This window comes from Nerophis lumbriciformis, linkage group LG29 (genome assembly GCF_033978685.3).
Source record: "Nerophis lumbriciformis linkage group LG29, RoL_Nlum_v2.1, whole genome shotgun sequence".
NCBI classification, from domain to species: domain Eukaryota; kingdom Metazoa; phylum Chordata; class Actinopteri; order Syngnathiformes; family Syngnathidae; genus Nerophis; species Nerophis lumbriciformis.
The window spans coordinates 1,771,136-1,843,224 of record NC_084576.2 but is presented as its reverse complement, the minus strand read 5'-3'; the positions used below and the strand labels follow the sequence as shown (position 1 = coordinate 1,843,224).

General features: G+C 42.2%; 1 protein-coding gene across 1 annotated transcript; it reads left to right on the top strand.

Moving 5' to 3' along the window:
- The first annotated feature begins 36,499 nt into the window (after window positions 1-36,499).
- Window positions 36,500-69,907, top strand: idh2 (isocitrate dehydrogenase (NADP(+)) 2). Its single transcript, XM_061925236.2, has 11 exons — window positions 36,500-36,705; window positions 51,086-51,177; window positions 51,539-51,704; window positions 55,781-55,941; window positions 56,019-56,162; window positions 56,452-56,588; window positions 57,456-57,607; window positions 57,673-57,785; window positions 57,973-58,070; window positions 58,141-58,233; window positions 69,507-69,907. Exons 1-11 carry the CDS (start codon window positions 36,594-36,596, stop codon window positions 69,589-69,591), a joined length of 1,353 nt encoding a protein of 450 aa, XP_061781220.1. The 5' UTR covers window positions 36,500-36,593; the 3' UTR covers window positions 69,592-69,907.
- The last annotated feature ends 2,182 nt before the right edge of the window (window positions 69,908-72,089 follow it).

The following is a 72,089-nucleotide window of genomic DNA, read 5'->3' as shown; positions in this document are numbered from 1 at the left end:
CTAATGTCGCTTTCCCTTGCTGTTCTATGCGCCATATTTGTTTCGCTTGCACACGGTTCAAACCGATATGGCTCAATAGCTTCAGTTTCTTCTTCAATTTGGTTTTCGCTACCTGCCTCCACACTACAACCATCCGTTTCAATACATGCGTAATCTGTTGAATCGCTTAAACCGCTGAAATCCGAGTCCGAATCCGAGCTAATGTCGCTTTCCCTTGCTGTTCTATGCGCCATGTTTGTTTCGCTTGCACACGGTTCAAACCGATATGGCTCAATAGCTTCAGTTTCTTCTTCAATTTGGTTTTCGCTACCTGCCTCCACACTACAACCATCCGTTTCAATACATGCGTAATCTGTTGAATCGCTTAAGCCGCTGAAATCCGAGTCTGAATCCGAGCTAATGTCGCTTTCCCTTGCTGTTCTATGCGCCATGTTTGTTTCGCTTGCACACGGTTCAAACCGATATGGCTCAATAGCTTCAGTTTCTTCTTCAATTTGGTTTTCGCTACCTGCCTCCACACTACAACCATCCGTTTCAATACATGCGTAATCTGTTGAATCGCTTAAACCGCTGAAATCCGAGTCCGAATCCGAGCTAATGTCGCTTTCCCTTGCTGTTCTATGCGCCATGTTTGTTTCGCTTGCACACGGTTCAAACCGATATGGCTCAATAGCTTCAGTTTCTTCTTCAATTTGGTTTTCGCTACCTGCCTCCACACTACAACCATCCGTTTCAATACATGCGTAATCTGTTGAATCGCTTAAGCCGCTGAAATCCGAGTCTGAATCCGAGCTAATGTCGCTTTCCCTTGCTGTTCTATGCGCCATGTTTGTTTCGCTTGCACACGGTTCAAACCGATATGGCTCAATAGCTTCAGTTTCTTCTTCAATTTGGTTTTCGCTACCTGCCTCCACACTACAACCATCCGTTTCAATACATGCGTAATCTGTTGAATCGCTTAAACCGCTGAAATCCGAGTCTGAATCCGAGCTAATGTCGCTTTCCCTTGCTGTTCTATGCGCCATGTTTGTTTGTGTTGGCATCACTGTGTGAAGTCACAGGAAAATGGACGGGTGTATATAACGATGGTTAAAATCAGGCACTTTGAAGCTTTTTTTAGGGACATTGCGTGATGGGTAAAATTTTGAAAAAAACTTTGAAAAATAAAATAAGCCACTGGGAACTGATTTTTTAATGGTTTTAACCCTTCTGAAATTGTGATAATGTTCCCCTTTAAGTAGCAAGGTCATTGTGTCTTGCGTCATGGTCTGCACGAGTGCTGCCCGCACTGGGGTACTGCGGTTCATTGAGGGAAACACACATTTCAACATGTACATGAAGCAGAGCAGGATATTTTCCCTGTGGAAACTGTGCCACGTATGCTGTTTTCCAACATGATAACGAGCCCAAACACCCAATTAAGCACCTGAAGCGGAAGGAAGGTGGAGGAGTGCAAGGCGTCAAATGTCAAAATCGCTCCACCGGGAGTATTTAAACAAGTTGTTGACTCATTTTTAGTGGACGACAATTATATACTACGATGCAAGCTGGACACTGACTACTCTAAAACAGTTCATGTCTATTGTGTTGTCCTTGAATAACAAAAGGGTTGCTGTAATGTGACGGCTGGGCTGCCTTTTTGTGAGATACCGTCGGGACCACGCCGCGTCCATTTGTAGCCGACAGGCCACTTGAGTGCACTTTGTGCGTGATGTAATGAGCACTTAACGACGGGCTTGCTTTGGATGAGCAGAGATGTAGCGTCGACGTAAGAAGTTGGACTGTTTGTAGCAAAGTTGTGCAAAGTGCCTTCAAGATTTCTGACATAAAAAAAAAAAAAAAGACCAGACCGATACATTTTTGATGTACTAGAAATGATTTCTATCAAATAAGGATGTAACCAAAATGTGTTCTTTCAATATTGTTGGTGAGCAGACGAATAAAATGCCTTAAAAACAGATAATGATGTGACGAAAGTTAAAGAAAGGGGACGTATGTTGCAGAGGTGTGGACTCGAGTCACATGACTTGGACTCGAGTCAGACTCGAGTCATGAATTTGATGACTTTAGACTCGACTTGACAAAATGTAAAAAGACTTGCAACTCGACTTAGACTTTAACATCAATGACTTGTGACTTCACTTGGACTTGAGCCTTTTGAATTGACATGACTTGACATGACTTGCTACTTTCCCCAAAACCCAAAGATGAAAAAGTTATTCGGGAGCGCTCCGTATTTTTCATTGTGTACTTGTCTATCAGCGTTGCGTGTGTCAGCTGGTGTGCTCTCAGTACAACAGCCAATCAAATTACATCTACTTTGTTTTCATCACACAGCATTCATCCAATCAAATTGCAGGACAACCAACGAAGAAGACATTTCCAAACCACACGCCAGTGAACAAAAAATGATGCCTAAAATAATTTCGTTTGGGTATAAAAATTACGAGGTGGTCAACACAAAACGGTTTGCAGTATGCAACACATGCGGTTCGAAAATTACTGATGGAGAGGCAACAACTTCCAACTTCGTCCGGCATTTGAAGTTGCACAAAGAACGGTAAGTTTTGAATGTAAGATAACGTTTATTGGCTAAGTAACGTGACTTTTATTTGCTGTGTAGTTAAATCAGTGAGGCTGTAAACTCACTGCTAACGTTATAACGTTATTGCAAACACGGGAATCTGTTGCAGTTCACTACCTTATTCATACTTTTTGTTCAGTGATTTTTTTCAAGCAGGGTTACGTTAGTCAATATATCACACGTAACGTTAGACGGCGGTCAGCAGCACCGCGTATTTTAGCCACCTAAAAAAAGACAAAAATAGTAAAATAAAGGTCAGTTAAAATGTATACTATATTATGAATATGTGTACCGTTTTAGCTAGCTTTCTGACATACTGTTGGTTGTTTACCTCAGTGGTCCCCAACCACCGGGCCGCGGCCCGGTACTGGTCCGTGGATCGATTGGTATCGGGCCGCACAAGAAATAATTTTTTTTTTTTCCTCTTTTTTTAATTAAATCAACATAAAAAACACAAGATACACTTACAAGTAGTGCACCAACCCAAAACAACTCTCTCTCCCCTTTTGTTCTGGGCATTGAACATGAGGACTCTTCCTTCACTGTTCCGAGTGGCCATGAGAGTCTTGGCAGTGCCTGCCTCCAGTGCTCCAGTGGAGCGAGTTTACAGCCATGGTGGCATCATACTACGCCCCCATCGTGCACAAATGACTGACAGACTCTTGACTAATTTGGTCTTTTGCAAATGCAATGCAGCATAGGGCCCTGACATATAAAAAGTGCAACTTTTTTGTTATGTTCACGTATATGTCATGTTTTTTCAATGTTAACACTTTTGTACAAATAAGTACATTTGCACTTTATTTTTCAATGTGTTTGTTCTGTAAAGGAATGAGTTAATGTTTAAAATGACTGGTTAATAGTGCTATTATAAAGTGCAATGTCAGCACAATTTTCTTTACTGCAATTTAAAATGCACTTGTTTTAATAAATAAATACAGCGTTTGAAAAGCATACACAATCTGTGTTAATATATTAGTCTGTGGTTAAAAGGACTTGAAAAGACTCGAAACTCAAAATGCAGGACTTAGGACTTGACTTGAGACTTTCCAGTCTTGACTTTGGACTTGACTCGGGGCTTGCCTGTCTTGACTCGGGACTTGACTCGGACTTGAGGGCAAAGACTTGAGACTTACTTGTGACTTGCAAAACAATGACTTGGTCCCACCTCTGGTATGTTGCCATGGTAGTGTTACACTGACTGTAACAGCACATGTAATATTTAGTGTTACAAATGTCATTTCATGTATATGGCAATCAAAAAGTCCACACAGCCAGATCATACAGAAATGACTTCCCTGTGAAGCTAATTATATTAAAGTAAAAAAAAAAAAAAAAAAAAGACAACATAAGATAATCCATAGTATTTTTGCAAGTAGTTTGTTGTACATTCAGAATAAACGTCTTATTTCTTGTGAACGCCTGCTTTGTTCATTCATTCATCCATCAAGAAGGAGCTCTGCAAAAAAAATGCCATTTCGATAATAATGCTCCGATTTTAAAAGGTATTCATTCAAAATTGTTTTTATTATTATCGTAGTTGTATTTAACACTGGTAAATATGTTTCCAATACAGCACGGTGGAACAGGGGTTAGTGCATGTGCCTCACCATACGAAGGTCCTGAGTAGTCCTGAGTTCAATCCCGGGCTCGGGATCTTTCTGTATGGAGTTTGCATGTTCTCCCCGTGACTGCGTGGGTTCCCTCCGGGTACTCCGACTTCCTCCCACCTCCAAAGACATGCACCTGGGGATAGGTTGATTGGCAACACTAAATGTGTGAATGTGAGTGTGAATGTTGTCTGTCTATCTGTGTTTGGTTCTGTGATGAGGTGGCGACTTGTCTAGGGTGTACCCCGCCTTCCGCCCGAATGCAGCCGAGATAGGCTCCACCACCCCCCGCGACCCCAAAAGGGACAAGCGGTAGAAAATGGATGGATGGATGGAGTTACAGTGCATCCGGGAAGTATTCACAGCACTTCACTTTTCCCACATGTTATGTTAGAGCTTTTTTCCAAAATGGAATAAATACATTTTTGTCCTCAAAATTCTACAGACAATACCCCATATTGACAATGTGAATTTTTTGCAAATGTATTGAAAATTAAAAAGAAATCCCATATACATAAGTATTCACAGCCTTTGCTCAATACTTTGTTTATGCATCTTTGGCAGCAATTATCTTTGGGCAGTTTCAAATCAAATCAAATCAACTTTATTTATAGAGCACATTTAAAATTTACCACAGGGGTAGCCAAAGTGCTGTACAATGAGCAGGTTAAAAGATAAAACGAGTACCGAGCAAACACAACACAACACAAACAGAACACGATAAAAAATAAATAATTAAAATAGAATAAATAAAAACATAAAAACAGGATCACAGCAGGTGTATTATGGGGCGCCATTGCAGGATGGATATCACTCAGTGTTAAAAGCCATGGAATAAAAGTATGTTTTTAAGAGAGATTTAAAAACAGGAAGAGAGGAGGCTTGTCTAACACTCAGGGGTAGGTCGTTCCAGAGCTTGGGAGCAGCAACGGCGAAAGCTCTGTCACCTCTAAGCTTCAGCCTTGTGTCAGGGACCGTCAACAGCAGCTGATCGGCTGATCTTAAGGATCGGGTGGGGCAGTAAGGCTGAAGGAGGTCGGAGAGATAGGTTGGCGCGAGGTTGTTTAGACATTTAAAAACAAATAAAAGGAGTTTAAAATGTATTCGGTAACGCACAGGGAGCCAGTGAAGGGACGCTAAAATAGGGGTGATGTGCTCACGTCTGCGGGTCTGTGTTAGCAGACGAGCAGCAGAGTTCTGCACGAGCTGCAGGCGGGCGAGGGAGGCCTGGCTAATGCCAACATACAGGGCATTACAGTAATCAAGACGAGTCGAGATAAAAGCGTGGATTAATTTCTCAAGATCATGTCTTGATAGAAGCGGTTTCACTTTCGCTATTTGGCGTAATTGATAAAAGCTTTTTTGAACGACGCTGCTGATTTGTTTTTCGAATTTAAAATCTGAGTCAAACTTTACCCCCAGGTTTGTGACAGAGTCGCTGAGATACGGGGTCAGAGTGCCGAGGTCAACGTTGGGGGAGGGAGAGCGACTTGGACCGAACAACATAACTTCTGTTTTATCTTCATTTAGGCTCAGGAAGTTAGCTGAAAGCCAGACTTTGATGTCGTGCAGGCAGTCAATAAGACGCTGAACCGTGTTATTTTGTGCCATGGGAAAATAAATCTGGCAATCATCGGCATAAAAATGAAATGCAATACTGTACTTCCTAAAAATAGAACCAAGGGGGAGAAGGTAAAGCGCAAATAAAATTGGGGCAAGGATTGAGCCCTGGGGGACCCCATGTGGTAAAGGAGCTGTGGACGACATAAAACTGTCTACTTTTACACAAAAACTCCTGTCGGTTAGGTACGACCGGAACCAGTTGAGGGCGGCGCCCTTAATGCCCACACAGTTCTCAAGACGAGTTTCATCCATTCCTTTTTGCAGCACCTCTCATGCTACATCAGGTTGGATGGGAAGTGTTGGTTTTCATCCAGAATGTCTCTGTGCATTGCTGCATTCAGTCAGGGGCGTGACCAAGAACCCGACGGTCACTGTGTAAGAGCTACAGCATTTCTCTGTGGAGAGAGGTGAACCTTCCAGATGGACAACCATCCCTGTAACAATCCAACAATCAGGCCTGCATGGTAAAGTGGCCAGACGGAAGGCATTTCTTAGTATGAAGTTTGCTAAAATGCACCTGAAAGACTCTCAAAACCATGAGAAACAAAACTCTCTGGTGTGATGAGACAAAGATTGAACTTTTTGGCGTGAATACAAAGCCAGGCCAATACCATCCCTGCAGTGAAGCAAGGTGGCAGCGGCACCATGCTGTGTTGATGGTTTCAGCGGCAGAAACTGGGAGACTCATCAGGATAGAAGGAAAGATGATAACAACAAGATAAGGTTAGGTGGGATTTACCCTGGATAACCAGGGACCTGAGACTTAAACTTAGACAAACTTTATTGATCCACAAGGGAAATTGTTCCACACAGTAGCTCAGTTACGAAGGATGGAAAGGATAATGCAGGTATAAAGTAGACTAAAAATGTACCGTAGTAGCAATATAAAATATAACATGCATGTAATATTTACATTATATATATACAGTATATAATATATATTGATATATATTATTATTATATTATATTATATGTTTACATAATCTATACAATGTATAACAAATCCCATGTACAATATTGCAGTATATGTAACAGCTGCAGCATGAAATAAAAAGGAGATCCAGCAGAAAATATACTGTGGAGGGAGGTGTGGCCAGCGCTGCCTGCAGGAGCGGAGGTCACTGCCTCTGTCCATGGTGCTGAAGACAGAACACCATCAGACGGGGGCGTGGCAGTGCCGACGGCGAGACACAGCTGAGCGGGTGATTAGATCTCCCAGGTGGTACGAGTTATCTAATCACCTGTTGTCTTTAACAGTAGTGGCCGGGAACAGTAGAGGAGGAAGTCACGACCTGCTGAAAAGCATTTTTGAATGATCTTGTCAAAAACGTTAAAACTTTGTCAACTTTGCACGCCTGTCTGTGATGACGTGTATATCAGTGGAACCGCTAGGCAGCGACTTCTACATATACAGGTAAAAGCCAGTAAATTAGAATATTTTGAAAAACTTGATTTATTTCAGTAATTGCATTCAAAAGGTGTAACTTGTACATTATATTTATTCATTGCACACAGACTGATGCATTCAAATGTTTATTTCATTTAATTTTGATGATTTGAAGTGGCAACAAATGAAAATCCAAAATTCCGTGTGTCACAAAATTAGAATATTACTTAAGGCTAATACAAAAAAGGGATTTTTAGAAATGTTGGCCAACTGAAAAGTATGAAAATGAAAAATATGAGCATGTACAATACTCAATACTTGGTTGGAGCTCCTTTTGCCTCAATTACTGCGTTAATGCGGCGTGGCATGGAGTCGATGAGTTTCTGGCACTGCTCAGGTGTTATGAGAGCCCAGGTTGCTCTGATAGTGGCCTTCAACTCTTCTGCGTTTTTGGGTCTGGCATTCTGCATCTTCCTTTTCACAATACCCCACAGATTTTCTATGGGGCTAAGGTCAGGGGAGTTGGCGGGCCAATTTAGAACAGAAATACCATGGTCCGTAAACCAGGCACGGGTAGATTTTGCGCTGTGTGCAGGCGCCAAGTCCTGTTGGAACTTGAAATCTCCATCTCCATAGAGCAGGTCAGCAGCAGGAAGCATGAAGTGCTCTAAAACTTGCTGGTAGATGGCTGCGTTGACCCTGGATCTCAGGAAACAGAGTGGACCGACACCAGCAGATGACATGGCACCCCAAACCATCACTGATGGTGGAAACTTTACACTAGACTTCAGGCAACGTGGATCCTGTGCCTCTCCTGTCTTCCTCCAGACTCTGGGACCTCGATTTCCAAAGGAAATGCAAAATTTGCATGGTTGGGTGATGGTTTGGGGTGCCATGTCATCTGCTGGTGTCGGTCCACTCTGTTTCCTGAGATCCAGGGTCAACGCAGCCGTCTACCAGCAAGTTTTAGAGCACTTCATGCTTCCTGCTGCTGACCTGCTCTATGGAGATGGAGATTTCAAGTTCCAACAGGACTTGGCGCCTGCACACAGCGCAAAATCTACCCGTGCCTGGTTTACGGACCATGGTATTTCTGTTCTAAATTGGCCCGCCAACTCCCCTGACCTTAGCCCCATAGAAAATCTGTGGGGTATTGTGAAAAGGAAGATGCAGAATGCCAGACCCAAAAACACAGAAGAGTTGAAGGCCACTATCAGAGCAACCTGGGCTCTCATAACACCTGAGCAGTGCCAGAAACTCATCGACTCCATGCCACGCCGCATTAACGCAGTAATTGAGGCAAAAGGAGCTCCAACCAAGTATTGAGTATTGTACATGCTCATATTTTTCATTTTCATACTTTTCAGTTGGCCAACATTTCTAAAAATCCCTTTTTTGTATTAGCCTTAAGTAATATTCTAATTTTGTGACACACGGAATTTTGGATTTTCATTTGTTGCCACTTCAAATCATCAAAATTAAATGAAATAAACATTTGAATGCATCAGTCTGTGTGCAATGAATAAATATAATGTACAAGTGACACCTTTTGAATGCAATTACTGAAATAAATCAAGTTTTTCAAAATATTCTAATTTACTGGCTTTTACCTGTATATTATAAACAAAGAGAGGTAGCTAACATAGAAGCTGTCAGGTAATGGACAGATATCATCTACTGCTATACGGTGAGTGATTATACAGCTGGATAGAGTGCGGAATGAAGGAGTACTTGAATCAAACTCTTCCAACTGCGTGCTTTCTGGATCAGGATAGAGGGAAAGATGAATGCGGCAATGTGCAGAGACATCCAGGATGTAAGCCGACATGTCCCATCCGACCGGATAGAGCTTGAGAGGTGATGCAAAGAGGAATGGGCAAAACTGCCCAAAGATAGGTGTGCCAAGCTTGTGGCATCGTATTCAGAACGACTCGAGGCTGTAATTGCTGACAAGGGTGCATCTGCAAAGGCTGTGAATACTTACATGTGACTTTTCACAATGTCATTAAGGAGTATCGTGTGTAGAATTTTGAGGACAACAATGAATTTATTCCATTTTGGAATAAGGCTGTAACATAACAAAATGTGCAAAAAGGGACGTATTATAAATACTTTCCAGATGCACTGCACCTTAACAACTGCAGTGCCAGTAAATTGTGCAGGTGTAGCCAATGTTGTGGGCATTGACTGCATCCTAATGCGTCATTATCACTATAGGAGACACGCGTGGTAATCATCGTATAATCAATATTTCTCCTCTGCATTCTAAGGACATCAATCAATTTGGAGAAAGCAGCAAGAGTGATTCATCTGGGTGAAAAGGTTGTGTTGATGACAAGGCAAGGCAAGATGCAAACATATTTAAAGGCCAGCGAGCCATTAACTGGAATAAATGCCAGAAACCACAGTTTAGGGATAAGATAATTTCTTCAAAATGACAAAGCTGGTGTGGATTTTGTTTCGTTTTCTATGATGCCAATGATATGAGCAGTGGATTTGTATGGGATACAGTGACATCTGGTGGTTATGTTGCGTACTGCAAACAGACCAAAGCTTGACTTGGATGTGACTTGAAACAGGACTGACTTGCACGTTGTGTATAACAGTGACATGCAGTCAGGGGAGGCAGGTGAGGCGGGGCCTCACGTGCCATCATGGAAAGAAAAAAAAAGTAAAAAAAAGATTAATTCAATTGTTACATGTATCCAGTGATTATACTATAAAGTTATTTTCCATTTAACTTCACCAGTTGTAGATTATTTGTATTCAAAATCGCTGAATTTTCACATTTGCCATTCAAATACTGAGAAGAGACTTACCAGCTGTCATGTCTGTGTGATCATGTTTTGTTTTAGTAATGTTCGGTTTAAATTTTGGACTTTTTGTGCACTTTTGTTTTGTTTTGTCACCATAGCAACCATTAGTTTCACCTGTCACGTCACGCACCTGTTCCACGTTTGGACTCATTGTGCACTCTTGTCACCATAGCAACCATTAGTTTTCACCTGTCACGTCACGCACCTGTTTCACGTTTTGAGTCACGCACCTGCTTTCACTAATCATGTCCATAGTATTTAAGTTCATTCATTTTCTGTTGTTCGTTCTGACGACATCCCCGCATTTATGCTCCTGCACACTCTCCACACCCTGATGACCCTTGCTACTCTTTTTTTCATGCCGGTTCCATGCCAAGTAAGTTTTTGTTTGTTAAGCCACAGTTAGTGTTTTGTTTAATTGTTCATAGTTTCTGCCAATGTGCAAGTTTTGTGTTTATAGTCTAGTTTTGTACCTCCGCCCCTGTGCGCGCTTTTCGTTTATTCTTTTTTTGATAGTTTAAATAAATCATGTATTTACCTTCACGCCATGACCAGTCCAGTTCATTTGCACCACGGGAGAACAAACCACGCCAAAGTCCAAGTCATGACACCAGCCAGTTGAGCCTCGCCATGGATTGCGCAATGACTCGGCTAACTGCTGGCCTTGCTGTGCAGTGAGACCGTATTGCTATATGAATTATATTATACATTTCCATTGTTTAGTTAGCTGAGGTATATAATGTACAGTGTATTTTGTCAACAACTGTATGTGTGTAACGTATTTCTTGTGCTGAGCAATCATAAAACGGCTGCGAAGACGCACTGGCTGAGGCTCGCAGTAATCCCGCCTCCTGGTGGTAGAGGACGCTAGTGATCCCAGAGATCATTCATGCAACTACTCGGCTGCAGAAGAAGTGACAACAAGCAGCAACACTGGACTTTCAATCGAAGCAGGAGGTAATAATTAAAGGAAGATCTCCATCCAGACAGAGAGACTTTTAAAACTGAAGAAAGATAAGGAAGACTTCTATAAACAAGTTATCGATGCTTTTGTTCAGAAGGAGTGGTGCATGGACTTCATTTATAAGTAAAGGTAAGATCATAATAACGTTTTTTTTTTTTATTAAATGTGCTTTTTTTGTGTGCTACAGTTTGTATGTGTAAAGTTAAAGTTAAGTTAAAGTACCAATGATTGTCACACACACACTAGGTGTGGTGAAATTTGTCCTCTGCATTTGACCCATCCCCTTGTTCACCCCCTGGGAGGTGAGGGGAGCAGTGGGCAGCAGCGGCACCGCGCCTGGGAATCATTTTTGGTGATTTAACCCCCAATTCCAACCCTTGATGCTGAGTGCCAAGCAGGGAAGAATGCTGGTATGAGCTTTTAAACATAACTCGTTAACTGCTGCCAATCAAATGGTGAATAAGATACTCTTTAGGGTTCATATGTTTGTAAATCTGACTGTGATGAAGTCAGTGCCTCACCAGCCATCAACCTCACCGCACGTCACTGGTGTATAAATAATGTCGATGATAACAGTTTGCTCATCTTAAATGACGAGCATGAAGGAAGTAAGAGGATGTTTCCACCACAGGGAAACTTTGTGACAATCGTTAAATATATGGAAACTGCTGCAACTCAACATGCTCTAAATCAGTGGTCCCCAACCACCGGTCCGGGGACCGGTACCGGTTCGTGACGCATTTGCTACCGGACCAGAAACATTAAATAATTTGTAAACCAGTGCATTTTGTCTGACTTTACTTTCGCCTGTCCCACTAGACACACCAATAAGCTTGTTTATAGATAGACAAAAAAAACTCCTAATATGAAGTTGCCATGTGTTATAACTGTGTGACATGATACAATGCACATCAATGAACATTTAAAATAGAGATGTGACAGATTGTAGCCAAATGATGATTTCCATCTGCAGTCCCTAGCAGGTTGATTGTAACCTGCAGGGGATCTCATTGCAAAGAAACAATTCAGCGTTGTTATGCTCTTTTATTTGCTGTATTTATCTGGCACAAATGGAAATAATGCCTACATTAAACCGGTCCGTGGTGCACAAAAGGTTGGGGACCACCAGAGGTGGGACCAAGTCATTGTTTTGCAAGTCACAAGTAAGTCTCAAGTCTTTGCCCTCAAGTCCGAGTCAAGTCCCGAGTCAAGACAGGCAAGCCCCGAGTCAAGTCCAAAGTCAAGACTGGAAAGTCTCAAGTCAAGTCCTAAGTCCTGCATTTTGAGTTTCGAGTCCTTTCAAGTCCTTTTAACCACAGACTAATATATTAACACAGATTGTGTATGCTTTTCAAACGCTGTATTTATTTATTAAAACAAGTGCATTTTAAATTGCAGGAAAGAAAATTGTGCTGACATTGCACTTTATAATAGCACTATTAACCAGTCATTTTAAACATTAACTCATTCCTTTACAGAACAAACACATTGAAAAATAAAGTGCAAATGTACTTATTTGTACAAAAGTGTTAACATTGAAAAAACATGACATATACGTGAACATAACAAAAAAGTTGTACTTTTTATATGTCAGGGCCCTATGCTGCATTGCATTTGCAAAAGACCAAATTAGCCAAGAGTCTGTCAGTCATTTGTGCACGATGGGGGCGTAGTATGATGCCACCATGGCTGAAAACTCGCTCCACTGGAGCACTGGAGGCAGGCACTGCCAAGACTCTCATGGCCACTCGGAACAGTGAAGGAAGAGTCTTCATGTTCAATGCCCAGAACAAAAGGGGGGAGAGAGTTGTTTTGGGTTGGTGCACTACTTGTAAGTGTATCTTGTGTTTTTTATGTTGATTTAATTAAAAAAAGAAAAGAAAAAAAAATTATTTCTTGTGCGGCCCGATACCAATCGATCCACGGACCAGTACCGGGCCGCGACCCGGTGGTTGGGGACCACTGAGGTAAACAACCAACAGTATGTCAGAAAGCTAGCTAAAACGGTACACATATTCATAATATAGTATACATTTTAACTGACCTTTATTTGACTATTTTTGTCTTTTTTTAGGTGGCTAAAATACGCGGTGCTGCTGACCGCCGTCTAACGTTACGTGTGATATATTGACTAACGTAACCCTGCTTAAAAAAAATCACTGAACAAAAAGTATGAATAAGGTAGTGAACTGCAACAGATTCCCGTGTTTGCAATAACGTTATAACGTTAGCAGTGAGTTTACAGCCTCACTGATTTAACTACACAGCAAATAAAAGTCACGTTACTTAGCCAATAAACGTTATCTTACATTCAAAACTTACCGTTCTTTGTGCAACTTCAAATGCCGGACGAAGTTGGAAGTTGTTGCCTCTCCATCAGTAATTTTCGAACCGCATGTGTTGCATACTGCAAACCGTTTTGTGTTGACCACCTCGTAATTTTTATACCCAAACAAAATTATTTTAGGTATCATTTTTTGTTCACTGGCGTGTGGTTTGGACATGTCTTCTTCGTTGGTTGTCCTGCAATTTGATTGGATGAATGCTGTGTGATGAAAACAAAGTAGATCTAATTTGATTGGCTGTTGTACTGAGAGCACACCAGCTGACACACGCAACGCTGATAGACAAGTACACAATGAAAAATACGGAGCGCTCCCGAATAACTTTTTCATCTTTGGGTTTTGGGGAAAGTAGCAAGTCATGTCAAGTCATGTCAATTCAAAAGGCTCAAGTCCAAGTGAAGTCACAAGTCATTGATGTTAAAGTCTAAGTCGAGTTGCAAGTCTTTTTACATTTTGTCAAGTCGAGTCTAAAGTCATCAAATTCATGACTCGAGTCTGACTCGAGTCCAAGTCATGTGACTCGAGTCCACACCTCTGGGGACCACTGCTCTAAATAACCGACAAACCGCCTGTGAGAGACATGGGCATATAAAAAAAAGCCTGTATTATTCGCCAAATCCAGTTCAAAACTTGGGCGACAAACATTTTTTCAGCAAATTCCTAAAAACAACAGAGTGCTCCTGATGTGTAAAGGAACTTGGAGCACTATAAACACATTGCATTATTATTTTAACCTTGCAAGCAAACATAGAACTCTGGAGTCATAACCTGTGATTTACATAACTGAGGCGTTCCTTAATTCACTCATTTAAGTCCTCTCTTTTTTGGCATTATCATTGTTTTCCTAATATGATTTATGTAACTAAGATGTTACTGTAGCGTGTTTACTTCAGATGCAATCAGTGGTCATTTATTTAACTAGTGGTGTTCCCCAAGGTTCCATTTTAGGTTCTCTGTTTTTCAACATTTGGGCGATTCAACTGGTGGGCCACAAGTTCATTTTAAAAAACTTGTGAGAGACTCATATTTAACAGCAGTACCAGCACCAAAATGTATTTCGATACTTTTCGGTACTTTTCGAAATAAAGGGAACCACAAAAATGGCATTATTGGCTTTATTTTAACAAAACATCTTACGGTACATTAAACATATGTTTATTATTGCAAATTTTACCTTAAATAAAATAGTGAACATACAAGACAACTTGTCTCTTATTAGTAAGTAAGCAAACAAAGGCTCCTAATTTAGTCTGCTGACATATTCAGTAACATATTGTGTCATTTACCATTCTATTATTTTGTCAAAATTATTAAGGACAAGTAGTAGAAAATTAATTATTAATCTACGTGTTCGGGGAGGCCATGGAAAAAGACTTCCGGACGGCTTCGAAGCAATTCTGGACTACCATCCGCCGCCTCAGGAAGGGGAAGCAGTGCAGTGTCAACACCGTGTATGGTGGGGATGGTGCTCTGCTGACCTCGACTGCGGATGTTGTGGATCGGTGGAGAGAATACTTCCAAGACCTCCTCAATCCTACCAGCACGTCTTCCTATGAGGAAGCAGGGCCTGTGGAATCTGTGGTGGGCTCTCCTATTTCTGGGGCTGAGGTTGCCGAGGTAGTTAAAAAGCTCCTCGGTGGCAAGGCCCCGGGGGTGGATGAGATCCGCCCGGAGTTCCTTAAGGCTCTGGATGTTGTGGGGCTGTCTTGGTTGACAAGACTCTGCAACATCGCGTGGACATCGGGGGCGGTACCTCTGGATTGGCAGACCGGGGTGGTGGTTCCTCTCTTTAAGAAGGGGAACCGGAGGATGTGTTCCAACTATCGTGGGATCACACTCCTCAGCCTTCCCGGTAAGGTCTATTCAGGTGTACTGGAGAGGAGGCTACGCCGGATAGTCGAACCTCGGATTCAGGAGGAACAGTGTGGTTTTCGTCCTGGTCGTGGAACTGTGGACCAGCTCTATACTCTCGGCAGGGTCCTTGAGGGTGCATGGGAGTTTGCCCAACCAGTCTACATGTGCTTTGTGGACTTGGAAAAGGCATTCGACCGTGTACCCCGGGAAGTCCTGTGGGGAGTGCTCAGAGAGTATGGGGTAACGGACTGTCTTATTGTGGCAGTTCGCTCCCTGTATAATCAGTGTCAAAGCTTGGTCCGCATTGCCGGCAGTAAGTCGGACACGTTTCCAGTGAGGGTTGGACTCCGCCAAGGCTGCCCTTTGTCACCGATTCTGTTCATAACCTTTATGGACAGAATTTCTAGGCGCAGTCAGGGCGTTGAGGGTATCTGGTTTGGTGGCTGCAGGATTAGGTCTCTGCTATTTGCAGATGATGTGGTCCTGATGGCTTCCTCCGGCCAAGATCTTCAACTCTCACTGGATCGGTTCGCAGCCGAGTGTGAAGCGACTGGGATGAGAATCAGCACCTCCAAGTCCGAGTCCATGGTTCTCTCCCGGAAAAGGGTGGAGTGCCATCTCCGGGTTGGGGAGGAGATCTTGCCCCAAGTGGAGGAGTTCAAGTACCTCGGAGTCTTGTTCACGAGTGAGGGAAGAGTGGATCGTGAGATCGACAGGCGGATCGGTGCGGCGTCTTCAGTAATGCGGACGCTGTATCGATCCGTTGTGGTGAAGAAGGAGCTGAGCCGGAAGGCAAAGCTCTCGATTTACCGGTCGATCTACGTTCCCATCCTCACCTATGGTCATGAGCTTTGGGTCATGACCGAAAGGACAAGATCACGGGTACAAGCGGCCGAAATGAGTTTCCTCCGCCGGGTGGCGGGGCTCTCCCTTAGAGATAGGGTGAGAAGCTCTGTCATTCGGGGGGAGCTCAAAGTAAAGCCGCTGCTCCTCCGCATCGAGAGGAGCCAGATGAGGTGGTTCGGGCATCTGGTCAGGATGCCACCCGAACGCCTCCCTAGGAAGGTGTTTCGGGCACGTCCGACCGGTAGGAGGCCACGGGGAAGACCCAGGACACGCTGGGAAGACTATCTCTCCCGGCTGGCCTGGGAACGCCTCGGGATCCCCCGGGAGGAGCTGGACGAAGTGGCTGGGGAGAGGGAAGTCTGGGCATCCCTGCTTAAGCTGCTGCCCCCGCGACCCGACCTCGGATAAGCGGAAGAAGATGGATGGATGGATGGATGGACTTGTTCGATGACTGTTAATATCTGCTTACTTTCTCTTTTAACATGTTATATCTACACCTATGTTAAAATGTAATAATCATTTATCTTTTGTTGTTTGGATACTTTACATTAGTTTTGGATGATACCACAAATGTAGGTATCAATCCGATTCCAAGTACAGGATCATACATTGGTCATATTCAAAGGTCACATGTGTTCAGGGACATATTTCCTGAGTTTATAAACATAATATAAATTTAAAAAAAAACGAAAAAGATTTTGTGATGCTAAAAATGATTGATGTAATCATAGTAGTATCGACTAGATACGCTCCTGTATTTGGTATCATTACAGGGGATGTCAGGTGTAGATCCACCCATGGTATTTGTTTACATTGTGCGCCGGTGAGTTACGGTGTGTACTGAAGCATGTTTAGCTATTCCTCGTCCTGCAGGGATGATACTTGTAAGAAACTTACGTTATTTTTCGCCATGGAGACCAGGATTAGTGATTTAGAAGTCGCTAAAACATTGCCGACTGCGGCTGGACTTGAGCCACTAACTGGCTAGCCATGTCTTAAAACATCTCTTCCTGAGGGCGTTTCAGTGTTATAACTTCACCTTTATCGTTAGTTTTTAAGCCAAAATGCGTCCGTCGTCCCTTTTCTGTCTACACACTGTGTCTGCTTGTAAGTACTCCGTGTGTGTGCGCTAACGAACATGCTCCTCTGCTCGTAAAACCAAGAATGACACGACGTGACGGGGACGGGGTGCGGGGGGTGGCGGACCGATACTTTTTAGAGGCGGTATAGTATCGAATATGATTCATTAGTATCGTGGTACTATACCAATACCGGTATACCGTGCAACCCTAGTTTGTTGTTATTCTTCTTTGAGTTTAGAGTATGTTTATGTTGCCTGCACTCCTAGTCCTGCCTTGTTTATTTTCCTCTTGCAAGGAGCGCTGATCGTTACGCACCAGCCTCTTATTTAGTGATCAGTGTGCCCCACCTGCTGCCGACACTAATCACAACCCTTTTTATGCCCGTCTCGCCACTCCGTAGTCGGGGGATTCTTGTTCACTACACGCAACTGTTTATGCTGGTGTTAGCGATATACAATGGTTTACTTTCTCTCCTTAAGCTATGCTAGGTTCTCCATGCTTTGCTAGTCTAAGTTAGCATCAAGCTCTTGTGAGTTTCCTTGAGTTTGTACTTTTTAGAATTAAAACATCATTTTACCTGCAAGCTGTCTGCATCCTTGGAACCGCAAACACCACACAATGCCGAACTGTAACAAACACTAGATTGCTGTCATAGGATGCCAGTTCTCCAGAAATATACAAAATAAGACTAGTAGTGAATGGTCCTTATTTTTCTAGAATTTAGTTAAATATACCTGCGCTGCGTCGTCTCGATCCTGTAACCCTGGATTTTCATAAAAATGCGTAACAGCTGCTAAACTGTTTCACCACCATTTCAATGTTTCCATTCTAATCAACGTGTCAGTTTCCACCGCCAGTAGACGCCCGCGGCTCCACCAGTCCGAACCCTTTGCCAAATATAAGCAGAAGCTTCTATTTTTCCTGAATGCCGAAACAGAGAGGATTAATTCAGCAAAAACGCTTTAGTACCCACCAATGTTCTCTGTTTGAGTAATTTCACTTGATCAAACATTTTCTATTATTCCACACTTCAAAATAATAGAAGTGTGTATTGTTTGTAATTTGTGCCGATATCATATTAATATTGGTATTGGCCAATAAGCTCAAATATCAGTATTGCATATACTGTAAATAATAATATCACCTATAACAAAAAATCTGACACAAAATTATGTATATATGTGTATGTGTGTGTGTGTGTTTATATATATATATATATATACATATATATATACATATATATATATATATATATATATATATATGTATATATATATATATATATATATATATATGTATATATATATATATATATATATATATACATATATATATATATATATATATATATATATATATATATATATATATATATATATATATATATATATATATATATGTGTGGGGAAAAAAATCACAAGACTATTTCATCTCTACAGGCCTGTTTCATGAGGGGGGGTACCCTCAATCATCAGGAGATTTTAATGGGAGCATTCGCATACCATGGTTTATATAGGGCACAGAGTGGGTGGGTACAGGCTGGCCTAGGGGCGTGGTGATTGGCTCATGTGTTACCTAGGAGGTGTTTCCGTCTATGGCGGCATGTTGTTACAATTTCGCTGCGCTTGTTGAGGGATGACAGGTCTGGACGGTAAATAATAAACAGTTTCTCTTTCAAGCATAGGTTGCATCTTTTATTACCACTATTGTAAGGTGTGCTGGATGCAAGAATTTGCCATGTTATTGAATATTCAACATTATTGTCTTTGAGGTCCCAAATGTGTTATTGAATATTCAACATTATTGCTGGATGCAAGAATTTGCCATGTTATTGAATATTCAACATTATTGTCAAAGACAATAATGTTGAATATTCAATAACACATTTGGGACCTCAAAGACAATAATGTTGAATATTCAATAAAATGGCAAATTCTTGCATCCAGCACACCTTACAATAGTGGTAATAAAAGATGCAACCTATGCTTGAAAGAGAAACTGTTTATTATTTACCGTCCAGACCTGTCATCCCTCAACAAGCGCAGCGAAATTGTAACAACATGCCGCCATAGACGGAAACACCTCCTAGGTAACACATGAGCCAATCACCACGCCCCTAGGCCAGCCTGTACCCACCCACTCTGTGCCCTATATAAACCATGGTATGCGAATGCTCCCATTAAAATTAAAATCTCCTGATGATTGAGGGTACCCCCCCTCATGAAACAGGCCTGTAGAGATGAAATAGTCTTGTGATTTTTTTTCCCACACATACATATATTGCGCTCTACTACGGTATCGAGCACTATTTTTTGGATAACCTTATTAAGACATATATATATATATATACATATATATATATATAGCCCTGCGATGAGGTGGCGACTTGTCCAGGGTGTACCCCGCCTTCCGCCCGATTGTAGCTGAGATAGGCTCCAGCAACCCCCCGCGACCCCAAAAGGGACAAGCGGTAGAAAATGGATGGATATATATATTTATATATATATATATATATATATATATATATATATATATATATATATATATATATATATATATATATATATATATATATATATATATACATATACATATATATGTATATGTATATATATATATATATATATATATATGTATATATATATACATACACATATATACATACATAAACATATACACACACACACACACATTTATATATATATATATATATATATATATATATGTATATTTATATATAAATATAGGTATGTATGTATATATGCATATATAAATATATATGCATATGTATGTATATACTGTATATACATGTACTGTATATACATATAAATGTCTGTGTATACATATATACAGTATATATATGCATATTATTCATGATTTTATTTCAAACTTGCAACTTACATTGAGTATGGTGTCCATATGCCACTGCTATTTCTAAACTACATTACTGTGTGTTAATGCGTATTCAAAGACATTTACATTCGTGGAAACATTGTTCTGGGAATATAAAACACTATTTTAAAAATGATGTCTAAAGATTTCACGACCCCCTGCAGTGCCTCTGATCCAGAGTGAAATAGTCATTTAATGAATGAAGACATGCACATTGTCCAGCAGAGGTCAGCACATCTTTTCAATCCAGTCTTTGGGTCTGGGGATCCAAAAATGTCCTGTACTGTTTCATACTAACATAAAGACGGTAGGACTAATCCAACATCAAATTACAGATCTCTGACAAAGAAAATTCAAAGGTATATCAGCTGCATTGTCAGCAGACAAAAGGTAGCTCAGTGATGACACTAATGATAGTGATCCACCCACAGGACTAATATATATCAACATGTACTCAGAACAAGGGTTGTACGACTGCATTGTCAGATTTGCTATATTTCTGACCTTATTCCAAATACAACTTGAATATTGAACACTGTGATTATCTGCAATGACATTTCCATTGCATGCCCCTATTCTTCAATGACAAGTGTGAGGTGACCTGATTGTTGGCTCACCACCAAGCCTGTCATGTGACTGCAGTGCTGCACAGTGCACACTGACTCCCACTATGGTAAGCAACCTTCCCCTGCTAAATTTAGAGAGCACTCTGCCGAGACTTTTCGGCATTGGAAAGTTTAAGCCTCACACGGGACGGTATTTGTGTGTTAGTACCAGAGGTGTGGACTCGAGTCACATGACTTGGACTCGAGTCAGACTCGAGTCATGAATTTGATGACTTTAGACTCGACTTGACAAAATGTAAAAAGACTTGCAACTCGACTTAGACTTTAACATCAATGACTTGTGACTTCACTTGGACTTGAGCCTTTTGAATTGACATGACTTGACATGACTTGCTACTTTCCCCAAAACCCAAAGATGAAAAAGTTATTCGGGAGCGCTCCGTATTTTTCATTGTGTACTTGTCTATCAGCGTTGCGTGTGTCAGCTGGTGTGCTCTCAGTACAACAGCCAATCAAATTAGATCTACTTTGTTTTCATCACACAGCATTCATCCAATCAAATTGCAGGACAACCAACGAAGAAGACATGTCCAAACCACACGCCAGTGAACAAAAAATGATACCTAAAATAATTTCGTTTGGGTATAAAAATTACGAGGTGGTCAACACAAAACGGTTTGCAGTATGCAACACATGCGGTTCCAAAATTACTGATGGAGAAGCAACAACTTCCAACTTCGTCCGGCATTTGAAGTTGCACAAAGAACGGTAAGTTTTGAATGTAAGATAACGTTTATTGGCTAAGTAACGTGACTTTTATTTGCTGTGTAGTTAAATCAGTGAGGCTGTAAACTCACTGCTAACGTTATAACGTTATTGCAAACACGGGAATCTGTTGCAGTTCACTACCTTATTCATACTTTTTGTTCAGTGATTTTTTTTAAGCAGGGTTACGTTAGTCAATATATCACACGTAACGTTAGACGGCGGTCAGCAGCACCGCGTATTTTAGCCACCTAAAAAAAGACAAAAATAGTAAAATAAAGGTCAGTTAAAATGTATACTATATTATGAATATGTGTACCGTTTTAGCTAGCTTTCTGACATACTGTTGGTTGTTTACCTCAGTGGTCCCCAACCACCGGGCCGCGGCCCGGTACTGGTCCGTGGATCGATTGGTATCGGGCCGCACAAGAAATAATTTTTTTCTTTTTTCTTTTTTTAATTAAATCAACATAAAAAACACAAGATACACTCACAAGTAGTGCACCAACCCAAAACAACTCTCTCCCCCCTTTTGTTCTGGGCATTGAACATGAAGACTCTTCCTTCACTGTTCCGAGTGGCCATGAGAGTCTTGGCAGTGCCTGCCTCCAGTGCTCCAGTGGAGCGAGTTTTCAGCCATGGTGGCATCATACTACGCCCCCATCGTGTGTTTGTTCTGTAAAGGAATGAGTTAATGTTTAAAATGACTGGTTAATAGTGCTATTATAAAGTGCAATGTCAGCACAATTTTCTTTCCTGCAATTTAAAATGCACTTGTTTTAATAAATAAATACAGCGTTTGAAAAGCATACACAATCTGTGTTAATATATTAGTCTGTGGTTAAAAGGACTTGAAAGGACTCGAAACTCAAAATGCAGGACTTAGGACTTGACTTGAGACTTTCCAGTCTTGACTTTGGACTTGACTCGGGGCTTGCCTGTCTTGACTCGGGACTTGACTCGGACTTGAGGGCAAAGACTTGAGACTTACTTGTGACTTGCAAAACAATGACTTGGTCCCACCTCTGGTTAGTACACTGTGCAGACATCGTTTCCTTGACATTTTAAGAGCTGCGCTGGACAATAAATTGACCGGCCATGGCTTTTAGCTCATTGACCAGCGCTGCTCGACTTGCTCGTCAGTTGGCACGTATGGACATAGCAGGTCCGCATGGGTTACTTCTACAAACTCAAAGTCCTTGGAAATAAGAGGCCGTTGTGGCAAAAAGGCCAAAGGATTTGATTATGATTCAATAGTTGTTTTTTGCTTTTGTTATGTTTTCCGGATCTCAGAAGTCCCCAGAAAGACCAACAGATGATAGGGATGGGTGGGATGGAGCTTGATGAGAAGCTGAAGAATGCTTCAATGTAGTTATCAGTGCCAAAATCTTGTCTAGCCGCTGGGCCATAGAAATCTCTGCGGGGTCACTCACTCGCTGGATCATTTCTGTCACGATCTGGTGAGCGTTGCTTGCGGCGTGACCCCAAGGATGCAGAGATAGCAGACGGCTTGCAGGTAAAAGTATATTTATTGGCAGCAGGGAGTTCCACGGGAAGCCGACAAACAGGTATAGAAAAAGGAACCCAGGCGGAACTAAATAGAAGTATTTCATGAGAATCAGTTGTGCTGGCAGGATATGGAACAGAAAGTAAAGGGGCTTCACAGAGACCAAACAGGAAATACTGACAAAACAAGAGCACCAGGACAGGAAGCTATTCAAAAACACAGGAAGTGGAAACTAGAAATAAGAGTACTGGACTGTCTGGACAGGAATTATAACGCCAAACACAGGAAAACACAAGCATGACCAAACTGTAAGTAGCAAGCCTGACAGACACATGATTATGTTAACATGCTAACATTAGCATGCTAACTTTTTCAGCAATTTCTGTAGATATAAAACTCAGAGTTGTATATTTTGGTACCTGATGCATGCTAACTATTAGCATGCTAGATTTTTTTGGCTATTTTTGAAGGTATACACCAGGGGTTCCCACACTTTTTCAGCAGACGAGCTACTTTTTAAATGATCATGTTAAATGATCAGTTGTTTACCAATCTAAGGTAATACGCAAGGACATTAACACATCCGACACATATGTAGGATTAACCGAGGGAGAATTCAAAACCAGATGGAACAATCACAAGGCTTCTTTCAGGAACAAAAACCTGCGAAATACCACAGAACTCAGCAAACACATTTGGGACCTCAAAGACAATAATGTTGAATATTCAATAACATGGCAAATTCTTGCATCCAGCACACCTTACAATAGTGGTAATAAAAGATGCAACCTATGCTTGAAAGAGAAACTGTTTATTATTTACCGTCCAGACCTGTCATCCCTCAACAAGCGCAGCGAAATTGTAACAACATGCCGCCATAGACGGAAACACCTCCTAGGTAACACATGAGCCAATCACCACGCCCCTAGGCCAGCCTGTACCCACCCACTCTGTGCCCTATATAAACCATGGTATGCGAATGCTCCCATTAAAATCTCCTGACGATTGAGGGTACCCCCCCTCATGAAACAGGCCTGTAGAGATGAAATAGTCTTGTGATTTTTTTCCCACACATACATATATATATATATATATATATATATATATATATATATATATATATATATATATATATATATATATATATATATATATTTACACACACACACATTTATATATATATAATTTATATTTATTTATTTTGCCGGTTTTTTTCACATGTTAAAGGTGTTTTAATGAATATACATGCATGTTTAACATATAGATTCCTTTCTTTCATGAAGACAAGAATATAAGTTGGTGTATTACCTGATTCTGATGACTTGCATTGATTGGAATTAGACAGTAGTGATGATAACGTCCACATTTTCAAATGGAGGAGGAGAAAAAAAGTTGCTCCTTTCTGTCTAATACCACATGAAAGTGGTTGGTTTTTGGTATCTTATTTGTCCAGCTTCCATATTCGTTTTTATACACTTTACAAGAAATACATTGGCGCCAAACTCCGTAGCTTGCTAGCTTGTTTGCGCTGGCTTTCGGAGACTCTTATTTTGTTAGCGCATGCGCGATGGAGCGGCACTTTTATTGTGAAGACAGGAACTGTGCGGTCAGTCTTTAGGCTTTTGACGGGATGTACGGTTGAAATAAAAAAAGTGTATTTTTTTCCTTGACACTGAGCTGGCAGCAGCCAGCATCATTTCAGAAGATCCTCGGGCGCCTTGAATTTCAATCAAGTGACGAAAGTGATGTCGTAGTGAAGATTTATGATCGCTCATTTTTAAGTCTATTTTTTTTCATGCCTGGCTGGCAGTTGACTGACACATCCTCCGCTATCGACCGGTAGCTCGCGATCGACGTAGAGTCATATGGTAGAGCAGCCGTCCAGAAATTTGAGGGTTCCTGGTACAAATCCAGCTTCCCGCCATCCCAGTAAGTGCCTTGTGTCCTTGAACGTGACACTTCACCCACCTTGCTCCCAGTACCACCCGATGGCGTATGAATGTGAAGGAATGTTCGGTGGTGGTTGCAAATTGGCAGCCGCGTCCCCAAAAGTCTACCTAAGAGGGCAGCTGTGGCAACGAATGTAGCTTACATCATAGTGTAAATGTAGAGTTAATATAATTTGGTTTCCAATTGTAATGCGCTTTAAGTCAATAGAAAAATGCACTATATAAATCTAGTCCATTATTATATTTTTCGTTATCACCTGATGCATGCTAACTGAGTCACATCATTTATATTACCTAACGCTATCTGGCTGTTGTGCTAACTGTTCAGTTGGCTTTTCATGACATGCAATTTCTACCATAACACTTTTTTTCTAGTCAGTTGATGTTGTTACATTGTTTTGTATAGTTGTATTTAGAGGTGTCCGATAATGGCTTTTTTGGTGATATCCGATATTCCGATATTGTCCAACTCTTAATTACCAATACCGATATATACAGTCGCAGTGCCGGCCCAAGCCTCCATGGGGCCCTAAGCAAAATTTGATTTTGGGGCCCTCTATTTCTGCCAATAATATTGATTGTTGATCATTCACACACCTACTATAAACTCATTGCGGCTCTGGCAGTGTTGTTTACATGATCCTATTGTCAGCCTGGCATGTCTTTACAAATGACATGTCATTTATAAAGATATGGGGGTGGCCCAGTTAAGAACATAAATAATACCAATGAATGAACGAATGATGTCCAGAGTGCCACATATGGTTCCTAATCTTAAAATGTAGAAAACATTCAGCTACAAGAGTGGCCTGGGGTTGAACAGTCCAAGTGATAAAGCTTTGTATTTACAGTAAAAGTGTCATCGTGTCTCATCAGTCTTGTACATATTAGTCTTTAATTACTAGTTTACATTTTTAGTTAATTGTTCATATTTAATGTTTACTTTGTACAAAGAGAGCGCAGTCTACTGAAGTTAAATTCATCAATAGTTTTCCCCTTTGAAAGACGCAAGGCAAATTCCTTCCATTTCACCATGTTGCTACAATGATCTTCACTGTTTTCATGCTGTTTCAGCAGTGCACCTATGTTGACCCAATCCCGCTGTCCCTCGGCTGACACTTTTAAGGACTTTTTGGAAAATAATTTGCAGCAAAAGCAATAGACTGCATCTTTACTTCTTGAATAAGTCAGCCAGCTACGCTTGACTTTTTCCCCATTGACTAGCTGTCTGTAGGTATAATGATCATGAAAACTTGGGCCATCATGCCGTTTGGGGAATGAAAAGTTCTCCTTAATAGACAGTGGTCCTCTGATCACCTGCTCAGTCCTGTCTGAATCTGAGAGGAAAGATATGGCGTCACATTAGTGCCAAAAATCCAAGCGCATAAAAACTGTTATCGCGCGCTGATTCTCCACTTTGTGCGCGCGCGACACCCTTTTGCACGCGCGTGGTGTCTTTTTGCGCGCGCGCGGTGTCTTTTTGCGCGCGCGCGGTGCCTTTCTGCGTGCGCGCCGTCTCGGTCTGTGCGCTCTCTGTGTACTCCTGGCATCTCTCCTCGCGCTGTCATTTTTTTTTTGGCACTTTGGGGGCAGGTATGCTTAGACGGCCCCTCCTTTCTGATTGGCTCTGAGCATTTTTCATATGACCAATCATTCTCCAGCGTAGCAACGTTGTAGCCATCTTACCTCGGACAGCTAGCCTCAATCATTACATTGATGTCAAAGCAAGTTATGGTAATTTAATTAGTACATGTACCAATTAAATTACCATAACTTGCTCGATTTTCAACCAATTTACAAACGGTTTGCCTTGTTACAAATCTTATTACATGTAGATATGACATAGGATGCTGCACCTGTTGAAATTACCTCTTTCGCTATAAAAAAAAATGACTTAATTGTGCAACATAGTTGTGTAGGGTCAGTGATAGTCAGTTCTCTGATTATTTTAAACTGTTTCAGAATACATTATTAAAAGGCTATTTTTAACATTTTAAAAACAAAATTCAAAGATTCCATCCATCCATCCATCTTCTTCCGCTTATCCGAGGTCGGGTCGCGGGGGCAGCAGCCTAAGCAGGGAAGCCCAGACTTCCCTCTCCCCAGCCACTTCGTCCAGCTCCTCCCGGGGGATCCCGAGGCGTTCCCAGGCCAGCCGGGAGACATAGTCTTCCCAACGTGTCCTGGGTCTTCCTCGTGGCCTCCTACCGGTCGGACATGCCCTAAACACCTCCTTAGGGAGGCGCTCGGGTGGCATCCTGACCAGATGCCCGAACCACCTCATCTGGCTCCTCTCGATGCGGAGGAGCAGCGGCTTTACTTTGAGCTCCCCCCGGATGACAGAGCTTCTCACCCTATCTCTAAGGGAGAGCCCCGCCACCCGGCGGAGGAAACTCATTTCGGCCGCTTGTACCCGTGATCTTGTCCTTTCGGTCATAACCCAAAGCTCATGACCATAGGTGAGGATGGGAACGTAGATCGACCGGTAAATTGAGAGCTTTGCCTTCCGGCTCAGCTCCTTCTTCACCACAACGGATCGATACAGCGTCCGCATTACTGAAGACGCCGCACCGATCCGCCTGTCGATCTCACGATCCACTCTTCCCTCACTCGTGAACAAGACTCCGAGGCACTTGAACTCCTCCACTTGGGGCAAGATCTCCTCCCCAACCCGGAGATGGCATTCCACCCTTTTCCGGGCGAGAACCATGGACTCGGACTTGGAGGTGCTGATTCTCATCCCAGTCGCTTCACACTCAGCTGCGAACCGATCCAGTGAGAGCTGAAGATCCTGGCCAGATGAAGCCATCAGGACCAAATCCTGCAGCCACCAAACCGGATCCCCTCAACGCCTTGACTGCGCCTAGAAATTCTGTCCATAAAAGTTATGAACAGAATCGGTGACAAAGGGCAGCCTTGGCGGAGTCCAACCCTCACCGGAAACGTGTCCGACTTACTGCCGGCAATGCGAACCAAGCTCTGACACTGATCATACAGGGAGCGGACCGCCACAATCAGACAGTCCGAAACCCCATACTCTCTGAGCACTCCCCACAGGACTTCCCGAGGGACACGGTCGAATGCCTTCTCCAAGTCCACAAAGCACATGTAGACTGGTTGGGCAAACTCCCATGCACCCTCAAGGACCCTGCCGAGAGTATAGAGCTGGTCCACAGTTCCACGACCAGGACGAAAACCACACTGTTCCTCCTGAATCCGAGGTTCGACTATCCGGCGTAGCCTCCTCTCCAGTACACCTGAATAGACCTTACCGGGAAGGCTGAGGAGTGTGATCCCACGATAGTTAGAACACACCCTCCGGTTCCCCTTTTTAAAGAGAGGAACCACCACCCCGGTCTGCCAATCCAGAGGTACTGCCCCCGATGTCCACGCGATGCTGCAGAGTCTCAGAGTTTCATTAATTTTATGGCTGAATCAAAAGAAATTCCATAAATTAGAAAACAAATGTTCAAGAAGAAGTGAATTCTTTGCGCCTATAACAATCTTGATACATATTGACGACGACCCGCCCTGCTATACTTCTGATTATCTCTGAGCATTTCGCCTGACCAATCAGAAAGAAGGGGCTGTCTAAGCATACCCGCCCCCAAAGTGCCAAAACGAAACATGCCAGCGCACAGACCGAGACGGCGCGCGCGCAAAAAGGCACCACACGCGCGCAAAAGGGTGTTGCGCGCGCGCACGAAGTGGAGAATCAGCGCGCGATAACAGTTTTTATGCGCTCGGATTTTTGGCACTAATGTGACGCCATAGCAGGCGGCAAACGTCACAGGTGCAGCAGAGGCAGCTTTACATTTAAAGAGAGGCAGGAAGAATCACTAAGCCTAGATCAGCAGCAGCACTCTGTTGACCTAAAATTGTGTTTTTGTACAATAATATATCTTTGATCATTTAGAAATCATCAGTCAGACCCGTACATGCCAAAAATTAAAAATAAGATTTTTTTGTTAATTGCTTTTGGGGGCCCCCTGGTGGCCGCGGGGCCCTAAGCAAGCGCTTAGTACGCTTATGCCTTGGGCCGGCTCTGTACAGTCGTGGAATTAGCATTTTATCATGCCTAATTTTGTTGTGATGCCCCGCTGGATGCAATAAACAATGTAACAAGGTTTTCCAAAATAAATCAAATCCAGTTATGGAAAAAAAAAATGCCATCATGGCACTGCCATATTTATTATTGACGTTAACAAAGTGCATTATTATTTTTAACATGCCTCAAAACAGCAGCTTGGAATTTGGGACATGCTCTCCCTGACAGAGCATGAGGAGGTTGGGGGTGGGGGGGGGTTGGGGTGGGGGAGGGGGGTAGCTGGGGGTGTGTATTGTAGCATCCCGGAATAGTTAGTGCTGCAAGGGGTACTGGGTATTTGTTCTGTTGTGTTTATGTTGTGTTACGGTGCGGATGTTCTCCCGAAATGTGTTTGTCATTCTTGTTTGGTGTGCGTTCACAGTGTGGCGCATATTTGTAACAGTGTTAAAGTTGTTTATACGGCCACCCTCGGTGTGACCTGTATGGCTGTTGACCAAGTATGCCTTGCATTCACTTGTGTGTGTGAAAAGCCGTAGATATTATGTGACTGGGCCGGCACGCAAAGGCAGTGACCTTTAGGTTTATTGGCGCTCTGTACGTCCGTGTACACAGCGGTGTTTTAAAAAGTCATACATTTTACTTTTTGAAACCGATACCGATAATTTTGATACCAATAATTTCCGATATTACATTTTAAAGCATTTATCGGCCGATAATATTGACAGTCCGATATTATCGGACATCTCTAGGTATTTATTAGGAGTGTGAATCTTTGAGCACAAAAATAATCCGCCGGTTACGATTCCTGGATTGACGAATCTGACAATTTGATTCAGAATCGATTCAGGATTCAACACGATGTTCAATTTAAGCTGATTTACGCATATGTATTATCCATCCGTCCATCCATCCATCTTCTTCCGCTTATTCGAGGTCGGGTCGCGGGGGCAGCAGCCTAAGCAGGGAAGCCCAGACTTCCCTCTCCCCAGCCACTTCGTCCAGCTCCTCCCTGGGGATCCCGAGGCGCTCCCAGGCCAGCCGGGAGACATAGTCTTCCCAACGTGTCCTGGGTCTTCCCCTTGGCCTCCTGCCGGTCGAACATGCCCTAAACACCTCCCAAGGGAGGCGTTCGGGTGTCATCCTGACCAGATGCCCGAACCACCTCATCTGGCTCCTCTCGATGTGGAGGAGCAGCGGCTTTACTTTGAGCTCCCCCCGGATGGCAGAGCTTCTCACCCTATCTCTAAGGGAGAGCCCCGCCACCCGGCGGAGGAAACTCATTTTGGCCGCTTGAACCCGTGATCTTGTCCTTTCGGTCATAACCCAAAGTTATTTGGTGTAGTAATTATAACGAGTGTGTGAATGTGAGTATGAATGTTGTCTGTCTATCCGTGTTGGCCCTGCGATGAGGTGGCGATTTGTCCAGGGTGTACCCCGCCTTCTGCTCGAATGCAGCTGGGATAGGCTCCAGACACCCCACCCCCCCCTCTGCGACCCCAAAAGGTACAAGCGGTACAAATTGATTTTCAAAACAGGTTATAGGTCAGAAAAGCTCATTCTGGTTGCATGAAAACGGCCTACAAACATTTATATATTTTCTTTGGTAACACTTTAGTATGGGGAACATATTCACCATTAATTAGTTGCTTATTAACATGCATATTAGTAACATATTGGCTCTTAATTAGCAGAGGTGTGGACTCGAGTCACATGACTTGGACTCGAGTCAGACTCGAGTCATGAATTTGATGACTTTAGACTCGACTTGACAAAATGTAAAAAGACTTGCAACTCGACTTAGACTTTAACATCAATGACTTGTGACTTCACTTGGACTTGAGCCTTTTGAATTGACATGACTTGACATGACTTGCTACTTTCCCCAAAACCCAAAGATGAAAAAGTTATTCGGGAGCGCTCCGTATTTTTCATTGTGTACTTGTCTATCAGCGTTGCGTGTGTCAGCTGGTGTGCTCTCAGTACAACAGCCAATCAAATTAGATCTACTTTGTTTTCATCACACAGCATTCATCCAATCAAATTGCAGGACAACCAACGAAGAAGACATGTCCAAACCACACGCCAGTGAACAAAAAATGATACCTAAAATAATTTTGTTTGGGTATAAAAATTACGAGGTGGTCAACACAAAACGGTTTGCAGTATGCAACACATGCGGTTCGAAAATTACTGATGGAGAGGCAACAACTTCCAACTTCGTCCGGCATTTGAAGTTGCACAAAGAACGGTAAGTTTTGAATGTAAGATAACGTTTATTGGCTAAGTAACGTGACTTTTATTTGCTGTGTAGTTAAATCAGTGGGGCTGTAAACTCACTGCTAACGTTATAACGTTATTGCAAACACGGGAATCTGTTGCAGTTCACTACCTTATTCATACTTTTTGTTCAGTGATTTTTTTTAAGCAGGGTTACGTAAGTCAATATATCACACGTAACGTTAGACGGCGGTCAGCAGCACCGCGTATTTTAGCCACCTAAAAAAAGACAAAAATAGTAAAATAAAGGTCAGTTAAAATGTATACTATATTATGAATATGTGTACCGTTTTAGCTAGCTTTCTGACATACTGTTGGTTGTTTACCTCAGTGGTCCCCAACCACCGGGCCGCGGCCCGGTACTGGTCCGTGGATCGATTGGTATCGGGCCGCACAAGAAATAATTTTTTTTTTCTTCTTCTTTTTTTAATTAAATCAACATAAAAAACACAAGATACACTTACAAGTAGTGCACCAACCCAAAACAACTCTCTCTCCCCTTTTGTTCTGGGCATTGAACATGAAGACTCTTCCTTCACTGTTCCGAGTGGCCATGAGAGTCTTGGCAGTGCCTGCCTCCAGTGCTCCAGTGGAGCGAGTTTTCAGCCATGGTGGCATCATACTACGCCCCCATCGTGCACAAATGACTGACAGACTCTTGGCTAATTTGGTCTTTTGCAAATGCAATGCAGCATAGGGCCCTGACATATAAAAAGTACAACTTTTTTGTTATGTTCACGTATATGTCATGTTTTTTCAATGTTAACACTTTTGTACAAATAAGTACATTTGCACTTTATTTTTCAATGTGTTTGTTCTGTAAAGGAATGAGTTAATGTTTAAAATGACTGGTTAATAGTGCTATTATAAAGTGCAATGTCAGCACAATTTTCTTTCCTGCAATTTAAAATGCACTTGTTTTAATAAATAAATACAGCGTTTGAAAAGCATACACAATCTGTGTTAATATATTAGTCTGTGGTTAAAAGGACTTGAAAGGACTCGAAACTCAAAATGCAGGACTTAGGACTTGACTTGAGACTTTCCAGTCTTGACTTTGGACTTGACTCGGGGCTTGCCTGTCTTGACTCGGGACTTGACTCGGACTTGAGGGCAAAGACTTGAGACTTACTTGTGACTTGCAAAACAATGACTTGGTCCCACCTCTGTTAATTAGTCATGATTAAGTACTTATTAATGCCTTATTCTGCATGGCCCTAACCCTAACCCTAACCCTTACCGAATTTACAATAAGTTCCCCTAGTGTCCAAATAACTCTTAATTAAGTCTTTGTTACTTAGAATATGTTCCCCATACTAAAGTATAGGCCACCTACTCAGTGGCCTAGTGGTTAGAGTGTCCGCCCTGAGATCGGTAGTTTGTGAATTCAAACCCCGGCCGAGTCACACCAAAAACTATAAAAATGGGACCCGTTACCTCCCTGCTTGGCACTCAGCATTAAGGGTTGGAATTGGAGGTTAAATCACCAAAAATGATTCCCTCACTGCTCCCCTCACCTCCCAGGGGGTGATCAAGGGTGATGGGTCGAATGCAGAGAATAATTTCACCACACCTCATCGGCGGTCACTCGAACGAGTATGACGATCCTCCTGGTAGGGGTGTATCCCTTTATGGAGGATGCCTGCGTGACTTTGTTTTAGGTGGGGAGACTGGTGCACAGACAGTCACCACACGATCCTTGACAGAATCGGGTCAGGGTCCAGTGGCATGGAGTCCAAGACGACTGGGGACCCTTTTCTGCTGCAGCCTTCTTCCGCCATCGCAGCCGTTGTGGTAGTTCTTAAATAACGGCTAGTTCTTAAATCTACCGTCTTCCACACCTAGTGTGTGTGACAATTATTGGTACTTTAACTTTTTAAAGTGTTACCTTTTCTTTCTTTTTTTTCTTCTTTTTTTTTTAATAAGAATCTAATCGGACGTGAATTGACTTTTTGCGCACTGTGTTATATAATTCACAAATAACATCTTTGCCCATACTTGCCAACCCTCCCGGATTTTCCGGGAGACTCCCGAAATTCAGCGCCTCTCCCGAAAACCTCCCGGGACAAATTTTCTCCCGAAAATCTGCCGAAATTCAGGCGGAGCTGGAGGCCACGCCCCATCCAGCTCCATGCAGACCTGAGTGACGTGTCGACAGCCTATTTTCACGTCCGCTTTCCCACAATATAAACAGCGTGCCTGCCCAATCACGTTTTAACTGTAGAATGATCGAGGGCGAGTTCTTGGTTTCTTATGTGGGTTTATTGTTAGGCAGTTTCATTAACGTCCTCCCAGCGCGGTAACAACACACAACAACAGCAGTCACATTTTCGTCTACCGTAAAGCAGTTCGTCTGCCGTAAACAGCAATGTTGTGACACTCTTAAACAGGACAATACTGCCATCTACTGGACATGCATATGTGACAATAACATCTAGGGCTTTTAGAGAGTGCAGTGCACAACTGCGCACACAACAAGGAGACGAAGCAGAAGAAAGAGGAAGATACAGCCGTGGCGACGCCGACGACGAGTAAGATGAAGAAATACGCTTGTAAGTTCCAAGCCGCAGCTGCGATTGGACCTGGATAGCCCGGGAAGAAGTAGTGGCCTACCAAGTGCTTGGCAGTGAAGATCTTCCTCAGGAAGCAAGGATTGACCAGTTTTGGGCCATGCTAGGGAGAGATGGAAGATTCCAGACTCTAGTGCATTTGATGAAAGCACTTTTGTCCCGACCCCGGACAGCCAGCACCCCATCCATGGCCACCGGATCTGTGTGTCTCCCCTTCCACAAGAGATAGGGGGGAGCAGAGGAGAAAAGAAAAGAAACGGCAGATCAACTGGTCTAAAAAAAGGGGGGCTATTCAAAGGCTAGAGTATACAAATGAGTTTTGAGATGGGACTTAAATGCTTCTACTGAGGTAGCATCTCTAACTGTTACCGGGAGGGCATTCCATAGTACTGGAGCCCCAATAGAAAACGCTCTACAGACCGCAGACTTTTTTTGGGCTCTGGGAATCACTAATAAGCCGGAGTTCTTTGAACGCAGATTTCTTGCCGGGACATATGGTACAATACAATCGGCAAGATAGGCTGGAGCTAGACCGTGTAGTTTTTTATACGTACCGGTAAGTAGTAAAACCTTAAAGTCGCATCTTAAGTGCACAGGAAGCCAGTGCAGGTGAGCCAGTATAGGCGTAATATGATCAAACTTTCTTGTTCTTGTCAAAAGTCTAGCAGCCGCATTTTGTACCAACTGTAATCTTTTAATGCTAGACATAGGGAGACCCGAAAATAATACGTTACAGTAATCATATATATATGAAATACTTGAGTATTTCTTATATATATATATATATATACAGGTAAAAGCCAGTAAATTAGAATATTTTGAAAAACTTGATTTATTTCAGTAATTGCATTCAAAAGGTGTAACTTGTACATTATATTTATTCATTGCACACAGACTGATGCATTCAAATGTTTATTTCATTTAATTTTGATGATTTGAAGTGGCAACAAATGAAAATCCAAAATTCCGTGTGTCACAAAATTAGAATATTACTTAAGGCTAATACAAAAAAGGGATTTTTAGAAATGTTGGCCAACTGAAAAGTATGAAAATGAAAAATATGAGCATGTACAATACTCAATACTTGGTTGGAGCTCCTTTTGCCTCAATTACTGCGTTAATGCGGCGTGGCATGGAGTCGATGAGTTTCTGGCACTGCTCAGGTGTTATGAGAGCCCAGGTTGCTCTGATAGTGGCCTTCAACTCTTCTTCGTTTTTGGGTCTGGCATTCTGCATCTTCCTTTTCACAATACCCCACAGATTTTCTATGGGGCTAAGGTCAGGGGAGTTGGCGGGCCAATTTAGAACAGAAATACCATGGTCCGTAAACCAGGCACGGGTAGATTTTGCGCTGTGTGCAGGCGCCAAGTCCTGTTGGAACTTGAAATCTCCATCTCCATAGAGCAGGTCAGCAGCAGGAAGCATGAAGTGCTCTAAAACTTGCTGGTAGACGGCTGCGTTGACCCTGGATCTCAGGAAACAGAGTGGACCGACACCAGCTGGACTGCTGCTGAGTGGTCCAAAGTCATGTTTTCTGACGAAAGCAAATTTTGCATTTCCTTTGGAAATCGAGGTCCCAGAGTCTGGAGGAAGACAGGAGAGGCACAGGATCCACGTTGCCTGAAGTCTAGTGTAAAGTTTCCACCATCAGTGATGGTTTGGGGTGCCATGTCATCTGCTGGTGTCGGTCCACTCTGTTTCTTGAGATCCAGGGTCAACGCAGCCGTCTACCAGCAAGTTTTAGAGCACTTCATGCTTCCTGCTGCTGACCTGCTCTATGGAGATGGAGATTTCAAGTTCCAACAGGACTTGGCGCCTGCACACAGCGCAAAATCTACCCGTGCCTGGTTTACGGACCATGGTATTTCTGTTCTAAATTGGCCCGCCAACTCCCCTGACCTTAGCCCCATAGAAAATCTGTGGGGTATTGTGAAAAGGAAGATGCAGAATGCCAGACCCAAAAACGCAGAAGAGTTGAAGGCCACTATCAGAGCAACCTGGGCTCTCATAACACCTGAGCAGTGCCAGAAACTCATCGACTCCATGCCACGCCGCATTAACGCAGTAATTGAGGCAAAAGGAGCTCCAACCAAGTATTGAGTATTGTACATGCTCATATTTTTCATTTTCATACTTTTCAGTTGGCCAACATTTCTAAAAATCCCTTTTTTGTATTAGCCTTACACAATATTCTAATTTTGTGACACACGGAATTTTGGATTTTCATTTGTTGCCACTTCAAATCATCAAAATTAAATGAAATAAACATTTGAATGCATCAGTCTGTGTGCAATGAATAAATATAATGTACAAGTTACACCTTTTGAATGCAATTACTGAAATAAATCAAGTTTTTCAAAATATTCTAATTTACTGGCTTTTACCTGTATATGAAATACTTGACTTGGTGAATTATAGCTGTAAATATACTCCTCCCCTCTTAACCACGCCCCCGCCCTCAACCGTGCCCCCCCCCCCCCGCCCTCCCGAAATCGGAGGTCTCAAAGTTGGCAAGTATGTCTTTGCCTAAAATTGATGTTCTGTTTTATTCTGATAATAATTAGGACCATGAAGGCAAAGTAATAATAAATAATTATGACCATAAAGGCAAAGTCACAATATCAATCACATATCTTGGAAATGTATATCGCGGTCACCTCTTAGGCCGATATCATGACACACGTGTATCTAATGGGGTGTCCTTATTTGCTCCTGTCCCTTTTCCCTGGTTGGGTGCGTTTGACGTAGAATTTGGCGCGTCTCGCCGGGGAGGAGGGACGGGGGGCGGCGCTACAGCTGACTATATTGCAGTGCGGCTCCGTGCGCCTTCTCTCCTCTCTCATCTCCCCTCTCTCTCTCTCTCTCTCTCGTGTTTAAGCTGCTAAAGTGATCGGGGCCCCGGGGAGACATGGCAGGATATCTGAAAGTCCTCTCCTCTCTGTCGAGGTCTGCTGCAGCGTTGCCCAGGAACCCGGCGGTGCTCGCCCCGGCGGCTGCTCAGTGCCAGACACAAAGAAACTGTGAGTGGACGGTGGAAGCCGGTTTAGCAATGCTAAGCTAACGTGTATGAGTGAAGAATGTAGCAGCCGTTAGACGCCGGTGGCGACTTGCGAGCATGCTAACCTCTCCAGCTAGTCGCTAGCTTTATATTATAAGTCTCCACTTTTTGTTATTTGACCTTTTTTTTTTTTTTTTTTGTCATCGAGTTGACGCATACGTATTTTATTTTCGACTAGCTGTCGACGCCGATAAACGAGGGCTAAGAATAGAAAGCGAGGGGAGGCGTCTTTTGTCCGAGGTTAAAACACGAATGGCGACATCAGTCCCATTGATTGTACCCCTTTTGTTGGCGTTGATTAGTGGGTCCATCATACGTCTTTGTTCATGTCGACGAGAAAAGGCATTGTCGTTAAAAACTAGTCCAACCCGAATAAAAACTGACGAAGGCTTATTTGACGGTCATCTTTTTATAGCTACTTACAGGAAAGTTTCCTCTCCAAGGTCAGACTGCGGCGGACAGAAATGGCCGCCGGTGTCCTAGAAAGTGTTTTTATTATTTTAATACACACTTGGGACGTCAATTCCTCTGATTTCAGCTCGAATGATAACACATTTTGTATTTTTCGTAGCTATTTGGTGCCAAATGATTGGTTTTATAATTCCTCAGTCACGTGATATCTGCATTGCAAGGCAACCAAGATGCATTCAATGCAATCGGACTTTCAAATGCTCGGGTTCCCCTAAAGTTAAAGGGGTGGGTATCAGCTGACAGAAGGCCTGTGCAGTAGGTGAATAATGTCGAAGTAGTAGTGGACCAGCCAGTGTATCCATCCATCCATTTTCTACCGCTTGTCCTTTTTGGGGTCGCTGGAGCCTATCCCGGCTGCATTCGGGTGGTAGGCGGGGTACAGCTGTTGAAAACAAGTCGCCACCTCATCACAGGGCCTGCCAGTGTATCTCTTTTTGTAAATGCAACGCTCTCCTACATGTGCCATCTTTGTGCAGCATTATATTGTATTTCTATAGCCTACCACTAATATATTGGATTGTATACAAACTGCTGTCTATGTGTGTTAAAGGTTAACCAGAAAGGACAAGCAAAGGTGACCTTTTCTTACTCAGGCTTCAGCTCAAGCATGTTGGCGCTGACAGGTGTTGAAATGCCGGCATCGCTGAACAGCGACTGCTACCGTCTTGCCTACGAGTCGGCCTTTCCTCCAATTTTAAACCTGCAAAAGATGGCAAGCAGGCCCGCACGACTTTGTTTTGCTCGCCCTTCAGAGCCTGCTGTGTTGATACATCCACAGTTACGTAACACACTCAGCCCCTCCACCCTCCCACCTCCCAGTTTCTCTCTGCATAGGGATGGAAGAGTCCCACGTGTGGCGGATTTAGGTTAGTCGAGACCAGGAGGGGTTTAATGTCTTATCCGTGATGCACCGCGCCACACATGTTAGTGTACATTAGGGGTGCTCAAACTTTTTCCGCTGGGGGCCACAGATTGGCAAGTTAAAGGATGCAGGGGTCATTTTGCTAGTTTTTACCTTCAAAACCAGTAAAATGTAGATTTGTTTCCACTAAAAGAAATACAACCATGCAATTTCGATAAAAATTTCATGTGAATGTTGACGCGCCAAAGCTGAACTGAAAGGTAAACAGTCCACATGCTGGCCAGCTAGAGTAAAGTATCAAGTAACAAAAGCAAAATGGATTAAAAATCAATCAATCAATCAATCAATGTTTATTTATATAGCCCTAAATCACAAGTGTCTCAAAGGGCTGCACAAGCCACAACGACATCCTCGGTATAGCCCACATAAGGTCAAGGAAAAACTCACCCCAGTGGGACGTCGATGTGAATGACTATGAGAAACCTTGGAGAGGACCGCATATGTGGGTAACCCCCCCCTCTAGGGAGACCGAATGCAATGGATGTCGAGTGGGTCTAACATAATATTGTGAGAGTCCAGTCCATAGTGGATCCAGCATAACAGTAAGAGTCCAGTCCACAGTGGGGTCAGCAGGAAACCATCCCGAGCGGAGACGGGTCAGCAGCGCAGAGATGTTCCCAACCGATATACAGGCGAGCGGTCCACCCCGGGTCCCGACCCCGGACAGCCAGCACCCCATCCATGGCCACCGGATCTGTGTGTCTTCCCCTCCACAAGGTATAGGGGGGAGCAGAGGAGAAAAGAAAAGAAACGGCAGATCAACTGGTCTAAAAAAGGGGGGCTATTCAAAGGCTAGAGTATACAAATGAGTTTTGAGATGGGACTTAAATGTTTCTACTGAGGTAGCATCTCTAACTGTTACCGGGAGGGCATCCCATAGTACTGGAGCCCGAATAGAAAACGCTCTATAGCCCGCAGACTTTTTTTGGGCTCTGGGAATCACTAATAAGCCGGAGTTCTTTGAACGCAGATTTCTTGCCGGGACATATGGTACAATACAATCGGTAAGATAGGCTGGAGCTAGACCGTGTAGTATTTTATACGTAAGTAGTAAAACCTTAAAGTCGCATCTTAAGTGCACAGGAAGCCAGTGCAGGTGAGCCAGTATAGGCGTAATATGATCAAACTTTCTTGTTCTTGTCAAAAGTCTAGCAGCCGCATTTTGTACCAACTGTAATCTTTTAATGCTAGACATAGGGAGACCCGAAAATAATACGTTACAGTAGTCGAGACGAGACGTAACGAACGCATGAATAATGATCTCAGCGTCGCTAGTGGATAAAATAGAACGAATTTTAGCGATATTACGGAGATGAAAGAAGGCCGTTTTAGTAACACTCTTAATGTGTGACTCAAAGGAGAGAGTTGGGTCGAAGATAATACCCAGATTCTTTACTGAGTCGCTTTGTGTAATTGTTTGGTTGTCAAATGTTAAGGTGGTATTATCAAATAAATGTCGGTGTTTAGCAGGACCGATAATCAGCATTTCCGTTTTCTTAGTGTTGAGTTGCAAGAAGTTAGCGGACATCCATTGTTTAATTTCATTAAGACACGCCTCCAGCTGACTACAATCCGGCGTGTTGGTCAGCTTTAGGGGCATGTAGAGTTGGGTGTCATCAGCATAACAATGAAAGCTAACACCGTATTTGCGTATGATGTCGCCTAGCGGCAGCATGTAAATACTAAAGAGTGCAGGGCCAAGAACCGAACCTTGGGGGACTCCGCACGTTACCTTAACATAGTCCGAGGTCACATTGTTATGGGAGACGCACTGCATCCTGTCAGTAAGATAAGAGTTAAACCACGACAAGGCTAAGTCTGACATACCAATACGTGTTTTGATACGCTCTAATAAAATATTATGATCGACGGTATCGAAAGCAGCGCTAAGATCAAGAAGCAGCAACATAGATGACGCATCAGAATCCATCGTTAGCAGTAGATCATTAGTCATTTTTGTGAGGGCTGTCTCCGTAGAGTGATTTGCCCTGAAACCGGATTGAAAAGGTTCACAGAGATTGTTAGACACTAAGTGTTCATTTAGCTGCTGTGCGACAATTTTTTCGAGGATTTTCGAGATAAACGGAAGGTGGGACACCGGCCGGTAGTTTACCATGAGGTCAGGATCGAGGTTAGGTCTTTTGAGCAAAGGATGAATAACCGCTTTTTTGAATGCTAGTGGAACAGTGCCAGAGGAAAGTGATAAGTTTATAATATTTAGCACTGATGGACCTAATAATACAAAAAGCTCCTTAATAAGTTTCCCAGGAAATGGGTCAAGTAAACATGTTGTTTGTTTTGTCCCCTTAACACATCTTAACAATTCCTCTAATGTTATTTCATCAAAGAGAGAGAAACTGATGAATTAATTGTAAACCACACAGCGATGGGTTTTACACAAACAGCTATGTAACACAACCAACATTTAAGACACAATTTCCAATTAAAAAGCACAGCAAATAAAAGTTTTACAGTCGAGAAATTAAAATAAGTAATTGTAGATGGTTTCTTTTGTCCCATGATCTGTTGTCATTTGTTCCAACTGCTCATAAAATCGACACTTAACACTTCATGCTGTGAGGTCATTTTTGGTACTGCTGTCCGCTGACGTGTGTGTCTCACCTTAGCGGCATGAGAACTGAGCAGCGGCTGTTTGGACAGGTGTTCCCATGGCTTCAAGAGGGTCAAATGTGAACCAGCAGGAGTCTTTTCAATCACTTGATCCTGTTGTGCGTCTTCTCTTGTACGTTTTGTAATTGGCCATGTTGAACTTTCACACACTAAGCAGGAATGTTAGCTACTCAATGTAGAGTAGGTGTAAAAACACTAGCGTCAAAAATTCACCTGATGAACAAACTAAGACCAGGCTAATATTGAAACATTTAACATGTGAGAGAGAACACATGCGCACAGGTCACAACACTTTCCCCTAACAAGATTACTTAGATAAGGTTATCGTTTCACTTGCGTCCGGGGGATTTATTAGTGTGTCTGCTGGCAGGATTATGGATAAACTACCTGGTTCAGTTTGATTTGTAAGAGCTGAGTAAAGCTTTAGACGTTTGTAGTTCACCACAGGTGCACTGAATGGCGTTTTCTGCTTTGCATAATTGGTTATAAAGCAAAACTTTGTTACTGTGTGAATGGGTAAAACTGATCCTTTTGGTTTTTCATAAGAAATATGACACATTACATGGTTTTTAAAGCTTGTTTAATAACAGAACATGACGTTATTGAATTGGGAGTGTTGTAGGTTTTATTTTGTGCGGCAGAAAATGCTTGTAGGACCGTATAGAATTATTTCTACCCAAATTGTTTGTTTTTTACCTTTCACTTATTTTACCATGATAGTGTGTGTGCCTTTTGTGTGATGGATAAAATGTTTGCTAATTAAATACAAAAATGCTTACATTTATTGATGCAACACATTATTGGAAGTGCTTAAGATTGCCTTTGTGGTTTATGGCTAGATAACCAGCGTTGATCGCACTCAGATTATTTTTGTTGTAAGTAGTAACATAATGTGTTTATTCTTTAAAAAGTAATAAGTTAACCGTTACTATGTCAAAGCAATTATTTCATTTTGTTAATAAAACTACTTTTCAGCTACCCAGCCGCTATACTACAGTACCTTAGTCCGCACAGGCTATGGATAGGAACAATTTTAAAACGGAGTTGTACCGTATTTTCCGCACTATAAGGCGCACCGGATTATTAGCCGCACCTTCAATGAATTACATATTTCATAACTTTGTCCACCAATAAGCCGCCCCGGATTATAAGCCGCGCCTACGCTGCGCTAAAGGGAATGTCAAAAAAACAGTCAGATAGTTCAGTCAAACTTTAATAATATATTGAAAACCAGCGTTCTAACAACTCTGTCCCAAAATGTACGCAAATGTGCAATCACAAACATAGTAAAATTCAAAATGGTGTAGAGCAATAGCAACATAATGTTGCTCGAACGTTAATGTCACAACACACAAAATAAACATAGCGCTCACCTTCTGAAGTTATTCTTCATTCGTAAATCCTTCGAATTCTTCGTCTTCGGTGTCCGAATTGAAAAGTTGCGCAAGCGTGGGATCCAAAAATGGCCGGCTTTGTCTCGTCGAAGTCATCGGATTCAGTGTCGCTGTTGTTGTGCAGCAGTTCTGTGAATCCTGCCTTCCGGAAAGCTCGGACCACAGTTGTGACCGAAATATCTGCCCAGGCATTTACGATCCACTGGCAAATGTTGGCGTATGTCGTCCGGCGCTGTCTGCCCGTCTTAGTGAAGGTGTGTTCGCCTTCGGAGCTGTGTGGAAAAAAGCCACCCGGCCTCTTCGCGTAAACTTCCCTTAACCACTCGCTCATCTTTTCTTCATCCATCCATCCCTTCGAGTTAGCTTTTATGATGACGCCGGCTGGAAAGGTCTCTTTTGGCAAGGTCTTCCTTTTGAATATCACCATGGGTGGAAGTTAGCATGGCAAGCTAGAACCACAGTGAAGGATGACTTCTCATTCCCTGTGGTGCGAATATTCACCGTACGTGCTCCCGTTCCACAGTGCGGTTCACAGGAATATCAGTTGCTGTGAAATACGGTAGTAATCCGTGTGCGGATGGAGAGATTGCGTCTTTTTATGAACCGGATCGCTTAGTAGGAGCCATTTTGTGGTCTTTACAGATGTAAACAGGAAATGAAACGTACGGTGATATCCGCGCGTTTTTTCTTCTTCTTCCCGGGGCGGGTGGTTGCTTACAGTAGAAGAAGAAGCGCTTCCTGTTCTATGGGGGCGGGTGCTTTCCTTGGCGGTTGCTTGCGTAGAAGAAGAAGCGCTTCCTGTTCTACCGGGAAAAAAGATGGCGGCTGTTTACCGAAGTTGCGAGATCGAAACTTTATGAAAATGAATCGTAATAAAGCGCACCGGGTTATAAGGCGCACTGTCAGCTTTTGAGAAAAATTGTGGTTTTTAGGTGCGCCTTATAGTGCGGAAAATACGGTAGTTAAATATTTGACACACCGAGCAAGCAGCAGAGAGGAGCTATCATTAGCTTCTGTTCTAAGTCGCTATCACAATTGAACATCATGAACAGATTAGATTAATGATAAAGTCACTACGATAAGAGATATATGTTCTCAAGCAAATTGGTGTGTGTGTAAATAAAGCTGTAGTCAAAAGCCAAATGCAGTCGCTGACCAAAGCATTGTATCACTCGCAAGTCGACAAGTCGGCAGTGCGCGCCATATTTCTTTAAGGTTTGATGGATAGGCTCCAGCACCCCCCGCGACCCCGAAAGGGACAAGCGGTAGAAAATGGATGGCTGGATGAGGCACAGCGTGTCAGAGAGGAGCCTCCATAAACACCCAAGTGGCGGGGTTAGCTAAAGAAGACGCCCTGTGCTTCGCCCATCAGGCACGGAGAAGTGCAAACTGTCGTAAAAAAGGCACATCAGATGGTATTGTCTCAAATATATACCGCTTTCTAAAATATACCGGTATTCTACTTAATACTGGTATATCGCTCAGCCCTAGTACAGTGTGCTTATTTAAGGTACGTTTTTGAAACCCTTATTTGGTTAGCGCAGTCAGACTGGATTTTGCGCACAGCACGGTTGTTGTGAAGGCTGGAAGTGTGCTACTGTTCTTGACGGCGTGGCGTCTGTTTGAGTAAAAAAGACTTGAGGCTGTGTTGAAACTTAAATTGCCTTTTAAGTTACGGCTCCCGTCCTGTTAGTACATTATGCTTGTTTATGGGTTGTCCTGGCCAGCATTATTAGCTCTGTAGTTTGTTTGCAGACTTAGTCGGTGTTTCAAGTGACTACTTTGCCACTGTTTAATTTTGTAGCAACTGTTGTGTATTTCAGGGATTAATGAATGGTCTGGGACACATAATTTCTCCAGACAAACCTTCCCTCTCCTCATGACAGCGATTCTGTGATTCAGTCCGCTATTCTATTAACACAGAAATCATAGAGCCCTATACTTGTGAGTGCACCTTCTAAAACCTCGCTGTTGCTAAGCAGATGTCTACCATGGCACAGTCAAGTCAGCTGTGGTATGAGGTGTATGGAATTGAAATGACTACCGAAAATTCTGGACTATAAGCCGCTACTTTTTTTCTACACTTTGAACCCATTTGTCTTTTTCTTCGCTGGGGCCATAAAGATTTATTTTTTTTAAACAAGAAAATACAATGAGGTGTTTTATTGTTTGTGATGTGGTGCCATCTTTTGGACGAGTTCGCTCACTGCAGGTGCTGCAAAGTCCTTCTACTAGTACTTTTTATTTTTCAACCGGAGCACCGTTCGGTCTTGTAGCCGCCAAAGCAGTTCTACTTATATGGATTCCAAATTCATCATTCCAAGCAACGTTTAAGTTTTACAGTATAACTAAATCTGTTTATAATTACTAAACCTCCCGGTATGATGTCTGTGGGAGTGTTTTCATGCATATGATGCTAGTGTTGAATATGCTAACATGTTTACAAGTGTCTGTGTTAGTATTGTTAACTTACAACGGCATTATTTTTGTATTGTTTCAGTTTTACAAATTCCAAACTAAACTCATCAAAACGTCACCGTTGAGTTATTGAGTCTGTTTAGCTGATTGGAGAGCTAGCTTCTGCAGCTCGTGGGTTCATGATGATGGCTTCTGTTTTGTTTGATCAGCTATTCTACTGCTGTTTTACAAACACTGTTTTGGAAACAATTAAGGTATGCAAATAAACATTTAATCTATGTGTAAATAACTCATTTAAAAAAGTTAAAGTACCAATGATTGTCACAAACACACTAAGTGTGGTGAAATTTGTCCTCTGCATTTGACCCATCCCCTTGTTCACCCCCTGGGAGGTGAGGGGAGCAGTGGGCAGCAGTGGTGCTACGCCCGGCAATCATTTTTGGTGATTTAACCCCCAATTCCAACCCTTGATGCTGAGTGCCAAGCAAGGAGGTAATGGGTCCCATTTTTATAGTCTTTGGTATGACTCGGCCGGGGTTTGAACTCACCATTCACAATGTTTATATCTGCGGTTTATAATCTGGTGCGGCTAATATATGGACACATATTTTTTCCCTGTAATTTAGTGGGTGAGGCTAATATTCTGTAATTGGGGATTTTTATATAGGGCTTTCATTCCGTCATCATTCACACATTAGTAGTGCTAAGCATGATGATGCGTTTGTGAGCAAAGGCAAACACACGAAATCTAAAGAGACTTAAAATCTTTCGGTGGCAGTCCAAGTTTAATAGTGACAGGCCGCCTCAAACAAAAGTTTAGTAAAACAATTCTGCAAGTAGTCTTTTTGACAAGTAATCAGAAGTGCAGGCAAAAGTAGTGCGAGGCAACTTTAGCTCGGTTTTCTTGTTTATGGTAGAAGATGTAGTAGTGTGCACCAGCAGCATGGAAGTGCTGCATCAAGCAAATTATTTACTTCCAAATGTCATGTTTTATATATTTGTCGGCTGAAAGTCAAAGGAAATCATAAAGGATGTTATTTATCTCTCTCGCACTGCAGGGTTTTTTTCCCGTTCTGCGTGAACATCAGTTACCGTATTTTCCGCACCATAAGGCGCCCTGGGTTAAAAGCCGCGCCTTCAATGAACGGCATATTTCAAAACTTTGTCCACCTATAAGCCGCCCGGTGTTGTAAGCCGCATCTAACTGCGCTAAAGGAATGTCAAAAAAACAGTCAGATAGGTCAGTCAAACTTTAATAATATATTAAAAACCAGCGTTCTAACAACTCTGTTCACTCCCAAAATGTACGCAAATGTGCAATCACAAACATAGTAAAATTCAAAATAGTGCAGAGCAATAGCAACATAATGTTGCTCGAACGTTAATGTCACAACACACAAAATAAACATAACGCTCACTTTCTGAAGTTATTCTTCATTCATAAATCCCTCGAATTCTTCTCTTTCGGTGTCCTAATTGAAAAGTTGGGCGAATGTGGGATCCAAAATGTCGTCTGGCGCTGTCTCCGTCTCCCTGTCTTGGTGAACGTCGCGTGTGTTCGCCTTCTGTCATCCACTGTTCCCACGCAGTTAGCAGTCTAGCTTCGAATGCCCTGTTGACACCAATATCTAGCGGCTGGAGGTCTTTTGTCAATCCACCCGGAATGACGGCGAGTATTGAATTAAGCGCGTAAGCGTGTCTCTTAATGTGATGTTATGAGCTAGCAAATATAACAACTACACTACCCAGCATGCAACGATAGTGACGAGCATGCGCGGTAGCCCTGAGAAGCGTTGTTGTATGCTGGCAGTTAGAATGTGGTTATGAGCACGCTGTGAGTAAACGTTGAGAACTCAGTTAACACGCCTCGTCTGCATTATTTATAATTAGACAGACAACACACTTAATAGGAGCCATTTTGGGGTCTTTACATAAACACACAAATAGAAATGAAACGTCACATATCCCAGCATGCACCGCGCGCTTCTTCGTCATCCACTGTTCCCACGCATTTAGCAGTCTAGCTTCGAATGCCCTGTTGACACCAATATGTAGCGGCTGGAGGTCTTTTGTCAATCCACCCGGAATGACGGCGAGTATTGAATTAAGCGCGTAAGCGTGTCTCTTAATGTGATGTTATGAGCTAGCAAATATAACAACTACACTACCCAGCATGCAACGATAGTGACGAGCATGCGCGGTAGCCCTGAGAAGCGTTGTTGTATGCTGGCAGTTAGAATGTGGTTATGAGCACGCTGTGAGTAAACGTTGAGAACTCAGTTAACACGCCTCGTCTGCATTATTTATAATTAGACAGACAACACACTTAATAGGAGCCATTTTGGGGTCTTTACATAAACACACAAATGGAAATGAAACGTCACATATCCCAGCATGCACAGCGCTTCTTCTACGGGGAAAAAAGATGGCGGCTGTTTACCGAAGTTGCGAGACCGATACTTTATGAAAATGAATCTTAATATTTATCCATATATAAAGCGCACCGGGTTATAAGGCGCACTGTCAGCTTTTGAGAAAATTTGTGGTTTTTAGGTGCGCCTTATAGTGCGGAAAATACGGTACACAGAATAGGATGAATTTCACCAGGCAATTTTCCACCTTGTGTTGAGGTTTTTTTATTGTAAGTAGTGCTGTGAACAAGATTAGCGTTTTGAATCAAACTATTGACACATTAAAGTTTGGAATATTTAAGATTAATCACAGTAAATTTCTTACTGCCATAATTTTAATTGGGGAAAAAAAGACCCTAATATTTGGACACAAATGCAATTTCATTGTCAGAAAGTTACATATGAACATTTTGTAATGTTTTACTTGAATGCAAGGTCATTTATTTGGTAACAGGATTATTAATAGTCCTGTCAGTGTTTATTTTGAAGCAAAATCTTCTAGTCTGAGTCTCTTTACTCATCGTACAACCACCCGCGCTGCGCTGTCTTTCAGGTAACCATCCCTGGTTGAGGTAAAGAGGCATTTGCCGTCAAGTTATGATTAAATGCGCTTTTGTGATTAATCACATGCGTTAACGTTGGCAGCCCTAATTCTAATTTAGAAAGGCGGTGCCTGAGATAAAGACAAATAACTTGCAGGTTATTTTAATAGTGCAAATACGGTCATATACCGTATTTTCCGCACTATAAGGCGCACCGGATTATTAGCCGCACCTTCAATGAATGGCATATTTCATAACTTTGTCCACCAATAAGCCGCCCCGGACTATAAGCCGCGCCTACGCTGCGCTAAAGGGAATGTCAAAAAAACAGTCAGATAGGTCAGTCAAACTTTAATAATATATTAAAAACCAGCGTTCTAACAACTCTGTTCACTCCCAAAATGTACGCAAATGTGCAATAATAAACATAGTAAAATTCAAAATAGTGCAGAGCAATAGCAACATAATGTTGCTCGAACGTTAATGTCACAACACACAAAATAAACATAGCGCTCACCTTCTGAAGTTATTCTTCATTCGTAAATCCTTCGTCTTCGGTGTCCGAAGTGAAAAGTTGGGCAAATTTACGATCCACTGGCAGATGTTGACGTCGTCTGGCGCTGCCTCCTCGTCTTAGTGAAGGTGTGTTCGCCTTCTGTCATCCATTGTTCCCACGCAGTTAGCAGTCTAGCTTCGAATGCCCTGTTGACACCAATATCTAGCGGCTGGAGGTCTTTTGTCAATCCACCCGGAATGACGGCGAGTATTGAATTAAGCGCGTAAGCGTGTCTCTCAATGTGCTGTTATGAGCTAGCAAATATAACAACTACACTACCCAGCATGCAACGATAGTTACGAGCATGCGCGGTAGCCCTGAGAAGCGTTGTTGTATGCTGGGAGTTAGAATGTGGTTATGAGCACGCCGCGAGTAAACGTTGAGAACTCAGTTAACACGCCTCGTCTGCATTATTTATAATTAGACAGACAACACACTTAATAGGAGCCATTTTGGGGTCTTTACATAAACACACAAATGGAAATGAAACGTCACATATCCCAGCATGCACCGCGCGCTTCTTCGTCGTCCACTGTTCCCACGCAGTTAGCAGTCTAGCTTCGAATGCCCTGTTGACACCAATATCTAGCGGCTGGAGGTCTTTTGTCAATCCACCCGGAATGACGGCGAGTATTGAATTAAGCGCGTAAGCGTGTCTCTCAATGTGCTGTTATGAGCTAGCAAATATAACAACTACACTACCCAGCATGCAACGATAGTTACAAGCATGCGCGGTAGCCCTGAGAAGCGTTGTTGTATGCTGGGAGTTAGAATGTGGTTATGAGCACGCTGCGAGTAAACGTTGAGAACTCAGTTAACACGCCTCGTCTGCATTATTTATAATTAGACAGACAACACACTTAATAGGAGCCATTTTGGGGTCTTTACATAAACACACAAATGGAAATGAAACGTCACATATCCCAGCATGCACCGCGCGCTTCTTCTACGGGGAAAAAAGATGGCGGCTGTTTACCGTAGTTGCGAGACCTAAACTTTATGAAAATGAATCTTAATATTTATCCATATATAAAGCGCACCGGGTTATAAGGCGCACTGTCAGCTTTTGAGAAAATTTGTGGTTTTTAGGTGCGCCTTATAGTGCGGAAAATACGGTAACTGGATATGTCTGGCCAAGAGTCGCTTTACAGCTCGGACTCTATGACTCAATCCCATGCTTATTGATTCAATTACTTAACATCAGAACATAATCAGATAAGCTGATTTGTCTCAGGATAAGAAGTCATCAGCTAAAAAAAAAGAGATCTTTTTTGGCCATTCAATGCAAATGCTGGGGTTCATGGGAACAGTAGAACAATCTTTTGCTTTGACGTCGTTAAAGTTAGGGTGAAAGACACTGTATTAAAATGCAGCAATTAGCCTACATGTGTATACACATTCTAACAGCATATGATGTGACCTAAGTTGTGTCTTTTATATTGTACCGTATTTTCCGCACTATAAGGCGCACCGGATTATTAGCCGCACCTTCAATGAATGGCATATTTCATAACTTTGTCCACCAATAAGCCGCCCCGGACTATAAGCCGCGCCTACGCTGCGCTAAAGGGAATGTCAAAAAAACAGTCAGATAGGTCAGTCAAACTTTAATAATATATTAAAAACCAGCGTTCTAACAACTCTGTTCACTCCCAAAATGTACGCAAATGTGCAATCACAAACATAGTAAAATTCAAAATAGTGCAGAGCAATAGCAACATAATGTTGCTCGAACGTTAATGTCACAACACACAAAATAAACATAGCGCTCACTTTCTGAAGTTATTCTTCATTCGTAAATCCTTCGTCTTCGGTGTCCGAAGTGAAAAGTTGGGCAAATGTGAGATCCAAAATGGCCGGCTCCGTCTCGTCGAAGTAATCGGAGTCAGTGTCACTGTTATCCAGCAGTTCTGTGAATCCTGCCTTCCGGAAAGCTCGGACCACAGTTGTGACCGAAATATCTGCCCAGGCATTTACGATCCACTGGCAGATGTTGGCGTCGTCTGGCGCTGCCTCCCTGTCTTAGTGAAGGTGTGTTCGCCTTCTGTCATCCATTGTTCCCACGCAGTTAGCAGTCTAGCTTCGAATGCCCTGTTGACACCAATATCTAGCGGCTGGAGGTCTTTTGTCAATCCACCCGGAATGACGGCGAGTATTGAATTAAGCGCGTAAGCATGTCTCTTACTGTGATGTTATGAGCTAGCAAATATAACAACTACACTACCCAGCATGCAACGATAGTTACGAGCATGCGCGGTAGCCCTGAGAAGCGTTGTTGTATGCTGGCAGTTAGAATGTGGTTATGAGCACGCTGTGAGTAAACGTTGAGAACTCAGTTAACACGCCTCGTCTGCATTATTTATAATTAGACAGACAACACACTTAATAGGAGCCATTTTGGGGTCTTTACATAAACACACAAATGGAAATGAAACGTCACATATCCCAGCATGCACCGCGCGCTTCTTCTTCTTCCGGGGACGGGTGGTTGCTTACAGTACAAGAAGAAGCGCTTCCTGTTCTATGGGGGCGGGTGCTTACCTTGGCGGTTGCTTGCGTAGAAGAAGAAGCGCTTCCTGCTCTACCGGGAAAAAAGATGGCGGCTGTTTACCGAAGTTGCGAGAACGAAACTTTATGAAAATGAATCTTAATATTTATCCATATATAAAGCGCACCGGGTTAAAAGCCGCACTGTCAGCTTTTGAGTAAATTTGTGGTTTTTAGGTGCGGCTAATGGTGCGGAAAATACGGTACAAGTTTCCGTCACAGATCGCCCTGTTGTGTAAAGGAAAAAAAAGAGTTTGACGTCATGACTAATTGTTGAGATAATTTGATGGGTGTGAAAGCATGCACTGTTGCGATGTCCGGTTCAAAATGCTGAAACTACTGTCTCTGAAGGAGCTATAGTATTATGCAAACTCTCTGTATGAAAGCATCAATGGTGTCCTCAGCATTCCCACCCGGTTGAACAGCTATTTTTTCCACTGTGATTGGCAGATGCCGACAAACGCATCAAAGTGGCCCAGCCCGTGGTGGAGATGGACGGCGATGAGATGACCAGGATCATCTGGGAGTTCATCAAGGAGAAGGTGAGACAACAGAGGCACAAGAGGCCGGTAGTGTGTGTCGAGGCTCCAGTTTCTGACTCTGCTATTTTTAAAGCAGACTGACACGTGGATGTTAGCGTTAGGCGGAGAGCATGCGTGTAAAATGTGTGAGGCGGGGTTTCAGTAATGATTCATTCAGTAACTTGGCAAGTTATCTCAGGCAGCAGATGGAGCATAAGCACCACATCAGCATTTAGGGGTATTCTTCCAGTCGCACAAACATAAATAACTAACATCAGGTATAGATCTTAAATCTAGAATTATAACCCACAATTCCCAAAGCTTGAAGAGTTTCTAATGCACATCTTTTTTCCTCCCTGCACGTGCTGCTGTGATTCTGAAGCTGATCCTGTCCAATGTCGATGTCGAGCTGAAGTATTATGATCTCGGGCTGCCGTACCGCGACCAGACCAATGACCAGGTGACCATAGACTCCGCCCTGGCCACAAAGAAGTACAATGTGGCAGTGAAGTGTGCCACCATCACGCCTGACGAAGCCAGAGTGGAAGGTTTGTGTTAGTCGGTTCAAAGTGCATATCACTGTGTTGTGAAATGTTTAATTGACCGCTTACTCAAAGCAGTGAATGAAGTCACACAAATGTGGGTGTAGCTTGAAATGAGATATTTCCCTTACGGGAACAAATGCCTTTTTCTTTGCACTTCACTGGTACAGCACACAAGCAAACCTAAGCGCTGATAAGAGACTGATATGGCTTACTTCTTAGCTACTGTCATCATTCTTAACAATGGGTTTGAAAGAGTTGGTGGTTCATTTAAGATGGATTTCAGCTGCTCAGTCCTCATGTGCTGAAAGCAGAATATTTGATTCAGTTTAGAAGTATCCTCCTGACTTACAGCATATTTCTTAAAACTGTTTCCTCCACTCATATCCACCAGCAGATGTGGCATCTTTTCTGCGATATGAAATTTATCCCAGGGGGAAACTGCTAGTAGATTTGATAAACGTCAGAAATATGATAGTACCGTATTTTCCGCACCATTAGCCGCACCTAAAAACCACAAATTTACTCAAAAGCTGACAGTGCGGCTTTTAACCCGGTGCGCTTTATATATGGATAAATATTAAGATTCATTTTCATAAAGTTTCGTTCTCGCAACTTCGGTAAACAGCCGCCATCTTTTTTCCCGGTAGAGCAGGAAGCGCTTCTTCTTCTACGCAAGCAACCGCCAAGGTAAGCACCCGCCCCCATAGAACAGGAAGCGCTTCTTCTTGTACTGTAAGCAACCACCCGCCCCCGGAAGAAGAAGAAGCGCGCGGTGCATGCTGGGATATGTGACGTTTCATTTCCATTTGTGTGTTTATGTAAAGACCCCAAAATGGCTCCTATTAAGTGTGTTGTCTGTCTAATTATAAATAATGCAGACGAGGCGTGTTAACTGAGTTCTCAACGTTTACTCACAGCGTGCTCATAACCACATTCTAACTGCCAGCATACAACGCTTCTCAGGGCTACCGCGCATGCTCGTAACTATCGTTGCATGCTGGGTAGTGTAGTTGTTATATTTGCTAGCTCATAACATCACATTAAGAGACACGCTTACGCGCTTAATTCAATACTCGCCGTCATTCCGGGTGGATTGACAAAAGACCTCCAGCCGCTAGATATTGGTGTCAACAGGGCATTCGAAGCTAGACTGCTAACTGCGTGGGAACAATGGATGACAGAAGGCGAACACACCTTCACTAAGACAGGGAGGCAGCGCCAGACGACGCCAACATCTGCCAGTGGATCGTAAATGCCTGGGCAGATATTTCGGTCACAACTGTGGTCCGAGCTTTCCGGAAGGCAGGATTCACAGAACTGCTGGATAACAGTGACACTGACTCCGATGACTTCGACGAGACGGAACCGGCCATTTTGGATCTCACATTTGCCCAACTTTTCACTTCGGACACCGAAGACGAAGGATTTACGAATAAAGAATAACTTCAGAAAGTGAGCGCTATGTTTATTTTGTGTGTTGTGACATTAACGTTCGAGCAACATTATGTTGCTATTGCTCTGCACTATTTTGAATTTTACTATGTTTGTGATTGCACATTTGCGTACATTTTGGGAGTGAACAGAGTTGTTAGAACGCTGGTTTTTAATATATTATTAAAGTTTGACTGACCTATCTGACTGTTTTTTTGACATTCCCTTTAGCGCAGCGTAGGCGCGGCTTATAGTCCGGGGCGGCTTATTGGTGGACAAAGTTATGAAATATGCCATTCATTGAAGGTGCGGCTAATAATCCGGTGCGCCTTATAGTGCGGAAAATACGGTAATATCATAATGCATTATATGGTATTTTAGGTCAGAGTTGCACAATATATGATACAGTTAACGTTTCTCCACAGTGCAAAACCACTTAAGTCAGCAATTCTTGCCTCCATGACGACAAATAAAACAAGTACCATCACTAGAGGCGAAGTAATAGCTAAACAGGCTACATTGCACGCCATAAGAGGATATGATAACCGCTAAGCTAGAACTCATGAATGTAAACCGAGGTAGGTGGCTTGATACAAATATCAACAGTAACAATATTGAAAATAGTATCAGTATGGAATATAATTGAATATGCTTTTATTGTACATGTAGTCTATGTATGTCAATACAACAGCAGTTATATTAATATTTGTTAATTTGAAAAAAGAAAAAAAAAGTTTTCAAACTCCAGAAATACCGTAAGTCACACACACACTGGAGGGCTTTTTGGTCAAAAACAGAATGATCTAACTCAGAGTTGTCTGACTAAATGTCACAAATTACATTTGTGTCAAATGTAATCATTTGATCTTTAAAATGTTAAGTATTACCAATACTTCCCCTTTAACTACTTGGTATTGGATCAATGTCCAAATTTGTAGAATTTGCCAAAACTGGTTTAAAATATCAAACCGGGGAATAAGTGATTGTTACATTGTACCAGAAGTGTAGCTAGAAACACGTTACGACCGAAAGTAACCAGATACTAACAATAAATTAGCAAATAGATTGATAGTTTTGAGAAAATAATCAAACTGGAAATGATGCAATATGTATGCATAAGACATATTGATACGCAACACTAAATTGGCCCTAGAGTGTTAATGTGAGTGTGATGGTTGTCTCTGTGTTGGCCCTGTGATGAGGTGTCGACTTGTCCAGGGTGTACCCCACCTTCCACCTAAGTGCAGCTGTGATAGGCTCCAGCACCCCAGTGACCCCGAGAGGGAAAAGCGGTAAAAAATGGATGGATATGTCTGCAGCCAAATTAGGAGCCTTTGTAACTCGTTTTGAAATGGATATGCCAAATATATTGTGATTCCATATCGCCCTCGCAGAAGAATGCAATATATATTGCGATACAAATTTTAGGCCTTATCGCCCATCCCTAGTGTGGGTTAGAATTGTATGTATTGGAGGTTTTTAAGATTTCCACATTTAAAATCTATAGAAGTATTTTTAAATGTGTTATAGGCTATAATAAGATTACGCAATGTACTGTATAATATAAAACATTTGGATCAAATATGCATCTGCCTCACAATACGAAGGTCCTGAGTAGTCTTGGGTTCAATCCCGGGCTCGGGATCTTTCTGTGTGGAGTGTGTATGTTCTCCCCGTGACTGCGTGGGTTCCCTCCGGGTACTCCGGCTTCCTCCCACTTCCAAAAACATGCACCTGGGGATAGGTTGATTGGCAACACTAAATTGGCCCTAGTGTGTGAATGTGAGTGTGAATGTTGTCTGTTTATCTGTGTTGGCCCTGCGATGAGGTGGCGACTTGTCCAGGGTGTACCCCGCCTTCCGCCCGATTGTAGCTGAGATAGGCTCCAGCGCCCCCCGCGACCCCAAAAGGGAATAAGCGGTAGAAAATGGATGGATGGATGGATGCCTTTTTAGATATAAACATTAGTTCTAGCAAATGTGTAGACCAGTAAATATGCAGTGGGAGATATGAGCAGGGGTAAACGTTGGATTCTTTGATGCGTTGCAATTCAGATGTGGGCGATTCAAAATCGCTGGACAAGCATCCAAATGTTGGTTATTTGAATATGTTAAAGTGATACAGATGGTTCTAAAATGCGTAACTCGTGCTGACAAAACCCCAAAACTAAGCGGGGATTGACCAGAAGCAATGCTAGCCGCTACGATAGCTTCAATCAATCAATCAATCAAGGTGAGGGGAGCAGTGAGTAGCAAATCATTTTGGTGATTTAACCCCCAATTCCAACTCTTAATGCTGAGTGCCAAGCAGGGAGGTAATGGGTCCCATTTTTATAGTCTTTGGAATGACTCAGCCGGGGTTTGAACTCACGACCTACCGATCTCAGGGCGGACACTCTAATCACAAGGAAACTGAGCAGGCAAATAGTGAGACAACCAAATAAAAAAACAGTCTGAAAACCTTCCCACCCCAATTGAACATGTTGTCGATTGCACGTACATTTTTATATACTAATATAATATTGCTTCAGAAAATCATCCGTATTAATTGACAAATATAAAATAATATACTATAACCATCATGTTTTATACATGTCAGAGTACAAATGACTGATGGTATTTTTTACTCCCTGATCACTGTTAATGCAGAGTTTAGCTTAAAGAAGATGTGGAAGAGCCCTAACGGCACCATCAGGAACATTCTGGGTGGCACCGTCTTCCGTGAGCCAATCATCTGTCAGAACATTCCCAGGCTTGTCCCCGGCTGGACGCAGCCAATCACTATTGGCAGACATGCTTTTGGCGACCAGGTACCTTTCATCGTCGCTCTTAGTTTTCCTGTGTGCACACAGAGTTAATGTGAGACTATCTGTATCCCCCCCAACAGTACAGAGCAACAGACTTTGTTGTGGACCAGCCTGGCAAGTTCAAGATGGTCTTCTCGCCTGCTGATGGCAGCGCAGGCAAGGAATGGGAGGTGTACGACTTCCCCGCGGGTGGCTGTGGAATGGGAATGTACAATACAGATGAGGTGCGATAATTATGTTCTCATTCAATGTGTTCCTGAGCCACGCCCTTTTTTGATGAATGGCTTTAGGGTCTATAGTACACACATCCATTCTACAAACACTGAGCTGTTCCACCTGTTTTCTTTACCATTATCAGAAGCACTCTGTTTGGTTTAACAACATCACAGGTCAGACTAGATAACTTTCCACCCGTCAAGTGCAAGGTTTTTAACCTCTACAACTGATAAAACTACTGCACTCAAGAACTGTTTGCTTCTTTTTCTCTCTCTCTCTCTCTCTCTCTCTCTGCAGTCGATCACAGGCTTTGCACACAGTTGCTTCCAGTACGCCATTAACAAGAAGTGGCCACTATACATGAGCACAAAGAACACCATTCTTAAAGCATACGACGGCAGGTTTAAAGACATCTTCCAGGACATCTTCGAAAAGTGAGACACATGCACTATATAGATGAAATGTTCAGAGGGCCAGCATATGATTTTGTTCAGATTTAGAAACATGCCCACAGTAAACAATACACATCTTGTTTTAAGATTAGTTGTCACATCATAAAACATTTTTAACCCTAGTGCAACCTTAAAATGGACTATACACACTTAGTCTTCACATCCAAAAGTACCCCGCTCATAAATGTCAAAAGTCAGCAATTTTTTTTTCCCAATGCTTGAAATCAGTTGCGGAGTGGAATATTTGTGGTTTGGAAATTACAGCCTTGAATAAGTCAATAAACACATTGATTTTGATACAGTAGACATGACAAAAAATATATTTTTTACTTTGCTAGAATGACAGAGAAAGCAAGCAGGACTTGGTTGGGTATTTTGTCTCAATCTGCCATGTTCTATATAAATGCCCAATATCATTTTCATTGGATTTCAGCTTTTTAATGGCAGTTTACTCATTTACGCTCATCAAAGCTCTGAAAATTATGCTCATGTTAAAGAAGCGCAATTATACCAAAACAATTTCATCTTGCTTATCAATCAGCAAAAATGAGATTCATTAGGTTTTCATGAAAAGCATAGTAATATACCAGGATTAGTCTGTTAGAAAGCTTATAATTGGAGTCAGTAGGGCCGAAAGAGTTCTTAAGATTAAGTGTATATACTTTGTTTATAGCCTATTCTAACATTGCAGACAAAAACACAATGCAATTTAATAAATAAAATAAGAAATGAACCACCAGCTAAGCATTTCTTCCTTCCGGAGTTGAGCTCTACATTCTGAATTCTGAAACTCTGCTTAAGATCCCCAGAAAATGCGTTCAACTATGTTTGTTTTTTTTCCTCTCAAAGGAACTACAAGCCTGAGTTTGACAAACTGAAGATCTGGTATGAGCACAGGCTTATTGACGACATGGTCGCTCAGGTACTCAAGTCTTCCGGAGCCTTTGTGTGGGCCTGCAAAAACTACGACGGAGATGTTCAGTCTGATATCATCGCTCAAGGTGACATAGTTCAAGTATTTTGCTCTCGGAGCAGGATCTAATTTTTGATTTGTTTTTTTTCTTAGGTTTTGGTTCTCTCGGGCTTATGACATCAGTTCTGGTGTGCCCTGATGGCAAGACTATTGAAGCTGAAGCTGCCCACGGCACAGTGACCAGGCACTATCGTGAGCACCAGAAGGTTCGTAAATGTCTTTTGCTTGTCTTGTTGAACCTACCTGAGACTGTCTTAGGAGTTATACTGCCATCATGTGGTCAATTTAAGATCGGTCACCCAATATTGTTTTATGTTTGTGTGATACCCAAAATAATGCATTTGTGTAGGAGTAAGTTAAGAGCAATAATTAAGTCCCCCGTGTTGCTTTCAGGGAAGGCCGACCAGCACAAATCCCATCGCCAGCATCTTCGCCTGGACCAGAGGCCTGGAGCATCGTGCCAAACTTGATGGCAACCCCGACCTCATCAAGTACTAATATATCTTTCAAGTCATGGGACGCTGGGATGATTTAGGATATTAATATTGTTGTAATCATCAGGTTCTCTCAGACTCTGGAGCGTGTGTGCGTAGAGACTGTGGAGAGTGGTACCATGACCAAGGACTTAGCTGGCTGCATCCACGGACTGTCCAAGTAAGTTTCTCTCCTCACTTTATAGATCCCTATCTGCTCAATGCAACTAAATGGACGGGCAAATGCTGCCTTTATTTTTTTTTCTTTTCTACTAATATTCTGTCATATTCATTAGATTTTTACCCAATATCAGCTTAAAATTTTTGTGTGTACAGTTCTGTCTTGAAGTATTTATTCAATTAATAAAGATTAATTGAAAAAAAATCTCAAACACTGTTTAAGGGTTACAATTAGGGCTGGGAGATATGACTGAAATTGATATCACGATATAAGTGTTTTATATTGGTAGCAATATTTATTGAAATGTTTTAACCTGCTGAAAATAAGAACCAATAAAAATATATATACAGGTAAAAGCCAGTAAATTAGAATATTTTGAAAAACTTGATTTATTTCAGTAATTGCATTCAAAAGGTGTAACTTGTACATTATATTTATTCATTGCACACAGACTGATGCATTCAAATGTTTATTTCATTTAATTTTGATGATTTGAAGTGGCAACAAATGAAAATCCAAAATTCCGTGTGTCACAAAATTAGAATATTACTTAAGGCTAATACAAAAAAGGGATTTTTAGAAATGTTCCTGAGATCCAGGGTCAACGCCGCCGTCTACCAGCAAGTTTTAGAGCACTTCATGCTTCCTGCTGCTGACCTGCTCTATGGAGATGGAGATTTCAAGTTCCAACAGGACTTGGCGCCTGCACACAGCGCAAAATCTACCCGTGCCTGGTTTACGGACCATGGTATTTCTGTTCTAAATTGGCCCGCCAACTCCCCTGACCTTAGCCCCATAGAAAATCTGTGGGGTATTGTGAAAAGGAAGATGCAGAATGCCAGACCCAAAAACGCAGAAGAGTTGAAGGCCACTATCAGAGCAACCTGGGCTCTCATAACACCTGAGCAGTGCCAGAAACTCATCGACTCCATGCCACGCCGCATTAACGCAGTAATTGAGGCAAAAGGAGCTCCAACCAAGTATTGAGTATTGTACATGCTCATATTTTTCATTTTCATACTTTTCAGTTGGCCAACATTTCTAAAAATCCCTTTTTTGTATTAGCCTTAAGTAATATTCTAATTTTGTGACACACGGAATTTTGGATTTTCATTTGTTGCCACTTCAAATCATCAAAATTAAATTAAATAAACATTTGAATGCATCAGTCTGTGTGCAATGAATAAATATAATGTACAAGTTACACCTTTTGAATGCAATTACTGAAATAAATCAAGTTTTTCAAAATATTCTAATTTACTGGCTTTTACCTGTGTGTGTGTGTGTGTGTATATATATTACCGTACTGTATTTTCCGGACCATAGGGCGCACCGGATTATAAGGTGCACTGCCAATGAATGGTCTGTTTTTGATCTTTTTTCAAATAAAAGGTGCACCGGATTATTGGGCGCATTAAAGGAATCTTTTTTTTTTTTTTTCTTAATTGAAAACACTTCCTTGTGGTGTACATAACATGTAATTGAGGTTCTTTGGTCAAAATGTTGCATAGATTGTGTTTTACAGATCATCTTTAAATCCTGACATTCGCTTTGTGGGTGATCTTATTTACGTGGCTTACCTTCGGCAGCGTCTTCTCCCCGTCATCTTTGTTGTAGCGTGCAAGGACGGGAATAGAAGAAGTGTCAAAATATGGAGCTAACTGTTTTGATGACATTCAGACTTTACTTAAATCAATAACGGAGCAGCATCTCCTCATCCGAAAACACCGGAAATGTGTCCTGTGAAAAACCGTCCCACCGGAACTCTCTAACTAAAGTTCCTTGGGTGATTAGTTTAAACTCACTACACCGGTATGTTTTAGCGCTTTCGTGGCGAGTTTACTGACAGATATACGAACTTAACACTACTTTATATTAGAAATAGCAACAGCGAAGGATGAATGTCCCATAACAAGTAGAGAAAAAGAAGCTGATCAACAACGGCGTCGCCACGGACTACAAAGGCGTTCAATTTTGTCCGATTTTATGCAGATCCCAAATACTGATCAGCAGGTACCAGAAGATAAAAGTTTCTTTTGCATAATATTGCAAAACAAAACGCCAGATAATGTCTTACCTTATACACACACCATAATAATACTCGTAAGTTGAAGCACATCAAGCGGTGCGGCTTCATAGCTTACCAAAGTCGTACTAAAACATTTTGATAGACTTTTGAGCACTGTGTGTAATGTTCTATATTTTCAATGGAACATTTAAAATGTTGGTGTTTACTTGAGTCATATTGCCATCATAGTGCAGCCTACATGTATCTCTTATGTTTGACTGCCATCTACTAGTCACACGTATCATTACACCATGTACCAATTAAAGTGGCTTCGAGGTGGGTAATCTCAACCAAACTTATTCCTTTCATTAGGCACACCGGGTTATAAGGCGCACTGTCGAGTTTTGAGCAAAAAAAGGATTTTAAGTGCTCTTTACTGTCCGTTAAATACGGTAAATGTCCAAAAAAAATTTAAATGTACCGTATTTTCCGCACCATAAGGCGCCCTGGGTTATAAGCCGCGCCTTCAATGAACGGCATATTTCAAAACTTTGTCCACCTATAAGCCGCCCCGTGTTGTAAGCCGCATCTAACTGCGCTAAAGGAATGTCAAAAAAACAGTCAAATAGGTCAGTCAAACTTTAATAATATATTAAAACCAGCGTGATGTGGGCGCAAATGGAATCGTATATCAACATGGACGAAGCTGCGTGAAAAAAGCCACCCGGCCTCTTCGCGTAAACTTAAACTTACCTTAACCACTCGCTCATCTTTTCTTCATCCATCCCTTCGAGTTAGCTTTTATGATGACGCCGGCTGGAAAGGTCTCTTTTGGCAAGGTCTTCCTTTTGAATATCACCATGGGTGGAAGTTTCTGGCCATTAGCATGGCAAGCTAGAACCACAGTGAAGGATGACTTCTCATTCCCTGTGGTGCGAATATTCACCGTACGTGCTCCCGTTGTATCCACAGTGCGGTTCACAGGAATATCAGTTGCTGTGAAATAGTAATCCGTGTGCGGATGGAGAGATTGCGTCTTTTCATGAACCGGATCCCTGTCGTTTAGTAGGAGCCATTTTGTGGTCTTTACAGATGTAAACACACAAAGGAAATGAAGTACGGTAATATCCGCGCGCTTTTTCTTCTTCTACGCGGGCGGGTGGTTGCTTACAGTAGAAGAAGAAGCGCTTCCTGTTCTATGGGGGCGGGTGCTTACCTTGGCGGTTGCTTGCGTAGAAGAAGAAGCGCTTCCTGTTCTACCGGGAAAAAAGATGGCGGCTGTTTACCGTAGTTACGAGACCGAAACTTTATGAAAATGAATCTTAATATTTATCCATATATAAAGCGCACCGGGTTATAAGGCGCACTGTCAGCTTTTGAGAAAATTTGTGGTTTTTAGGTGCGCCTTATAGTGCGGAAAATACGGTAAACTTTGTCTGATTTATAATCCCCTCAGCTGTCAAGGCAGAAAAATCAACACAACTATGGAAAACACTTAATGTAATCAAAATTCTAAAATCACATTGATCACTTATTAACCTCTTAATTTAAGGTGTAAAAATAAGAAATGTAAGAAATGCTTAATAAAGTGTAACAAAATGGTGCAAAGCGTGAAAATGTAAACTTGGAGAAACCTGAGAACTATTTTCTGCAGGTTTAGTGCCAGGATGTTACGGCTGTGCTCTAAAGGATGAGCGCAGCTAAGGTGGTGTGGTATCACCAGTTTTGGTGGGGTCAAGTGCCTTACATAATTTACAGAACTCATTGGTCTGACTATGACCTTTTTTTTTTTTTCTTTAAATCCAAAAAACTTCCGTACTGCCGAGTTGACTTTTCCTGTTTTATCCACAATGTATTATCTCTCTGCAGCACTCATTTTCAGTTTCTCTTTTTTACTCCATATAAAGAATCAACCGCGAGACAACAAGATAGAACCTTTATTTAACCAGATAAGAAACCCATTGAGATCAAGATCTTTTACAAGGGTGACCTGGCCATGAGGTCAACAGCAGTTTCAAAAAATAATACATTAAGACATACATTTTAAAATACATGAGAACTGTAAAACAATAAAGATTTACACCTTTTAAAAACACAGGCAGTGTGCAAACGTCTCTCGCTTGTCTGTCCCTCAGGACAGAACGTAAGTCTCCAAATGGAAGTAGTTCAGTGAGTTTCAGTTTCGTCTGCAATGCATTGCATGCCATAGGGGCAGCAATGCCAAAAGCTCTTTTGCCAAATTCAGTCCGTACATGAGGAACAGTTAAAACATACAAATTGTTAGAACGTAATGCGTAAGAGCTGCTTTTTCTTTGTAACAAAGTACACAAGTATGGAGGTATTAAACCTAAAATAGCTTTATAAATGATAGTCAGCCAATGTGTGTATCTGCATGCACTCAATGAAGATAAGTCTGACTTCATATACAGTTGACAATGGTGGGTGAGACTATGACAGCCAGTAACAAATCTTAGTGCTGAATGAAAAACAGTGTCCAAGGACTGGAGGCATTTAGATGAAGCACTTAAATAAAGCACGTCTCCATAATCAGTTACAGGCAAGATAGTTGCTGTCACCAATTTCTTTCTGACTTTAAGAGAGAAGCAGTTTTTATTTCTAAAAAAAAACCAAGCCTTACCCTAAGCTTAGAGACCAAATTGTTAATATGGGCTTTAAATGAAAGCTCCTGATCAAGAGTAAAACCCAAGTACTTGTAATTTAAGACCTGCTCTATTGGGTTTCCATATGATGTTACGATATTTGGAATATTTTCCAGTAGCACCCTTGAATGAGAGAAAACCATTACCTTGCTTTTGTCTGTATTTAAGATCAAATAAGCGAGCCTGGATGACATCAAAAGCAGCTTGTAAAAACTCAAAAGCCTGAGTGATGGAGGTTGAACAGCAATAAATAATGGTGTCGTCTGCATAAAAATGGTACATTGCATTTGACAAATTATTGCAAAGATTATTTAAGTAGATAGAAAATAAAATGGGCCCCATCACGGAGCCTTGTGGAACTCCTTTGGTAATGTCCAGTAATGAAGAGGTGGTCCCAGCCACCTGTACACGTTGTGTTCTGCTGGAAAGATAGTCTGTGAACCAAGCAGCTGCATTTTTAGATAATCCAACGTGATGAAGGGCTTGAATTAACAGACTGTGATCTACTGTGTCAAATGCTTTTGACACATCAATAAATAGGGCGACACAATATTTCTTGCCGTCTACAACCTCGATTAAATCATTGAGGACCTTAAGAGCAGCTGTAATAGTGTTATGCTGTTTTCTAAAACCAGATTGAAATGGAGATAAAATATTGTTTGATTCTAAAAAAAAAAATCCTCTAGCTGGTTACTGACGATCTTAAACAATTTTGCTAAAATGCATAATTTAGAAATTGGTCTGTAATTATTTATATTTGTGGGTTCACCCCCTTTTAGCAGGGGAAGAACAAAGGCCGATTTCCAGATTTTTTTAATGCTTTTGCTTGTTAGACTTGGATTAAAAATATGCGAGAGAGGCTCAGCAATAAAATCAGCAGCCAATTGTAAGAAAAAGGGTTGAATTTGGTCAGGTCCTGCTGCTTTAGTTGTGTCCAGGCTCTTTAGTGCATTGTTTACCTCAGATACTGATACAGGTGTGAACTCAAAAGTGCAGGTGCTCCGTCTATTTACAGCCTGTGGTGTATTTGGTATACTAACATTAGTTAAACCAACATTTGACAATTGAGGATTCAACGACTCAAACAAGGATCCGGCAGAAACAAAATACAAATTTAAAACAATTTGATATACCGTATTTTCCGCACTATAAGGCGCACCGGATTATTAGCCGCACCTTCAATGAATGGCATATTTCATAACTTTGTCCACCAATAAGCCGCCCCGGACTATAAGCCGCGCCTACGCTGCGCTAAAGGGAATGTCAAAAAAACAGTCAGATAGGTCAGTCAAACTTTAATAATATATTAAAAACCAGCGTTCTAACAACTCTGTTCACTCCCAAAATGTACGCAAATGTGCAATCACAAACATAGTAAAATTCAAAATAGTGCAGAGCAATAGCAACATAATGTTGCTCGAACGTTAATGTCACAACACACAAAATAAACATAGCGCTCACTTTCTGAAGTTATTCTTCATTCGTAAATCCTTCGTCTTCGGTGTCCGAAGTGAAAAGTTGGGCAAATGTGAGATCCAAAATGGCCGGTTCCGTCTCGTCGAAGTCATCGGAGTCAGTGTCACTGTTATCCAGCAGTTCTGTGAATCCTGCCTTCCGGAAAGCTCGGACCACAGTTGTGACCGGAATATCTGCCCAGGCATTTACGATCCACTGGCAGATGTTGGCGTCGTCTGGCGCTGCCTCCCTGTCTTAGTGAAGGTGTGTTCGCCTTCTGTCATCCATTGTTCCCACGCAGTTAGCAGTCTAGCTTCGAATGCCCTGTTGACACCAATATCTAGCGGCTGGAGGTCTTTTGTCAATCCACCCGGAATGACGGCGAGTATTGAATTAAGCGCGTAAGCGTGTCTCTCAATGTGATGTTATGAGCTAGCAAATATAACAACTACACTACCCAGCATGCAACGATAGTGACGAGCATGAGCGGTAGCCCTGAGAAGCGTTGTTGTATGCTGGCAGTTAGAATGTGGTTATGAGCACGCTGTGAGTAAACGTTGAGAACTCAGTTAACACGCCTCGTCTGCATTATTTATAATTAGACAGACAACACACTTAATAGGAGCCATTTTGGGGTCTTTACATAAACACACAAATGGAAATGAAACGTCACATATCCCAGCATGCACCGCGTGCTTCTTCTTCTTCCGGGGCGGGTGGTTGCTTACAGTAGAAGAAGAAGCGCTTCCTGTTCTATGGGGGCGGGTGCTTACCTTGGCGGTTGCTTGCGTAGAAGAAGAAGCGCTTCCTGTTCTACCGGGAAAAAAGATGGCGGCTGTTTACCGAAGTTGCGAGATCGAAACTTTATGAAAATGAATCGTAATATTAATCCATATATAAAGCGCACCGGGTTAAAAGCCGCACTGTCAGCTTTTGAGTAAATTTGTGGTTTTTAGGTGCGGCTAATGGTGCGGAAAATACGGTAGTTGTCTTACCAGACAAAGTAACAGATTGAGTAATTAAAGGACTTGGAAAGTCATTTGTTGTCACGTGATTTAAAGAAGCTTTTATGATTTGCCAAAACTTTTTGGGATCATTTGTTTTTTGCATTCATGCAGGTAAAAATCAGACTTGGCTCTCTTAACAAGCGAGGTACATTTATTTCTAAGCAGGCGAAAGCTAAGCCAGTCAACCTCTGTCTTTGTTTTTCGAGCCCTGGCCCAAGCAACGTCTCTCTCTGTGAGAAGGTTTCCAATTAGCAGAAGGAAAACCAGGGATTATTTCGACTTAACTCTAAATTTTCGAAAGGCAGCATGTTTATTGACTATACGTTGAAATTCATTAAAAGTATTTCAACGCTATCTCAATATCATCAATTAAAGCAACTCTGTTCCAATGAAAGGCAGCTAAGTCGTATATAAAAGCTGGGAGGCAAAAGTTTTTAATATCTCTTTTGCATGTAATAGTGGGTTTTGATTTTGGTAGCTTGCAGTTTCTTACAGCTGCAATTGTACAATGGTCACTCAAGTCATTGGCAAACACCCCAGTACCAGTGTACTTATGGGGAGCGTTGGTTAGAATTAAATCAAGTAAAGATGATTTTGAGGAGTTTTTAGTATTGGGTCGAGTTGGGGAAGTGATTAATTGAGTTAAATTTAGTGGGTTGCATACAGCTTTAAGGTTCTCAGAAGAGGAAGTCAACCAGTCAACATTTAAATCACCAACCAAGAGAAGTTCACTAGCATTTAACCCACTCATAAAGGATGCAAGAGAGGCAAGGGCTTCAGTGGAGGCAGAGGGAGGTCTATAGCACCCTACAATTGCGAGAGGTTGGCCATGTGAGAATTCAAGCTGCAGAGCAAGGAGTTCAAATTGCTTAGTGATGATAAGGTAACATTATATTAGTTTTTTTATATACATAGCCACTCCTCCACCTTTTTGAGGACGATCGCATCGGAAGACATTATATCCGTTTATAGCAATGCTTTGCTTAGCCAGGTTTCTGATAAGATAAATATGTCTGCATTGGTTGTTTGAATCCAGATTTTGACTACCGTATTTTCCGCACTATAAGGCGCACCGGATTATTAGCCGCACCTTCAATGAATGGCATATTTCAAAAATTTGTCCACCTATAAGCCGCCCCGGACTATAAGCCGCGCCTACGCTGCGCTAAAGGGAATGTCAAAAAAACAGTCAGATAGGTCAGTCAAACTTTAATAATATATTAAAAACCAGCGTTCTAACAACTCTGTCCCAAAATGTACGCAAATGTGCAATCACAAACATAGTAAAATTCAAAATAGTGCAGAGCAATAGCAACATAATGTTGCTCGAACGTTAATGTCACAACACACAAAATAAACATAGCGCTCACCTTCTGAAGTTATTCTTCATTCGTAAATCCTTCGAATTCTTCGTCTTCGGTGTCCGAATTGAAAAGTTGGGCAAATGTGGGATCCAAAATGGCCGGTTCCGTCTCGTCGAAGTCATCGGAGTCAGTGTCACTGTTCAGCAGTTCTGTGAATCCTGCCTTCCGGAAAGCTCGGACCACAGTTGTGACCGAAATATCTGCCCAGGCATTTACGATCCACTGGCAAATGTTGGCGTATGTCGTCCGGCGCTGTCTGCCTGTCTTAGTGAAGGTGTGTTCGCCTTCGGTCATCCATTGTTCCCACGCCGTTCGCAGTCGTGATTTGAATGCCCTGTTGACACCAATATCCAGCGGTTGGAGTTCTTTGGTTAATCCACCCGGAATGACGGCGAGTGTTGTATTTGTGTGCTTCACTTGTTTTTTGACACCATCTGTGATGTGGGCGCGCATGGAGTCGTATATCAACATGGACGGAGCTGTGTGAAAAAAGCCACCCGGCCTCTTCGCGTAAACTTCCCTTAACCACTCGCTCATCTTTTCTTCATCCATCCATCCCTTCGAGTTAGCTTTTATGATGACGCCGGCTGGAAAGGTCTCTTTTGGCAAGGTCTTCCTTTTGAATATCACCATGGGTGGAAGTTTCAGGCCATTAGCATGGCAAGCTAGAACCACAGTGAAGGACGACTTCTCATTCCCTGTGGTGCGAATATTCACCGTACGTGCTCCCGTTGTATCCACAGTATCCACAGTGCGGTTCACAGGAATATCAGTTGCTGTGAAATAGTAATCCGTGTGCGGATGGAGAGATTGCGTCTTTTCATGAACCGGATCCTTGTCGCTTAGTAGGAGCCATTTTGTGGTCTTTACAGATGTAAACAGGAAATGAAACGTACAGTAATATCCGCGCGCTTTTTCTTCTTCTACGCGGGCGGGTGGTTGCTTACAGTAGAAGAAGAAGCGCTTCCTGTTCTATGGGGGCGGGTGCTTACCTTGGCGGTTGCTTGCGTAGAAGAAGAAGCGCTTCCTGTTCTACCGGGAAAAAAGATGGCGGCTGTTTACCGTAGTTACGAGACCGAAACTTTATGAAAATGAATCTTAATATTAATCCATATATAAAGCGCACCGGGTTAAAAGCCGCACTGTCAGCTTTTGAGTACATTTGTGGTTTTTAGGTGCGGCTAATGGTGCGGAAAATACGGTAAGTCTAATTTTGGCAGTAGACTTCTAATATTTGAATGAATTAAACCAAGACCTGACCCAGCTCTAAATTCAAGATGGCGCAACCAAACATGAGCGTTGATACAGTTTCCTAATTGGCTATTAGCCTTGTCACTCCCACTTATCAGTGATCACTTCCTGCATTGCTCGGTTAACAGATCTAGTGCTTTTTGTTCATACAACCAACCTTGCTTTGCAACTTCCGCTTTCTTCCAACAAAGAAGAGAGAGAAAACGTTTTATCGAACACATTTAAAAAAAAAATTCATTCTTGATGTGTTTAGGTATGGCCGTGGATAGGTTTAATAGAATATGTAAACTTTGAAGAATGTGGTTGGTACTGTGGAATTCCGTGTAGTACCGTATTTTCCGCACCATTAGCCGCACCTAAAAACCACAAATTTACTCAAAAGCTGACAGTGCGGCTTTTAACCCGGTGCGCTTTATATATGGATTAATATTAAGATTCATTTTCATAAAGTTTCGATCTCGCAACTTAGGTAAACAGCCGCCATCTTTTTTCCCGGTAGAACAGGAAGCGCTTCTTCTTCTACGCAAGCAACCGCCAAGGTAAGCACCCGCCCCCATAGAACAGGAAGCGCTTCTTCTTCTACTGTAAGCAACCACCCGCCCCCGGAAGAAGAAGAAAAAGCGCGCGGATATCACCGTACGTTTCATTTCCTGTTTACATCTGTAAAGACCACAAAATGGCTCCTACTAAGCGACAAGGATCCGGTTCATGAAAAGACGCAATCTCTCCATCCGCACACGGATTTCTACCGTATTTCACAGCAACTGATATTCCTGTGAACCGCACTGTGGAACGGGAGCACGTACGGTGAATATTCGCACCACAGGGAATGAGAAGTCATCCTTCACTGTGGTTCTAGCTTGCCATGCTAATGGCCAGAAACTTCCACCCATGGTGATATTCAAAAGGAAGACCTTGCCAAAAGAGACCTTTCCAGCCGGCGTCATCATAAAAGCTAACTCGAAGGGATGGATGAAGAAAAGATGAGCGAGTGGTTAAGGTAAGTTTAAGTTTACGCGAAGAGGCCGGGTGGCTTTTTTCACGCAGCTCTGTCCATGTTGATATACGTATGTTTGTGATTGCACATTTGCGTACATTTTGGGAGTGAACAGAGTTGTTAGAACGCTGGTTTTTAATATATTATTAAAGTTTGACTGACCTATCTGACTGTTTTTTTGACATTCCTTTAGCGCAGTTAGATGCGGCTTACAACACGGGGCGTCTTATAGGTGGACAAAGTTTTGAAATATGCCGTTCATTGAAGGCGCGGCTTTTAACCCAGGGCGCCTTATGGTGCGGAAAATACGGTACTCTGTTGCAACCAGCAGAGGCGCTCTTGATTGTCTCCACTTGTCTGCTGTTTTAAGAAAGGCTACTGTATGAGAAGCCCATGGTACAACTTTTCCAGGCAGCATTTTTCTGCTTGATATTGAAAGAGGGGTTCAGAACATTCTCCCAATCAAATGTATGTTTAAAGAGTAAATGTTGATTCAAAAAATAAATGTATTCTCTATCTTCTCTCACACAGCGTCAAGCTAAACGAGCACTACGTCAACACCACAGACTTCCTTGACGCCATCAAGACAAACCTGGACAAAGCCCTTGGGAAGTGAAGGATTTGAAGAAAAGATTCAAGCTGTAACATGGAGATGGCATTGTCACTCTTCTGTTTTTGTACCTCATTTTTAACTTAAAAGGTCACTCAAGTCACATACATTTACACCTGAAGGATGTTATCTATAGAATGATGTACCGGTAGTCTTCTATTAGGTTATTAGAGGCATGAGTTGCCTCCTTAACATCTTCTGTCCAATGCCTTGCAAGGTTTTATTTTTGTAATGTGAAGTACTGTATTCAATACTGTGTAATGCCTCGGTCAAGACTGCAGCTTATATCCTCCGTTCTTGCCAATAAACCCTGTTTGACCCACATGGCCTATTGGAAGGTCTTTGAAAATCTAACCATTCATGTCCAGTACCAGTCACGTTTTCTTCTCTAATAGTCTTGTCAATGTAGTGTCTGGGACACATCCCGCATACAAAGGTTAAAATAGAATAGTGTTGCGGCAGTAGTCCGTTGTAATACACTTTTCCACCACTTGTGGCAGTAATGAGAATCTCAAACGTCTGTAGCTAAAGTCAGAAGTATCTTCGGCGCAAAAAATATGACTAAAATGAAAGCTGTATTTTAATTTGCACTTTAATTTTACTGACTGTTTAGTTGGACATATGCGTTAATTTAGTTTATTTTAACCCATTTTGGGCCAGTTATTAGTCCCTTCTTATGCAGTACAGGTAAAAGCCAGTAAATTAGAATATTTTGAAAAACTTGATTTATTTCAGTAATTGCATTCAAAAGGTGTAACTTGTACATTATATTTATTCATTGCACACAGACTGATGCATTCAAATGTTTATTTCATTTAATTTTGATGATTTGAAGTGGCAACAAATGAAAATCCAAAATTCCGTGTGTCACAAAATTAGAATATTACTTAAAGCTAATACAAAAAAGGGATTTTTAGAAATGTTGGCCAACTGAAAAGTATGAAAATGAAAAATATGAGCATGTACAATACTCAATACTTGGTTGGAGCTCCTTTTGCCTCAATTACTGCGTTAATGCGGCGTGGCATGGAGTCGATGAGTTTCTGGCACTGCTCAGGTGTTATGAGAGCCCAGGTTGCTCTGATAGTGGCCTTCAACTCTTCTGCGTTTTTGGGTCTGGCATTCTGCATCTTCCTTTTCACAATACCCCACAGATTTTCTATGGGGCTAAGGTCAGGGGAGTTGGCGGGCCAATTTAGAACAGAAATACCATGGTCCGTAAACCAGGCACGGGTAGATTTTGCGCTGTGTGCAGGCGCCAAGTCCTGTTGGAACTTGAAATCTCCATCTCCATAGAGCAGGTCAGCAGCAGGAAGCATGAAGTGCTCTAAAACTTGCTGGTAGACGGCTGCGTTGACCCTGGATCTCAGGAAACCGAGTGGACCGACACCAGCAGATGACATGGCACCCCAAACCATCACCCAACCATGCAAATTTTGTATTTCCTTTGGAAATCGAGGTCCCAGAGTCTGGAGGAAGACAGGAGAGGCACAGGATCCACGTTGCCTGAAGTCTAGTGTAAAGTTTCCACCATCAGTGATGGTTTGGGGTGCCATGTCATCTGCTGGTGTCGGTCCACTCTGTTTCCTGAGATCCAGGGTCAACGCAGCCGTCTACCAGCAAGTTTTAGAGCACTTCATGCTTCCTGCTGCTGACCTGCTCTATGGAGATGGAGATTTCAAGTTCCAACAGGACTTGGCGCCTGCACACAGCGCAAAATCTACCCGTGCCTGGTTTACGGACCATGGTATTTCTGTTCTAAATTGGCCCGCCAACTCCCCTGACCTTAGCCCCATAGAAAATCTGTGGGGTATTGTGAAAAGGAAGATGCAGAATGCCAGACCCAAAAACGCAGAAGAGTTGAAGGCCACTATCAGAGCAACCTGGGATCTCATAACACCTGAGCAGTGCCAGAAACTCATCGACTCCATGCCACGCCGCATTAACGCAGTAATTGAGGCAAAAGGAGCTCCAACCAAGTATTGAGTATTGTACATGCTCATATTTTTCATTTTCATACTTTTCAGTTGGCCAACATTTCTAAAAATCCCTTTTTTGTATTAGCCTTAAGTAATATTCTAATTTTGTGACACACGGAATTTTGGATTTTCATTTGTTGCCACTTCAAATCATCAAAATTAAATGAAATAAACATTTGAATGCATCAGTCTGTGTGCAATGAATAAATATAATGTACAAGTTACACCTTTTGAATGCAATTACTGAAATAAATCAAGTTTTTCAAAATATTCTAATTTACTGGCTTTTACCTGTATATTTGGTTATTTATATTTCTAATCAGCCTGACTTAATCCTTAATATTTGTATTACTCATATGGTTTCATATCATCTGACAAGGTTGTAAGTAGGTCAGATATAATTATTGAACATGATTAAAATCAAGAGTAAGCTTACTTTTTCCATGTTAATGTTCGACTGGGCCATGGGCCTTTTACAGTGGAAAAGTTGGGCACCCAGGTCAAAAAAGTGAAGAACCCCTGATA

Bases quoted from the DNA above. Each gene is read 5' to 3' on its own strand.
- idh2 (XM_061925236.2), top strand. From the start codon at position 36,594: ATGGCAGGATATCTGAAAGTCCTCTCCTCTCTGTCGAGGTCTGCTGCA. The intron at 51,178-51,538 runs GTGAGACAACAG...GTGATTCTGAAG, and splicing joins GGGAGTTCATCAAGGAGAAG to CTGATCCTGTCCAATGTCGA. The intron at 57,608-57,672 runs GTGACATAGTTC...TTTTTTTCTTAG, and splicing joins GTCTGATATCATCGCTCAAG to GTTTTGGTTCTCTCGGGCTT.